Source organism: Phyllobates terribilis, unplaced genomic scaffold (assembly GCF_046119375.1).
Source record: "Phyllobates terribilis strain yellow unplaced genomic scaffold, ASM4611937v1 Scaffold_30__1_contigs__length_15301838, whole genome shotgun sequence".
NCBI lineage: Eukaryota > Metazoa > Chordata > Amphibia > Anura > Dendrobatidae > Phyllobates > Phyllobates terribilis.
The window spans coordinates 1,090,013-1,162,101 of NW_027362790.1; positions in this window are offsets into that span (position 1 = coordinate 1,090,013).

Here is a 72,089-nt window from a genome sequence, read left to right on the forward strand (position 1 = left end):
CGGTGATTGGTCGCTGTCTTGGCCCGCGACCAATCACGGATCTTGCCGCAAAAGTTAAACACTACGGTGCTGATTGGTCGCGGACGCTATTTAAATGTGGCGCCAAAATCGGTGATTGGTCGCGCCCTACGTCGGCGACCAATCAGCACAGCGGTCTTTAAATGTGGAGCCAAGATCGGTGATTGGTCGCGGCCGATATTTAAATTTGGCGCCCAAATCGGTGATTGGTCACGGGCAGCGCCAGCGACCAATCAGCGATTTTTAACACAAATGTCCGGACCTTTGTAACACCATGCGGATACTGTGGTGACATCAGCGGCTAGGGTGTGAAGGGAGGACTGGGGAGCGGCGCTGCGGGTCGGGATACTTCTGCTGCGAGCAGTCGCTCATGTCCCGGGTTCACGCAGCGGAAGTACCCGCACAGGCTGTGGCGCTCCCCAGTCCTCACTAATACAATTCCGCTCCCCGCTCCTCACCAATACGATTAGCTGATTGGTCGCGTGCGGAGAGCGCGACCAATCAGTGATCTTGGCGCTAAAGTTAAACACCGCTCTGCTGATTGGTCGCGGCTGCTGCCCGCGACCAATCACCGATTTGGGCGCCACATTTAAATAGCGCCCGCGACCAATCACCGATTTGGGCACCACATTTAAATAGCGGGCGCGACCAATCACTGATCTTGCCTCCACATTTAAACACTGCTGTGCTAATTGGTCGCAGACGCCAGCCGCAACCAATCAGCGACCTTGGCGCCAAATTTAAACAACGCTCTGCTGATTGATCGCGGTCGCTGGCCGAGATCAATCAGCAGTATTGGCGCAAAATTTAAACACCGCTCTGCTGATTGGTCGTGGTTGTCGGCCGTGACCAGTCAGCAGTATTGGCGCCAAATTTAAACCTCACTCTGCTGATTGGTCGCGGCCGGTGGTTGCGACCAATCTTCGTTTTTTGTGCCAAATTTAAACAACGCTCTGCTGATTGGTCGCGGTCGCTTGCCGCGACCAATTAGCAGTATTGGGGCCAAATTTAAACACCTCTTTGCTGATTGGTCGCGGTCGCGACTAATCAGCGATTTTGGCGCCAAATTTCAACCCCGCTCTGCTGATTGGTCGCGACTAATCAGCGATTTTGGTGCCAAATTTAAACACGCTCTCCAGTCCTCACTACCACGGTTCGCCGATTGGTCGCGACCGCCACCCGCGACCAATCAGCGCTTTTGGCCCAAAATTTAAACACCGCTTTGCTGATTGGTCGCAGCCGCCATCCGCGACCAATCAGCGATTTTGTCGCCAAATTTAAACAACGCTCTGCATCGCTCTGCTGATTGGTCGCGACCGCCGACCGCGACCAATCAGCAGTATTGGCGCCAAATTTAAAAACAGCCCTGCTGATTGGTCGCGACTAATCAGCGATTTTGGTGCCAAATTTAAACACGCTCTCCAGTTCTCACTAACACGGTTTGCTGATTGGTCGCGGCCGCCGCCCGTGACCAATCTCCGATATTGCCGCCAAATTTAAACACCGCTTTGCTAATTGCGCCCGGTCGGCCGCATACATATTCTAGAATACCCGATGCGTTAGAATCGGGCCACCATCTAGTCTATATATAGTCGACAATAACAAAGGGGAAATGTAAGTGTTTTTAGAACTACTAAGAAGATAGCTTCTTACACTCACAAGCCCAAGTGAGTACACATATATAGTATATAATATTAAGCTCTATAAAGAATCTCCTATAAAATAATACATTCAAAATGGAGGAGCAGTAGTTACAAGGCAACTTAAATGTCCAAGTGAGTAAATGTGGGATGTGGTCCTATGTGCACCAATGTACCTTTCGTCCTTGCTTCATCAGGGGCCCCCAAAACATCCATTTTGGATGTTTTATTTTATAGGAGATTCCTTATAGAGCTTAATATTATATACTATATATGTGTACCCACTTGGGCTTGTGAGTCTATTGTGGTATAGCGACAAGCTCGGCTGTATGCATAGGTAAAACACAAGATACTGTCTCTTTAAATTCTCAGGTTAGTTTATTTAGCAGTCATAAACTACCCTTGAGTCCATAAATAAAAACACAGCCCATTCAGCTAAAGAGACAAAACAAAATGCAAAACTTTCAGAACTTTCAGCAGAGTCCTTATCTCGGCCAAGGTCTGGCCACTCACAATTAGCTACACACAGGTTCATCACAGCATGTGCTAGCTCCTTCCTAGAACAAAGTTTCCCCAGGTACTGAACACACCTGAGTGTCAGGGCTGACTATTTAAAGCCCAGACACTCCCCTGATTGGAAGGATGGTGGATAACGTTCCACCCTACACTTTCATTATCCACTGAAAACATTCCCTTGTAAATATCATTCTATTAACTCTCTCTGCACCTACTTGTGCATGAGAACTTGTATGTTTTCACAGTCTAAGAGTCTCAGCGACACATACCTCCCTTCTGACACACTACCAGAGACTTTGTCACACTATGAAGATATCCTTTTAGTAGTTCTACAGACGCTTACATTTCCCCTTAGTTAATGTCAATTATATAGATTAACATTCACATTGTGCTACGTATCTGTGCAATCATTAGGATTTTTTATTTTTGGCAACCATATTATAAATATATATATAATATATATATACAGTACAGACCAAAAGTTTGGACACACCTTCTCATTTAAAGATTTTCTGTATTTTCATGACTATGAAAATTGTGCATTCACACTGAAGGCATCAAAACTATGAATTAACACGTGTGGAATTATATACTTAACAAAAAAGTGTGAAACAACTGAAAATATGTCTTATATTCTAGGTTCTTCAAAGTAGCCACCTTTTGCTTTGATGACTGCTTTGCACACTCTTGGCATTCTCTTGATGAGCTTCTAGAGGTAGTCACCGGAAATGGTCTTCCAACAATCTTGAAGGAGATCCCAGAGATGCTTAGCACTTGTTGGCCCTTTTGCCTTCACTCTGCGGTCCAGCTCACCCCAAACCATCTCGATTGGGTTCAGGTCTGGTGACTGTGGAGGCCAGGTCATCTGGCGTATCACCCCATCACTCTCCATCTTGGTCAAATAGCCCTTACACAGCCTGGAGGTGTGTTTGGGGTCATTGTCCTGTTGAAAAATAAATGATGGTCCAACTAAACGCAAACCAGATGGAATAGCATGCCGCTGCAAGATGCTGTGGTAGCCATGCTGGTTCATTATGCCTTCAATTTTGAATAAATCCCGAACAGTGTCACCAGCAAAGCACCCCCACATCATCACACCTCCTCCATGCTTCACGGTGGGAACCAGGCATGTAGAGTCCATCCGTTCACCTTTTCTGTGTCACACAAAGACACGGTGGTTGGAACCAAAGATCTCAAATTTGAACTCATCAGACCAAAGCACAGATTTCCACTGGTCTAATGTCCTTTCCTTGTGTTCTTTAGCCCAAACCAGTCTCTTCTGCTTGTTGCCTGTCCTTAGCAGTGGTTTCCTAGCAGTTATTTTACCATGAAGGCCTGCTGCACAAAGTCTCCTCTTAACAGTTGTTGTAGAGATGTGTCTGCTGCTAGAACTCTGTGTGGCGTTGACCTGGTCTCTAATCTGAGCTGCTGTTACCTGCGATTTCTGAGGCTGGTGACTCGGATAAACTAATCCTCAGAAGCAGAGGTGACTCTTGGTCTTCCTTTCCTGGGGCGGTCCTCATGTGAGCCAGTTTCTTTGTAGCGCTTGATGGTTTTTGCAACTGCACTTGGGGACACATTCAAAGTTTGCCCAATTTTTCGGACTGACTGACCTTCATTTCTTAAAATAATGATGGCCACTCGTTTTTCTTTACTTAGCTGCTTTTTTCTTGCCATAATACAAATTCTAACAGTCTATTCAGTAGGATTATCAGCTGTCCCAACCCCATTTATAAGGCAAGAAATCCCACTTATTAAACCTGACAGGGCACACCTGTGAAGTGAAAGACATTTCTGGTGACTACCTCTTGAAGCTCATCAAGAGAACGCCAAGAGTGTGCAAAGCAGTCATCAAAGCAAAAGGGGGCTACTTTGAAGAACCTAGAATATAAGACATATTTTCAGTTGTTTCACACTTTTTTGTTAAGTATATAATTCCACATGTGTTAATTCATAGTTTTGATGCCTTCAGTTTGAATGTACAATTTTCATAGTCATGAAAATACAGAACAATCTTTAAATGAGAAGGTGTGTCCAAACTTTTGGTCTGTACTGTATGTGCTCATTTCTACAGTGGGGAAAATAATTTTCCTACCTACAAAGAATGGAGAGGTCTGTAATTTTTATCGTAGGTCACTTCACTTGTGAGAGACAGAATCTAAAAGTAATCCAGAAAATTACTTTGTATGATTTTTACATAATTAATTTGTATATTATTGCATGAAATAAGTATTTTTATACAATAGAAAAACAGAACTTAATATTTGGTACAGAAACCTTTGTTACAATTACAGAGGTCAGACGTTTCCTGTAGTTCTTGACCAGGTTTGCACGCACTGCCGCAGGGATTTTGGCCCCCTCCTTCATACAGATCTTCTCCAGATCTTTCAGGTTTCGGGGCTGTCACTGGGCAGCATTGAGTTGCAGCTCCTTCCAAAGATTTTCTATTGGGTTCAGGTCTGGAGACTGGATAGGCCACTCCAGGACCTTGAAATGCTTCTTACGGAGCCACACCTTAGTTGCCTTGGCTGTATATTTCGGGTCATTGTCCTGCTGAAAGACCCATTCTTGACCTTTGACCTTTCTCAGAATTATCTCATGAGGCGAGATCTTGCATGGAGCCCCAGATTAAGGAAGATTGACAGTCGACAATCTATTTAGCTATAATATATGACGCGCTCCCTGGGCCGTGGGGTACTCGGTGCAGGGCCGGTCGGTGCAGGGGAGATATCACAGTGGCGGTGACCCGGTCCGTGACCCAGGGCGGTCAATAAAAGGAGATATTTACAGGGGATATATAGTTTTTATATACAGTTCGTGACGCCACCTGTGGTATGCGGCTATATGGAGCCGCCGCTGCGGAGCAGGTCCTCTGGAGCTGGTGTAAATGCAGCACAGTTGGTTTACCCCTCCACAGGTAGAGCTTAGCTCCAGGGCTGTGCTGAGATGTTATGGATGTTGCTGTTGCAGTTGTAGTGCAGGGGGTGATGGCGCGGCCAGAATAATTCACAGAGACAGTGTGGTGCAGTCTTCAGGGTTTACTCACAGTTGTTTAGTTCCTCAGGTTACACTTTCTGGACTACGACCTCCCACATCGCGCTGCTTTCAACAGGCAGGGGTGCAGCAAACTCCCAGGTGTTTCAAGAGTGCCTGACAGGACCCCGTTCTATATGACCTTCTCAGCCGTCTTTCTGCGCTGGCCCTCACCCTTCTTGCCCTGTGCCTCGCCAAACAATGTCCCTAGTCGGTATCCTCGGATCTTTCTGGGCAACCTGGAGTTCCCTGGATCCTATGTGGTTACCTTTTTGGCGACTTGAGTGCGGATGTGGCAACTGCACCCTGAAAGTACAGAAGCCTCCGGTTCCTAGTTGAACTTTGTAATTCTCACTAGTTAGGGGCCGGTCCCCTCTGCGGCTTGATCCCTCCACCGCCTGGCAGATTCGGGCATACAGGTGGCCTCCAGCACTGCCCGTACCCCTGGGATCCCTTCCACGCTCCTGGAGCCTTTCTCCTGCTCCTCTCTCTCTCTCTTCAGTCTTGGGCCTCTCTGGCTAGGCCCTCCTCCTGAGCAGAGCTCCTACAGAGCTCCTGCTCCCAACTCTTCCTCTCACTGAAGAACCCTTCTAGATTGTTCCACCTTCTTTTTATAGCACTTCTTACTGAGCTCCCCTGATTTACTTCCTCCACCCACACCCACTACATGGTTCCACCTATTTTGGTTCCCCCCACTCCAGCCAGGGACAGGGCTCAGAAGGGAAGCGACGCATCTTGCCCCTCCTGCTGGTCTGGAGTAGTGTAGTGTTGGATGCAGGTGTTAGGGTCCCGGGCAGCACTCTATCCTTACCTGAGAGTGAGATACCACACCTCTGGGTGAGATGCAGTACCTCTGTGGCGACTTAACCCACAGGGGCGCAACATATACACACATATATAATTCTAGACAATCGTGTTAAAAATGATGGTCGGCTTCCAGAAAAAAAAAGATCTCCCAGACAAGTAAGCAAATGTCCCGGGCACAGCCAAAGTCTACTGAAACCTCTTGAAAAGCTGCTTTTCTAATACTTCTTGTATGAGAACCTGAGATGCTACGTTAACCACTTCGCGCCAGAGCCTGTTTTTGCCTTCGTGACCGGGCCAATTTTTTCAATTCTGACCACTGTCACTTTATGAAGTAATTACTCTGGAACGCTTCAACGGATTCCCCTGATTCTGAGATTGTTTTTTCGTGACATATTGTACTTCATGATAGTGGTAAAATTTCTTCGACATCACTTGCGTTTATTTGTGAAAAAATCGGAAAATTTTGGAAATTTTGCAATTTTCAAACTTTGAATTTTCATGCCCTTAAATCAGAGAGATATGTCACACAAAATAGTTAATAAATAACATTTCCCACATGTCTACTTCACATCAGCACAATTTTGGAACCAAAATTTTTTTTTGTTAGGAAGCTATAAGGGTTAAAAGTTGACGAGCGATTTCTCATTTTTACAACAAAATTTACAAAAACATTTTTTTAGGGACCACATCATATTTGAAGTCACTTTGAGGGGCCTTTATGACAGAAAATACCCAAAAGTGATACCATTCTAAAACTGCACCCATCAAGGTGCTCAAAACCACATTCAAGAACTTTATTAACCCTTCAGGTGGTTCACGGGAATTTTTGGAATGTGGAAGAAAACAATGAACATTTAACTTTTTTTCACAAAAAATTACCTTAGAGACAATATTTTTTAATTTTCGCAAGGGTAACAGGAAAAAATGGACTCCAAAATGTGTTGTGGAATTTCTCCTGAGCACGCTGATACCCCATATGTGGTGCAAAACCACTGTTTGGGCGCACGGCATGGCTCGGAAGGTAAGGAGCGCCATTTGACTTTTGGATTGGAAATTTGGCTGGAATCGATAGCGGACGCCATGTTGCATTTGGAGAGCCCCTGAGGTGCCTAAACAGAGGAAACCCCCAACAAGTGACCGAATTTTACAATCTACTCCTCTGTATAAATTAATCTAGTGGTGGGAAAATAAGTAGATAGGTAAATGGTCACTAAACCCATAGATGAATTCCCAGAGAGGTGTCATTTCCATAATGGGGTCACTTCATGGGGGATTCTGCTGTTCTGGCACTTTTCAGAGGCGCTAAGTACCATAACTAAAGAATCCCCCCTGAAGTGACCCCATTTTGGAAATGACACCCGTCTGGGAATTCATCTATGGGTTTAGTGACCATTTTAACTCAATGGATGATTAGCAGAAACAAGCACGTAATGGAAGGTTTAGATTCTGGAGAACCCCCACCCCCACCCCTGGAAATGAAGTGAGCTCTACTCGAATGTGTCATTCACTAAATGAACCAAATGTTTGAATGACAAATTGAGATACATTTTTACAGTTTAAAAACGTGGTTCTGTGTGGAAGATTTTAAAGCAGTCAGTGATGCATAAGGCTGGCAATGATGGGCATTGTGGGCAATAGTAGCGGGTATCACGCCTCATTCCTCTCTTAGTACATACACGACATCTTTTCTGGGGGTTCCTTCTCGTTTCCGTTGCTGGAATAAGTGCAATAAAATGTCGCTCAGTGAGTCTTTTCACATCCTCAGATTCTAATGGATGAGCGGGGCTAACACTTTCAAAAACAAGATTTTCAATTACCTTTTCTTGATAATCAAGAAAAGGATTGTAATTTCCTGCTTTTTTGTACAACACAAAAGAATTGTATGTGACCACCTGAAACAAATAAATAACCAACTTTTTATACCAGGTATATGACTTTCTTGATACCTGGTATGGCTGTAGAACCTGGTCTGCAAGGTCCACACCCCCCTTGTGTTTGTTGTAGTCAATGACTGACACAGGTTTTTGCTTCGGAGTGGTGGATCCTAGTTCTACAGTGGCCCTTGTGGCATCTGTGTGGATCGAGCTGGGGACAAAAATATCCCTCTTATCCCTATATTTCAGGGCAAGCAGCTCTCCGTTGCGTACAGCCCCTGACTGCCCCTTTTGGAACTTTTGGTTGACCAATGGTTGTGGAAACCCCTGACGGTTTTTACGAATGGTCCCACAAGCTCCGATGTTGTGTTCAACCAGACTTGCTGGTGTAATAATTGTCCACATATAGATTGTAGCCTTTTTGAAAAAATGGACTTATCAGCTCCCAAACAATTTTTCCAGATGTCCCCAGATAAGTAGGGCATCCTGGTGGGTTTAGTTGGCTATCTTTCCCCTCATATATGTGAAAAGCGGATGTGTATCCGGTTGAACTTTCGCACATTTTATAGAGCTTTATTCCAAACCTTGCCCTTTTAGATGGGATAAATTGCTTGAGGTGCAGTCTTCCTTTGAATTTTTACAAGGGACTCATCTATAGAAATATTTTGTGTTGGGGTGTAGAGCCTTCAGATTTTTTCTGACAAATTTTCAATGATGGGTCTAATTTTATATAACCTGTCATGTTCTGGGGCATTTCTGGGCAGGCATTGACTATTGTCGTTAAAATGCCAAAACCGCATGAGCATTTCATAACGGGTCCTAGGAAGAATGACTGAAAACATAGGGGTGGCTTGAACAGGGTGGTTGGACCAGTAGGATCGAATGCTCGGTTTTTTAACAAGCCCCATGGCAAATGTAAGTCCTAAATTTTTTTTGATTTCCGGGACATTAGTTGGTGTCCATAAATTTGCCCTAGCATAGTAACATCGGGGATTCTGGCTTATGAATTGGGATGCGTATAAATTTGTTTGCACGACCATATGCTCTAGCAAGCTGTCTGTAAAAAACAAATTAAAAAAATGAATTGGTCCAAAATCTTCCACCTCCACATTTATACCAGGAATGGCGTTGAAATCAGGGCTGAATGGAGCAGCCGAATCCGAAGCCTCCCATCTGGGAAATGCTAGATCATGTGGCAAAGCCCCTTGTACACTGGCGTGCGCCAATTCACTAGTAGCAGGGACAGCGCTTGTACTGGGCAGTGTTCCCTGATTTGGAGACGTTTCTCCAGTAGCGCTATTTGCCCCTATTGTTGTACTGGTCCTTGGGCTTGAGGATGGACCAGAATCACTGCTCATTTCTGAGCTCTCAGTGTCGCCGCTACTAAAGCCCTCAAAATCCATATCTCCATCTGAGATTGCACTGTCATCAGTGTCAGAACATAGCAGGGCATACACCTCCTCTGCGGCATAAGTCTGACGGGCCATTTTATTTGTTTTTATATTTTTTGACCGGACTGGACTGACCGGACTGGACTGACCGGACTGGACTGACCGGACTGGACTGGACTGGGCTGACCGGACTGACTGGACTGGACTGACCGGACTGGACTGACCGGACTGGACTGGACTGACCGGACTGGACTGGACTGACCGGACTGACTGGACTGGGCTGACCGGACTGACTGGACTGGACTGACCGGACTGGACTGACCGGACTGGACTGACCGGACTGGACTGACCGGACTGACTGGACTGGGCTGACCGGACTGACTGGACTGGACTGACCGGACTGGACTGACTGGACTGACCGGACTGACTGGACTGACCGGACTGACTGGACTGACCGGACCGGACTGACTGGACTGACCTGACAGGACTGACTGGACTGGACTGGACTGACCTGACAGGACGGACTGACCTGACCTGACAGGACGGACTGACTAACCCTAACCTAACTCTTACTTTCTTTTTTTCTACTTTCACAGTGGCAAGGCTGACACAGCTCTTGTCACACTGTTTCTCCTCTGCTCTCTCACTGAGATTGGAGGGGAAACAGTGTATTTATCAGGCAGATCGCCCTCTCTGATTGGCTGGTGTGATGCTGACATCATCGAGACCTGAGCCAATCAGGTCTCAATGAGGTCAGAGGTCACAGCATCAGGATCCCCTCGCTGCTAAGGTATGTGGAGGTCCTGATCACCGACCACCGGTGTCACTATCTTTTAAACGCCTCGATCGCTATGGATCGCTTCATCTAGAAGATAGGAACAGGTTAACATCATGGGGACCTGATCCAATCAGGTCCCCATGATCTCACATGTCAGAGCTATCGCTCTGCACCAGAACCGCAGCGCTTGCAGGACCCTGGGGGTTCCGAGCGCTGCGGGACCACCCACCGTTTTTAAACGGCGCTGCACAGAGCCCAGGCAGCGCCGACGTTTATGTACAGTGGGCAGTCCTGAACCAGTTTACAGATGGAGCATCATGTCCTTCAGACCACCACTTTTATGGCCTGGTATTATTGTAGCTTGGATTAGGGTATACAACAACCATGCTTTGTGCACTGCAGTCTACACTCGTCCAGTCCAGTCGGGCCTCCCTGACTGTTGGTCAGTAAGATATGTGTAAGTATTTTCTGTATGATATATTATTCTGCTGATACAACTAGTGAGACCTCCGAGCACAAAGATTTCATTCTTTTGTCTGAGTTAAATGCTTTGAAAAACATGATTCAATCCGAGCACCATATCTAAGGAGTCTTGCCACGTGAAGCTAGTTTCATGAACACATGCCTCCATTTTTTACTTATTAAAGTGTTGTACAAGGTCTGACCTCGTGTTTTTACCATAAACCAGAATCATTTTATAATAAATCTGCCAGATGCTGCGGGGGAAGAGATACTGGCACCATGCCTGCCCTGTGCATCAGTAATCACAGGACACCCCTATAAATATCTGACATAAAAGGACATTGAACATTAACTGAACAAAACGTACAGCAATTCTTTCTATCTCTGTATGCCCCTGAAGAAAATCATTCTACATATCCGCATATTTAAGTGACCCTCCACAGGAGCATCATTATGAGCCCTAAGGTGTCATTACAGGGGTCTCATGGTCATCAGCTAGAACATTGAAACAAATGATGGGACATGTGAAATGTAATCCTTCTTACATGGGACATGTAGACCACCTTCCATTTATCCTGCCGCCTATAGTTATACGGAGCTATTCTGTAGTAGGTGTGTAGATATTGTGATCTTTTGGCCACTTTACCTGCATACAAATCTACTTCTGTATTTCTGTGCTCCAGCTCTGTGTGCTGCTTGGTCTGGAATACGTGAGCTGTGGGGACTTTAACACCTTCCTTCTGGAGAAGGGGCGGCTTGACATCCCCAGCGCAAGGTACATTTTATGTTACCTACAAACCTGATCATAACTGTATAGAAATGTCTAGCATTCATCCGTTCACTTCCCTGCTGTATTATCTGCCTTTGGGTTCTGGTGGTTTTAATATAAAAAATATTGTAGATTGCAGCGAAATTAACCCGAACATTGACAGAAATCTGAGTGGCCTCATTATTCTTCAGTGGGATCTGGCAGGATTTGTTGTATGTTCTGCATATGGTCATCTTGTTCTAATCGTCTAGTCAATGTAGATAATATTGGCTGGAAGCAATATCTTTGTGTTTCTTGTCTTCTCCTCAGAAAGTTACACTCATTCATGTCTTTCTGTCAGATTCTATGCCGCTGAACTGGTCTGTGGAATCCAGTACCTCCACTCCAAGGGCGTCATCCACAGAGACCTCAAGCCCGAGAACATCTTGGTGGCTGAAACGGGCCATATTAAGATCACAGATTTCGGTCTCGCAATTGACAACATGCATGGAGACCGAACAGCCACTGGATACGCTGGAACACCGGGCTACATGGCTCCTGAGGTGCAGACAATAGTGCTTTCCTATTTAGTTTTCACTAAAATTACAGTCCATGGGAATGTTAACATTTTGACCTCTCTGTTCTCTCTTCCATGATAGATTTTTGCTGGCGAGGAGTATAACGCCGGAGTAGACTGGTATTCTCTTGGTGTCATCTTAAAAGATATGGTTACCAGTGAGTGTACGTTCCATCTGACACTCGATGAGGCATCCTCCGGCATTGATGACATCATTAAACAGGTCAGTATAATTCCAGGTTATTAGTGCTATGGGTTGTACAATATTCATTTAAATGGTGAAGTTGTGAGAATGTTTTATTGCCTCTACCGCTTACCTTCATGGGTTTTACTTTATTGTTTTTAGCTCCTACAGAAAGATCCTGCCAGACGCTTAGGAGTCCATGGTAACATCCGAGAGCAGGTGTTTTTCCAGTGTATTGATTGGGTCTCTGTGGAAGCCCTGAAAGTGCCTCCACCACACATCCCTGTAGTAAGTATATGACCAGATCACATTGCACCTCTGTTAAGTATTAGTTAGCGCTGACACTTAGGCTATGTGCCCACGATGCAGAAATGCTCAGGATTTTTTCCTGAGCGTTTCTGCATCTCCCTGGCAGAAAAAAACGCATGCGGATTGTACATGCGGATTGTACATGCGGATTGTACATGCGGATTGTACATGCGGATTGTACACGCGGATTGTACATGCGGATTGTACATGCGGATCGTACACGCGGATTGTACATGCGGATTGTACATGCGGATTGTACATGCGGATTGTACATGCGGATTGTACATGTGGATTGTACATGTGGATTGTACATGCGGATCGTACATGCGGATCGTACATGCGGATTGTACATGCGGATTGTACATGCGGACTGTACATGCGGATCATACATGCGGATTGTACATGCGGATTGTACATGCGGATTGTACATGCAGATTGTACATGCGGATTGTACATGCGGATCGTACATGCAGATCGTACATGCGGATTGTACATGCAGATTGTACATGCGGATTGTACATGCGGATCGTACATGCAGATCGTACATGCGGATTGTACATGCGGATTGTACATGCGGATTGTACATGCAGATTGTACATGCGGATTGTACATGCGGATTGTACATGCGGATTGTACATGCAGATTGTACATGCGGATTGTACATGCGGATTGTACATGCGGACTGTACATGCGGATCATACATGCGGATTGTACATGCGGATTGTACATGCGGATTGTACATGCAGATTGTACATGCGGATTGTACATGCGGATCGTACATGCGGATTGTACATGCGGATTGTACATGCGGATTGTACATGCGGATTGTACATGCGGATTGTACATGCGGATTGTACATGCGGATTGTACATGCGGATCGTACATGCGGATTGTACATGCGGATTGTACATGCGGATTGTACATGCAGATTGTACATGCGGATTGTACATGCGGATTGTACATGCAGATTGTACATGCGGATTGTACATGCGGATTGTACATGCGGATTGTACATGCGGATTGTATATGCGGATTGTACATGCGGATTGTACATGCGGATTGTACATGCGTTTTTCCTGCCAGGGACATGCAGAAGTGAAGCGTTCTTCACATGCATTTCCACATGCGGGTTGACAAGCGCTTTACAAGCGATTTTAGCATCACTTGGAAAGTGCTTGTGACAACTAGGTCACACTATATAAATCCATGCAAACTGCATGGATTTATATAGTGTGACCCGAGAGAGTGGTTAAAATAAAAAAAACAAATGTATACTTACCCTCCGATGGCCCGCGCTGGCTTGCTTCGCTCGGTGCTGGCACTTTGCAGTGGATTGAAAGACCTGCCGATGTCAGCGTCGCATGACCCGTCACATGTCTCTGACGTCAGCGCAGGTCCTTCAATCTACTGCAAAGTGTCGGGAAGCAAGTAGGAGCGCAGCGCGGGCCGCCGGAAGGTAAATATACATTTATTTTTTATTTTATTCTTTTTTTACAGATTTTTTAATGGTGCCTGGGTCCGGAGGAGAGTCTCCTCTACTCTAGTCCTGGGTACCATCCGCACATTAGAACGCACCAATTACGCAAGTACAGATGCAGTCTTGCGGAATTGGCGCGTTCTAATGCAAGTCAATGGCGGCGATAAACGCAGCATTTCCGCAAAATAATTGGTAGTGCTGCGTTTTTTTCCGTAATGATAATCCGCAGCGGAAATTTCCGCAGCATATGCACAGCACATGCGGATTATCATTGCTGCCCTTCTACCATGCGTTTTTAATGCGTTTCCGCAGCTGCAAAAACGCTGCAGAAACGCATTAAAAACGCATCGTGGGCACACAGCCTAACATTGGAAAATCAACATCATCCAGAGCTGCTGGTCCTGGTCTGATGGTCCAGATCATTTCATATCATCCTTCTCCAGAACGTTTGAGATTTTGGTAATAATTATTTTTTTGTTTGTTTTATAGCCATCTAAAGCTCATCACAGTTCTCGACCACACCATCTGGAGAAATTAGAAGCAGCAGAGGCCAAAAAGTCACCTCTATCAGCAAAGGACCAGGCCATGTTCAAGGGATTTTCTTTTGTCAACATGGAAACCCTTGACAAGACACCAGCTCCATAGTCATCAGAGCCAGCTGTCTTCCTCAGCCTCCAGAAGACCTTGAAGAACTGAAGATTGGACATCACTTTGATGATCATCTGAAAGCACTGCTGGAATGAAGATGACCATGGATACGACACTGAGGGACCCAAAACACAGACCCCAAAGATGAAGAAGCCAGACAATGTAATCATGCGCTGGCAGTAAGTATAAGCGCCACAACATCTGCGCTTCACTATACTCATAGGCATGTGCAGAACTTTTTACACTAGCCGGTAATTGGGTTTCTTCTTGCTCATGACAGCTCCATCTTTCGATGCTGTCTTGGGCTAAGAAGAAATAACATGGTGTGCGATGGCCGGCTATTAAGGGGAGGAAGGAGGCCGGATTTTTTTTTTAACTAACTTTGCACATGTCTATGATCATTTTTACCATTACCAGTAGTAAGATTTCCTCACACTCATGAAAGTGCTGTCATGGGTGTCGGGAAGAGGTGTGTGATGGCCGGCTATTAAGGGGAGGAAGGAGGCCGGATTTTTTTTTTTAAATGATCAGTTAATAATGAAGATAAGCATAGCAATGACAGATGATCCCAATATATGACACCAAAGACAGAGATGCCAGCAGATCTACTCCTATTCTGGCAGTAAGTATAAGCGCCACAACATCTGCGCTTCATTATACTTATAGGCATGTGCAGAACATTTTACCTTAACTGGTAATTGGATTTCCTCTTGCTCATAACAGCTCCAGTCTTTGGTGCTGTCTTGGGCTAAGAAGAAATAACATGGTGTGCGATGGCCGGCTATTAAGGGCAGGAGGAGGCCAGATTTTTTTTAACTAACATTGCACATGTCTATGATCATTTTTACCATTAACAGTAGTAAGATGACTCCTGAGACCCAACAACAAAATTTCCCCAAAAAGTCCCATGTAATAACGACAACATACAGAATTTAAGCAAAACTCCTTTTAATGGTTAGAGGTCGGTCACAGCCAAAAAGGACGTGCTCAGCGCGTAACTGGTATAAAACCCGGTTAAGGCACTATTGGCCAGCTGAAACGAGTACAAATCCATATTCCACTGCCGGACTCCCGGCGCATATCATACTTCGTACTGGAGAAAAACATCAAGATAGAGCAAATGACTGCTGCTGTGACTTAAATACAGAACAACCAAATACCAACAAAACACACTGTACATGGGAAAAAAGGGGAGGGGTGGTGGGAAACGCAGACTGCGGGTCCCACGCTTGTGAGGAGAGAGGCAGGAAGAGGCAGGGTCAGGACTTATAAAGAGGGGAAGAGGGAGGAAGAAGAGGATTATTGGGTGAAAGCCAGGAGGAGAGGAGAAAAAGAACATGGGACACACAATTTAACCCCTTCAGCAGGGCACAGCAGTCAAGGGGCATTCAATTAACGATTGGCGTGCCCTGCAGACTGCTGAGACCCAACAACAATATTTCCTCAAAAAGTCCCATGGAATAATGACAACACACAGATCTTAACCAAAACTCCTTTTAATGGGTAGAAGTCGGTCACAGCCAAAAAGGACTTGCTCAGTACGTAACTGGCATAAAACTCGGTTAAGGCACTATTAGCCAGCTGAAACAGGTGCGAATCCATATGCCACAGCTGGACTCCCAGCGCAAGTCAGACTTCGTACCGGAAAAAAACATCAAGATGGAGCAAATGATCGCCAAGGAGGAGCGGAGTATTTATATTGCGCTCCGACCCCCACCCATTTGGTACAAAGCCTGTTCTATGCTATCCTGGAGACCGGAGAGAAAAATATCCAGCCCTATTTCCGTCAGATGGACACCATCGGGTAGCATAAGACTGGAATTGTCTCCCTCAAGTTGGTGATGCCTCATGACCACTCCGGCCTTAAAACGGATAAAGCGGGACAAGCGGGCATTAAGCGTGCGCCGAGAACGTTCAACTGCCGCCGCATCTCTCGCTCCCTACCATGCAACACGTGACATGACCTCTGACCAAATCAGAGTAAGCTCTGGAAAAAGTCTGTGGAATTTATCCACGTCGGAGCGCATGATTGTGAGGAGTTCCGCTAGGTGAAAGGAGCAGAGATCATTCCCTCCCGCATGCAGAACTAGAATTAAGGGAGAGGAAGCAGTCTCAGCTATCCGCACCACCTCGGGAAGAACCTGAGGCCAGGTCAAGCCTCTAATTCCTCTCCAAAAAACGTTGATGCCGTGGAACCCAAGACCTCTGTCACCTGGTCGACGTTCTGCTCTTTGGGATGCCCAGAAGATGTAGGAGTGGCCCAGTATCCACACTGTGTGTTTTACACCACCTATGAAGAGATAATAAAGTTAGTGAAGCAATAAATTTGGTCTGATATATCTTGCAAAACAGGAGGAACGCCATCTACCAATGCGCTGGATCTCGGAGTTAGGCAAACCAGCACGGGCTGCTTCGGTAGCAGCTCCTATCCTAAAGGAGTACGTACCAAATACCTTGAGAGGAAGGCCTACGAAAGCTAAACATTTCCGAAAAAGGGATTGAAATTGAAAAACCGTAAGAGGAGACCCATCCTCATGTGAGAAAAAGGAGTCACCAGGTCGCCAGAACGATAAGTAATTATTAACAAGGGTTAAAGGACAAATAGGACCGGGGATGGCAAGAAGGGGAACCCATGAACAAATACCGGACGGGTCAATTTTCGATTTCCGAAAGTGGATACGGAGACCTCGGTCACAGGAAGTGACACCATCATACTGGAGTCCTCCTGAAGTGCGCTTGGATGGGGACACCAATTCATTAATGCGCAAAGCACCAAAAAACGCGAGTCAAAAAGCGTCAGAGAGTAGAGCAGACTTGAAAGGAGAAGAGCAGACAGCGGGAGTGGAGTTGATTAGGCGGGTAAGTAAACTGAAAGAAATGGGCCGTCTGTTCTCCTGATGAGTGTGCTCCCTCCTCCAACCCCTAATAGCCTGCCGAATGATGAAAACCTTAGTAGCATCGTTCCAACCCAAGAGGCGAAAATGAAAACCGAGACCAGATAGGCGGTTCTGTGCAACGGCTCCTGAAACACCCATGCTGCTCAAGTAAAGTAAATATTCGATTGTGACCTCCAGACGGGCAGCGTCGGATGCTGCTGCTGATCTATCCCCAAATAGGTTATGCCACTCATTCCATGCCTTACCGTAAGAACGCCATGTAGACAAGGCCACTGAAGATCTCACCAACTCCATCAATCCTTCTCTACCACCTCCCACATGAGGGATGGGCATGGATGTCCCTCCTCTTTGGCCGCGGGGAAACATTCCCGGAATTTCTGCCAATCGAAACGAGAAAGAGAATCAGCAATGACATTATTTGTACCCGGAACATGGCGTGCTTAAACCAGATGTTTAAACGTAAGCATTTTAATACCAGGAATCTGAGTAATTTGATAACCAGGGGAGATGAGGATGACAAGTGATTTATGGCGTGTACAATACTCATATTGTCAGTCCAATAACAGATCCGTTTATCCCTGAGGGATGGGCCCCATAAAGAAATGGCTGTGATGATAGGAAATAACTCTACCCGAGTAAGGTTTTTAACCCAGCCCTCAATGCGCCAAGATTCTGGCCAAGGTTCGGCACACCATTGGTCTCCAAAAATGACACTGAAACCAGTAGATCCAGCGGCATCGGAAAAAAGGGAGACATCCTCATTAGTCAATTCCGATGACTAAAAGCATGTATATCCATTATAGGACAAGAGGAACTCCTTCCCAACCAGCAAGTCTGCTTTCAAAGGAGGTTTTATCCGAATTCTATGATGGGGAAGCTTGATGCTTTTGGTCGAGAGGGATAAACGTCTGGAAAAAATTCTCCCCATAGGCATTACTGTGCAAGCAAAGTTAAGGAGGCCTAGCATGGACTGCATTTGACATAGTGTTACTTTGAGGACAGAACAGAATCCTTCAATCTGGGACAGCAATTTTGACCTTTTTTCTGAGGGGAGGCGAAAAACCATGGCAACGGAATCAATCTCCATTCCTAAAAAGGATAGCGAAGTAGTAGCAAAAGTTTTTTCACTGGATAAGGGAACGCCAAAATACGACGCGAAAAAAATAAACCTGTCCAGCAAAAATTGACAGGACCTGGAATCTGGTGGTCCCACAAAAAGAAAATCGTCAAGATAATGGATTATAGCGGAGGAACCTGTTTCATACTTAACCACCCATTCTAGGAAAGAACCAAATAATTCAAAATAATAGCAAGAGATGGAACAACCCATGGGAAGGCAGGTAGATCTCACATCACCGTTACTTTCTGAGTAGCAACGTCTTCGGAAAGTTTATGAAGCTACATTTACAGAAAACATGGGTCCACTGGCTTTACTAAACGCCATCTACAAATTCGAGCTTCAAGATTTGGAGAGGTGTGTATTGCAAGAATTTTTATCACCCAACCACTTTGAGTAGCAGAAGGAGAGATAGCATTAGCAAACTCTCAAGAACTATCTGCATTCTACAATGACGGAACTACGGTTAAACAGCCGAGCCCTTCTGTCAATTGAGCATGACCTCGCCAGACACCTGAATATTAAAGACCTGATTAAGGATTTTTCTAACCAGAAGGTAAAACGACTGCCTGTTCCATACATGTAAATTTACATCTTCACATCTTCTACATGTAGCCAGTTTTACATTAGTGTATTATTGCCATGTATGTTCCCCTGTATTATGGATGAGTGTCCTAGCCTGACTGCGGGATTACTGACCCAAAGTCCTAGCATTAGACAGATGTAACAGATCGGATAGTGATGTTTCAGTTGTGGGACCTGCACCTGACTGACCCTGCGATGCACTATCCGCACCCCAGATGGGAATACCCATTTAATATTAGGGCTCAGTTTTTAGGATAGAGCGCACTATTGTTTGTTGCTCTTGAATTTATGGAAATACGTCTTTATTATTATGGTTTATTTCCTTAGATCGTGTGCAAAACTGTTTGTTGTTTTAATATGTTTTCTGACCTCACAAAATGACCTTATTTTCATTGTATTAATTGGTTATACGTTTTGTCTTTGTTTTGTTACATTATAATTTTGCACTTTACATAATTGACCAAAGGATTTAACTAAATGACTCTTATGAAAAATAGATTTAATTAGTGAAATGTTTAGTGGGAATGTTTTACAAAACTTTTATGTTAAGGGCATTGACCATGCTCTGGTTATTCTTAACCAATGTGTGTGTGAGATGAATAAAAGGCCCTTAATGCAGAAATTCAACATAGAAATATAGTCTATTTCCCATATTTCGTATTTAGTGCCGAAGTTCAAGAAAGACCATAATACTAAGTGCCTTATCATCATCTCAAACACATTGGTCAAGAATAACCAGAAAATGGCCAATCCTTTTAATCATAGTTTAACGTTTTGGAAGAATTTACTTTAAAGTTTGTCACCCCTTATATCATAAATAATAAATAAACAGAAATTGCTTTTCTAATAGAATAACAAGTCCAGAAGAGATTCCTTTTCAGCAGTCACCTCATTATCATAGCCAGCAGGATTACAATGAGAGATAACAGAATCCACCATTCACATTAGGTCGTGTCACAGCTCACCTCTTCCCCTTTCCTGCACAATGACATCTGCATGTCACTAAACATGAGAACATGTATAGAAAACTCTCCCTAGGAATTAGAGTCCCCTGTTTTGTCTTGTGATATATATACATCCATATGTCTATTGTTCATATCTCCAAACAGGCAAGACAGCAGATTTCCATAAATGTACAGAAAACAGGATACAATAATCTGAAGTCAGAAATACAGATTATAAAAAAATTATCACAATCTGGTTTCAATTAGTTTAAAAAATGTACGTCACTCATTCCCTTAAAGAAAAATAAGCAAAATATACCTAAAAAGAATATTGGATAGTTTAAGAAATGTTTAATAGGTTAGAGTAGAGTAGGGCCCTGCCAAAAGAGTCTACCTTGTCGTGGTGGCAGGCTTAAAAAATCTTTTGGCCAAAACAAAAGCTGATGGCTGTGTATGTGATATGGTGTTCGATGGGAACTGCTTATGTGTGACTGGTGAAACCGAGGTGCAGAAGCAGAGTTTTTCCAAGAGTGGGAGGTGGGACGGTGGAAAGTTTGAGGGGTGTAGGTGGGGCTGGTGTGGAGTCTCAAGGGTGCCCGGAAATGTTGCCAGTATGGGGTGCTGAAATTCCTGGTGGCAGCCCTGCTTCAGTATGTAGCAAAAATCACAGTCTCCTACTCTCCACAGGCATGTGTTCAAAGGAGTATGTTACGGATCCGGGTGGTGGAACCTCTGTGCTGCGGTGCAAGGAGGGACCAGAGGGGCGTAAGTAGCTGTCAACTCGGACTGACCAAGGTCATACGGTGGCTCAAATCGACTCCGTGACCAGGGAAGGACCGAGCAGAGGGGACCAGGTGCTACTCTGGGACCGACCTTGTATGAGGGCAGGTGACTCCCACGGGTCAGAAGGCAGGGACTGACCGGTACAGCAGATGAGCACGGCAGGCAGGCTGACGGGTGATCCGGGTAGGCGGACTGGCAGACACAGCAGGTAACAAGCAGGAGCCTCCAGATAGGCTGGCTGGTAGGCACGGCAGGTAACAGGCAGGTGCTTCCAGGTAAGCAGGTGGGCAAGGCCCATAGACAGACTGGCGGGCTGGAGAGTAGACAAGCTGGCAGACTGGACCAGTAGTCAGGCTGGCGGGCTGGACTTGTAGTCAGGCTGGCGGGCTGGACTTGTAGTCAGGCTGGCGGGCTGGACTTGTAGTCAGGCTGGCGGGCTGGACTTGTAGTCAGGCTGGCGGGCTGGACTGGTAGTCAGGCTGGCAGCGGGACCTGAGGGCTGAAGCAGAGTTTAACACACAAAGCTACAACCTTGCATGGGCACCTCCATCTTGGAGGAGGTGCCTTTTATATGAGAGGTCCTCCGGTCATTGGCCGGGGACTCCTTAGGACGGCGTGCGCGGCCCCTTTAAGAGGGCGCCCTAAGCACAATGCCCGGGAAGCTGCGCGCCGGCAGAAGCAGGAGCGCCGGAGGACGCCGGGCGGGGAGCGCGGCGGTAAGAGGGACGGCGTCTCTGCCTGTCAAGGCGCAGAGACACCGATACTACAGAGTATTGTCATGACAAGCACTGGGGTGTTCAGAAAACCTCAAGCTGTCATGACAACCCATTGGTACCCCACAATCATGATGCAGGGACAGTTAGAACAGTGTGCCCCACCTGGACCAGTCACTGTAAATTCTGCCATCACAGATTGTTAGCGGCATATAACAGGTTAACGGCCGCTTCCCTCCACTCAGAACTGTTAGAGGCAGATGATGGCTGAATAATGCAGCCATCATTTGTCGGCTCAGTTCCCAAGTCCACATCAAAGAACGGGACCTGGGATTTGTGTTATTTTTTTCTATAAACCGTTTTGTTTTTTACTTTTTTTACTTTAGTCCCTTTACAGAACGTGAACCTGGTTGAGCTTTATTGCACGATGCTGCGAGGCATGATTTACAATTGCAGCTGTGGGGGCCATTGTGTGAGTTGGTTGACTAAAAGAGCCCCCTACCTTTATTTGACAACCTAGATGCCACTGATACTATAGGTTGCGGCATCAAAGGCGTTAATTAAAGATAACAGCTAGGATCACAGACATTGACTGCTCAGTTCCTGCGGGAGCCCCTCAGTGATCCAGCTGGAATGGTGCCAGCACCGGAGGTGAGTATAGCTCCTATTATTTTACTTTGTGGAAACACAGTGATTGAGAAGGGTTGGTCCTAGTAGTGAACATCAGAGAGAGACTTGCGGCCTAGCCGGAAAACCCAGTGATCCCCGCTAGGGCCAGAGCTTCATAGAGAACTTACATGGAAACTCACACGACTGGGCACACCACCTTTGTGAAGAGAACATTAACGTTAAATAGTGAAAGACTTTCTCTGCTATCCCAAGCTTACTGATATTAGTTCTACTGTTGATTTGCCTTGTTACTAACACTTTACAGTTTAAAGTATATACCGTATATACTCGAGTATAAGCCAACTTTTTCAGCACACTGAACTCATCATCTTTCCTTCATCTCGCATATCTTCCCCACCTGATCTTTCTATCACAATAAATGACATCACACTTTCCCTTGTCCCCGGAGTAACCCTTGACTCTGCCCTGTCCTTCAAGCCCCACATCCAAGCTCTTGCCACCTCCTGTGGCCTCCAGCTCAAAAGTATTCCCAGAATCCATCCTTTCCTCAACCCTCAATCTACTAAACTGCTTGTTCATGCCCTCATCATCTCCCGCCTCGACTACTGCAACACCCTCCTCTGTGGCCTACCTGCTAACACTCTCGCACCCCTCCAGTCCATCCTCAACTCTGCTGCTCGACTAGTTCATCTCTCGCCTCACTAGAGCAAATGGTGCATTGGGAGTGGGGGTGGGGAGAGCTAATGGTAAATTGGGAGTGGGGAGAGCAAATGGTCAATTGGGAGGGAGCGGTAGTGAGAGCTAATGGTGAATTGGGAGTGTGGAGAGCACATGATGAATTGGGGGTGGGAAGAGCAAATGGTGAATTGGGAATAGGGGTGGGGAGAACTAATGGTGAATGGAGCAAATAGTGAGTGGGGGGTGGGGAGAGCAAACGTTGAATTGGAAGTGGGGGGTAGAGAGCAGATGGTGAATTAGGAGTGCGGGTGGGGAGAGCAAATGGTGAATTGGGAGTGGAGGGTGGGGAGAGCAAATGGTGAATTGGGAGTGGAGGGTGGGGAGAGCAAATGGTGAATTGGGAGTGGAGGGTGGGGAGAACAAATGGTGAATTGGGAGTGGGGAGAGCAAATGATGAGTTGGGAGTGGGGAGAGCAAATGGGGAGTGGGGATGGGGGGAGCAAATGGTGAATTGGGAGTGGGGGGTGGGGAGAGCTAGTGGTGAATTGGGAGTGGGGAGAGCTAATGGTGAATTTGGAGTGGGGAGAGCTAATGTTGAATGGGGGGTGGGGAGAGCTAATGGTGAATTGGGAGTGGGGGAGAGCAAATAATGAATTGGGAGTGGGGTAGAGCAAATGATGAATTGGGAGTGGGGGAGAATACATGATTATGAATACAGGTTGGGAGAGAGCACGAACATGACATAATGAATTGGAGTGGAAGGGTTCATGTAAATATAATGAATTGGGGGAGCGGGAGGTACAGAGTGGGGGGTGTTGAGGATGCAGGAGTGTGACTGGTAATGAATTGGGAAAGAGTACAGGTGCTATTTAATTTATATATTTATTGGGTGGAGAAAGTGGCTATTTACAGTTAGTGGGGGGGCCGTGGTGGATTACAATTTGTATTTGGAATGGTGGGTTGCATAATAACTAATTATATATTAATGGTGGGTGCACATCTGTATTCAACTGCGTAATGTTGAAATTGGGGAATGTGCTCTAGATAACTGTGTGCTATTTTATGCAGAGACGAGTCCTGGCTGGAAGAAGTGAGGTCGGTCTGCGCTGGATGAAAGTGAAAAAAAGCGAAGATGAAGGACTTCAACTAGAGACGTCACTTGTGAGTCAGTGTGTTCTCTGTACAATGACACTATATACTAATGTACAGAGCTCCTGTGTATGTCACTGGTGATCACTAGATTACCTGTACACTATACACTATATGCAGAGCTCCTGTGTATAATGTCACTGGTGATCACTGTATTACCTGTACACTATATACACAGCTCCTATGTATAATGTCACTGGTGATCACTGTATTACCTGTACACTGACACTATATACAGAGCTCCTGTGTATAATGTCACTGGTGATCACTGTACACCGTCTACTATGTAGAGAGCTCCTGTGTATAATGGCACTTATGGTAATATTAGTATTTTTTTTTTTTTATTAATGATCAGTATTGTATTATTTGGTCACTATGTGGTGGTAATATGTGGTCCGGTCATGGTGTGGCGGTATTTGTCCCTTACACTGTGTGCAGAATTATTAGGCAAGTTGTATTTTAGAGGATTATTTTTATTATTGATCAACAACTATGTTCTCAATCAACCCAAAAGACTCATAAATATCCAAGCTTAATATTTTTGGAAGTTGGAGTGTTTTTTTTTTAGATTTGGCTATCTTAGGAGGATATCTGTGTGTGCAGGTAACTATTACTGTGCAGAATTATTAGGCAACTTAATAAAAACCAAATATAATCCTATCTCACTTGTTTATTTTCACCAGGTAAACCAATATCAGTGCACAAAATTTAGAAATAAACATTTCTGACATGCAAAAACAAAAACCCAAAAAATTTGTGATCATTATAGCCACCTTTCTTTATGATGACACTCAACAGCCTTCCATCCATAGATTCTGTCAGTTGCTTGATCTGTTTTCGATCAACATTGCGTGCAGCAGCCACCACAGCCTCCCAGACACTGTTCCGAGAGGTGTACTGTTTTCACTCCCTGTAGATCTCACATTTTATGATGGACCACAGGTTCTCTATGGGGTTCAGATCAGATGAACAAGGGGGCCATGTCATTATTTTTTCTTCTTTTAGACCTTTACTGGCCAGCCACGCTGTGGAGTAGTTGGATGCATGTGATGGAGCATTGTCCTGCATTTAAATCATGTTTTCTTGAACAATACCGACTTCTTCCTGTACCACTGCTTGAAGAAGTTGTCTTCCAGAAAGTGGCAGTAGGTCTGGGAGTTGAGCTTCACTCCATCCTCAACCCGAAAAGGTCCCATAAGTTCATCTTTGATTATACCAGCCCATACCAGTACCCCACCTCCACCTTGCTGGCGTCTGAGTCGAAGTGGAGCTCTCTGCCCTTTACTGATCCAGCCTCTGGCCCATCCATCTGGCCCATCAGGAGTCACTCTCATTTCATCAGTCCATAAAACCTTTGAAAAATCAGTCTTAAGATATTTCTTGGCCCATTCTTGACATTTTATCTTATGTTTCTTGTTCAAAGGTGGTCGTTTTTCAGCCTTCCTTACCTTGGCCATGTCCCTGAGTATCGCACACCTTGTGCTTTTTGATACTCCAGTAACGTTGCAGCTCTGAAATATGGCAAAGCTGGTGGCGAATGGCATCTTGGCAGCTTCACGCTTGATTTTCCTCAATTCATGGGCAGTTATTTTGCGCCTTTTTTGGCCAACACGCTTCTTGCGACCCTGTTGGCTATTTGCCATGAAATGCTTGATTGTTCGGTGATCACGCTTCAAAAGTTTGGAAATTTCAAGACTGCTGCATCCCTCTGCAAAACATCTCACAATTTTGGACTTTTCAGAGCCCGTCAAATCTCTCTTCTGACCCATTTTGCCAAAGGAAAGGAAGTTGCCTAATAATTAAGCACACCTTATATAGGGTGTTGATGTCATTAGTCAACACCTCTCCTCATTACAGAGATGCACATCACCAGATTTACTTAATTGGTAGTTGGCTCTCAAACTTATGCAGCTTGGAATAGGACAACATGTATAAAAAGTATCATGTGATCAAAATACTTATTTGCCTAATAATTCTGCACACAGTGTATATGTGGTATTATTTGGTGACCATTTGGTGGTAATATGTGGTCTGGCCATGGTGTGGTGGTATACCTTGTATGTGGTATTATTTGGTGACTATGTGATGGTAAATTGTGGTCCGGCTATGGTGTGATGGTTTTTGTTCCTTGAATGTGATATTATTAGTCATTTTAAAAAATTTATGTGACACATTCCTTTAAAGAAAAAGAAATAAAAATATACCTAAAAAGAGTATTGGATATTTTAAGAAAGGTTTAATAGGTTAGAGTAAAGTAGGGCCCAGCCAAAAGAGTCTAACTTGTCGTGGTGGTTGATTAAAAAAATCTTTTGGCCAAAACAAAAGTTGCTGGCTATGTATATGATATATGGTTGAGTGGAAACTGTAAATCTGTGATTGGTGAGGGCGTGGTGCAGAAGTGGAGTTTTTCCAAGATTGGGTGGTGGGACTGTGGAAGTTTCGAGGGGTGGAGGTGGAGCTGGGGTGGAGCCTGGGCGGAGTCTCAAGGGAGCTTGAAAATGTTGCCAATATTGGGCCCTGAAATTCCTGGTGGCAGCCCTCTATCTATCTATCTGTCTATCTAAATAGCAAAGTAAGGCTATGTGTGTTGTGATCTGCAAGAAGAAATAAGGAAAGATAGGGGAAAGCTGTCCCTACAGTAAGACTAAGCTGAATCCCTATGATGTAGCGGGGTGCCTGTTCCTAGTGAACAGACCCACCTTTTTCTTCGGCTAGTCTGAACGAAGACCTATAGGATTAAGGAAGGGTTCCTAAAGAACTAAGGACTGGGACAAAAATGGGACACTTCCTAAACAGAAATTGTTGTAGAACACAAAAGACAAATTGACAAAAAGTACTAGAGGTCCAAGAGGACCAAGCAAACTGACAGAGCTAGGCACCGAAGCACCAGGCTAGCAAAACAGTCAAACAACACTGAAGTCCAGCAAAGCCAGAAGGGCAGAGCTGGAATGTATATGCAGATGGTCACGTGACCGCAAAACACAAGATAGCAAAAACTAACAGGAGGGTTCTAACAGTACCCCCTATTCTATGAGGGTCCTCCGGATCCTCCAGGCCCAGGCCTATCAGGAAAGCTCCTGTGGAAAGCTTTAACAAGCCTAGGAGCAGAGACATCATCCGTCCTTACCCAGGAGTTGTCTTCGGGACCGAAACCCTTCCAGGAGACAAGATACTGTAATTTCCCTCTATGCCATCTAGAATTCAAAATACGAGAAATTTCATATTCGCCGTCTTCCACCACAGGAGGAACTGTGACAGTGGCGTCCCTATTAGATACGTCAGCCTTTTTCAAGAAGGAAACATGAAACACAGGATTAATCTTCCAGGAAGTAGGGACATCCAACCTAACAGCAGACGGGTTAACAACCTGAAGCACTTTAAATGGACCCACAAACTTAGGACCCAGTTTTTTAGAGGGAATCCTCAAACGCAGGTTCTTCAAGGACAACCAAACCATTTCACCCACAGTAAACAAAACCTCTTTACGTTTCCTGTCAAAATACTTCTTGGACTTTTTGTTAGCCTCTTGAAGGTTACAACGTACATTAGTCCAAACTCTCTCTAAATCACCGGAAAAATTCTCCTCCTCCGGCACTGCCGACCCCAATTTGGAGAAAGAACCAAAAGACGGATGTCTCCCAGTACAACAAAAAAAAAGGAGAACACCCAGCAGAGGAGGATGTATGACTGTTAAGAGCAAATTCTGCGAGAGGCAGAAACTCCGACCACACCTCTTGATTGTCCGCCACAAAGCAACGCAAAAACTGCTCAACATCCTGGTTCTTTCTTTCAGTCTGTCCATTAGACTCAGGATGATAACCAGACGAAAATGACAAATGGACTCCCAACCTGTCACAAAAAGCACGCCAAAAGCGAGCCACAAACTGAGGTCCTCTATCAGAAACAATATCCGTGGGAACGCCATGGAGCTTGACAATCTCCTTAACAAATGCCTTAGCGAGTGTCTTGGTGCAGGGCAACTTAATGAATGGAACCAAATGACACATCTTACTAAAACCGTCCACGACCACCCAGATGACAGTAAAACCCTCGGACACAGGAAGATCAGTAATAAAATCCATAGTGAGATGCGTCCAAGGCACACTAGGAACCTCCAGAAGGCAAAGCAACCCCGCAGCAGGAGTATGTGAAGCCTTTGACCTAGCGCACACAGTACACTGACGCACCCACTTGATGACTTCCTTCTGCCATCCAGGCCACCAAAAACTGCGACTGATCAGTCTCTTAGTCTCCGAAATTCCTGGATGACCTGCCAACAGAGACTCATGACACTCCACAAACAAATCTCTCCTAAAGGCTCCAGGCACGAACAACCTCCCATGGGGAGTGTTAGATGGAGCATCTTCTTGAGCTTTCAGAATCCCATTCTCCAAAACGGAGTCCAAAGCCGCCACCACAACTCCTTTCTGTAAAATGCTCTCCTCCTCTCGGCACCGACCGTAGGAGAGAAGCTGCGAGATAAAGCATTGGCTTTAACATTCTTAGTACCAGGGAAATAGGTAACAGAAAAATGAAACCGAGAAAAAAAAAGTGCCCACCTAGCTTGACGGGCATTCAAGCGCTTGGCAGCATCCAGATAAATCAAATTCTTATGATCTGTGAAAACCTGAATAGGAAATCTAGCACCTTCCAAAAAATGACGCCAATGTTCAAACGCGAGTTTAATAGCCAGCAGCTCCCGATTTCCAACATCATAATTCAGTTCGGTTTCCGAAATTTTTTTCGAAAAGAAGGCACAAGGATGTACTCCACCCTTGTTCTCCTGAGACAAAACTGCTCCGACCCCCACCGATGAAGCATCGACCTCGACCAAAAAAGGCTTGGTCTCATCAGGCTGCATAAGGATAGGGGCAGAACTGAACCTCTCTTTGAGATACTCAAAAACTTCAATGGCCTCAGTAGTCCACTGGGCCGTATTCGCACCTTTCCTGGTGAGATCGGTTAGAGGTTTAACAATTACAGAAAAATTCTTAATGAATTTCCTGTAATAATTGGCAAAACCCAAAAATCTCTGTATAGATTTCAAACCAATAGGCAGGCCTAGGCCATTCCTGCACAGCCTGAACCTTCACAGGGTCCATCTCAAAGCCATCGCTGGAGACAATGTAGGCCAAAAAACTAATTTTCTGCACAGCGAACTCACATTTCTCCAGATTAGCAAAGAGTGAAATATCACCCAATAACTGCAAAACTTCACGTACACTCTGCGAATGGGACTCCAGATCTGGTGAATAAATCAAAATGTCATCGAAATACACAACCACATTCTTACCAATCAGAGGTCTCAGGATGTCATTAATAGGGTTCTGAAAAAATGCAGGTGCATTGGTAAGACCAAAAGGCATCACCAGATTCTCAAAATGACCTACCGGAGTGTTAAAAACAGTTTTCCATTCATCACCCTCCTTCACACGTAACAAATTGTATGCCCCCGGAGATCAATTTTGGAGAACCACTTGTCTCCCACTAACTGGTTAAACAAGTCAGGAATTAATGGTAATGAGTAGGAATTGCGTACGGTAATCTTATTAATTTCACGAAAATCCAGACATGGACATAAACCGCCGTCCTTTTTTTTAACAAAGAAGAATCCGACTGCCACAGGCGACTTAGAAGGTCTAATGTGACCAGCAACCAGGCTAGTCTCTTTGTACTCCTCCAAGGCCTTTCTTTCAGGGATAGTCAGATTAAACAAGCGACTTTTGGGAAGAGTAGCACCCAGAACAAACTCAATGGCGCAATCATAATCCCTATGAGGAGGTAAAACTTGCGACTCCTCCAAAAAAACCCTCCAAAAATCTTGAATAGGTACAGGTAATTCCACTTTTTCCACAGCCGCAGAGCGACCATTACAACATTTATCATAGCACTTCGGACTCCAAGACTTAATCACATTAGTAGACCAGTCCAATAAAGGATTGTGCAGTTTTAACCAAGGCAATCCTAGAACAACTGGAGAGGGTAAATTATCCAAAACAACCAAGTCCAAAATTTCTTGGTGAACTCCATTGATAGTGAGAGAAAATGCAGCAACCTTGTGAGTAATACATTTCAAAGGAGTGTTATCAATTGCAACCACAGAAATAAGTGATGACAAAGGTTTTGATTTCAATTTAAGGTTTTCCAAAAACCCTTTATCAATCACATTAAGTGCTGAACCACAATCCACAAATACCTGAAATTCAATCAAATCTCCCTGCAGAGTAGTACTCCCAGAAAGAAATACTCCTGCAGAGCATAAACAAGCTATACGAGCGTAACTGACCTTTTTTTTTTCTTTACTTAAACGACGCTCACAATACTTAATCAAATGGTCACCTTTACCACAATAAAGACACAATCCCTCGGCGAATCTCCGGTCTTTTTCCTGAGAGTGGAGTGACATCTCCCCAACCTCCATCGGTTCCCCGCCGTCAGTGAAGATTTTCTGGGGACTAGGACCTGACATTACAGGAGTCTTTACGTCATTGAGCCTGCACCTCAGTCTCCTGTCTATACGAACAGCTAACTGCATAGCCTCCTGCAGAGTCTCAGGTGCAGGGAATGCAATTAGCAAATCCTTAACCCTTTCACTCAGACCAGCAAGAAATAAACATCTAAGCACCGAATCATTCCACTTAACTTCTGAAGCCCATCTCCTGATGTGTGTGCAATAATTTTCAACATCATCAGACCCCTGATTCAAACGTCTAAGTTCTGATTCAGCAGATGAGATTCGATCAGGATCGTCATATAATAGCCCCATAGCAGAAAAAAATTCTTCAACAGAACTTAAACACGGATCATTAGGCTGGAGAGAAAAGGCCCAACCCTGTGGTTCTTTGCGCAAAAGTGACATAATAAAACCAATGCGCTGTGATTCATTCCCAGAGGATCTTGGTCTCAAACGAAAATATAACAAATAAGCATTTTTAAAGGAAAAAAATCTTGCTGTTTACCATAAAAAACATCAGGCAGTCCTACCTTCGGTTCCACAAAATGCGCTCCAGGACAGCTACTCACGTGTTGCTGAAGCTCGGCCACCTCCAGAGACAATCCTTGCAGGCGTTGAGCCAACTCCTGGACGGAAACCATACTGATCCCTGAATTTCTTTCCTTTTAGTTTTTTTTTTGGGCTGGACTTACTGTTGTGATCTGCAACAAGAACTAAGGAAAGATAGGGGAAAGCTGTCCCTACAGTAAGACTAAGCTGAATCCCTACGATGTAGCGGGCTGCCTGTTCCTAGTGAACAGACCCACCTTCGTCCTCGGCTAGTCTGAACGAAGACCTATAGAATTAAGGGAGGGGTCCCTAAAGCACTAAGGGTTGGGACAAAAATGGGACACCTCCTAAACAGAAATTGTTGTAGAACACAAAAGACAAACTGACAAAAAGTACTAAAGGTCCAAGAGTACCAAGCAAAATGACAGAGATAGGCACCGAAGCACCAGGCTAGCAAAACAGTCAAACAACACTGAAGTCCAGCAAAGCCAGAAGGGCGGAGCTGGAATATATAGGCAGATCGTCACGTGACCGCAAAACACAAGATAGCAAAACTAACAGGAGGGTTCTAACAATGTGTCCACAATGCAGAAATGCTCCGGATTTTTCCTGAGCATTTCTGCATCTCCCCTGGCAGAAAAAACGCATGCGGATTGTACATGCGGATTGTACATGCGTTTTTCCTGCCAGGGACATGCGGATGTGAAGCGTTCTTCACATGCATTTCCGCATGCGGGTTGACAAGTGCTTTCCAAGCGATTTTAGCATCACTTGGAAAGTGCTTGACAACTTGGTCACACTATATAAATCCATGCAACCAGCATGGATTTATATAGTGTGACCCAAGAGAATGTCAAAAAATAAATATTTACTTACCTTCCGATGGCCCCCGGTGTCTAGCTTCACCGTCCCGGCTGCCGGCAGATCATGTTACACTGAAGGACCTGCCGACGTCAGTGTCGCGTGACCCGTCACATGACTATGACGTCAGCGCAATTCCTTCAGTCCATCGAACTGCCGGCATGAGAGGAGGAGCGCATCGGGGGCCGCCAGAAGGTAAAAAATAAATATATACTTATTTTATTCATTTTTTTTTACAGTTTTCTATGGTACAAGGGTCCGGAGGAGAGTAGTGTTGAGCCACCCCCGTAGTGTTCGAGTTCGGTTCGGTTCGTCGAACACCCGTGTGTTCGCCGAACTGTTCGTCGAACTGTTTGTCGAACACCTTCGAACACCGTTAAAACCAATGGCAGGCAAACAAAAACACATAGAAACACATAGAAAACACCTTCAAAGGTGTCCAAAAGCTGACAAACTGCTCAGAAGACACAACTAACACATGGAAAAGTGACAAGTACATATAGTCATGCGAAAAGAAAAGAGGTGGAGGAGTAAAAGGAGGGGGAGACACAGATATAGGCATGTCATGCCCTTCTAAAATCCAAGAAGTGAGAAGCCGAGACGGCCAGTCCGCTCCTGCCCGTGCCACCTCCGTGTCGCCGGGTTTGTGCCAGAGCCGCGGTGAACCCTGACGGCCAGCCCCCCTCTCCCAATACTGGTGCCTGTCCGCTGGTGGGTCGAGCGAGCCCCCCTGTGGTGGAGGCAGCTCTAAGCTTTTTAATTTAAATTGTCCCTCTAATTTAAATGAATACACTTTAAATCCATTTACAAGGATCTATTGGAGGGCAAGTCTCATGCCAGCAGCCGCGTAATTCCAGCTCCAGTAGCGTCCACTAAAGCTGCTGCAGTTAAAAAGCTTTTATAAGGATCGAGCTCGGCTGTCCACCGCAAGGCATCCTAGTGCCAGTCCCAGCCCCTATGCCTTGGGGTGCCTCCTGATGCTCTTCACTAAGTATCCCGTGGTCCCGAAGCATTTCCTTTGAAAAAATTAAGTGTCCAAACTACAGGTGGTGTAGCTTGCTTAACAGCCGGGATAATCCGCTGACTAGCAGACACTGCTACTAGGCACAAAGTATTTCCTGGGCTAGATGCAGTTAAAAATTTGTAAGTAGATACTCTCGTTGGATGCTGAGAAAGCATTCCATAGAGTCTCCTGGCACGCCATATATGATTCTCTTAAAAAGCTTGGGGTAGGGGTCTAGGGGACCCTTTTATAGCCAAAATCACGGCCCTGTATCACAATACGTCACCTAGGCTAAAGATAAATGGAACTGTAGCACCGAGGGCTCGGTTGCTACAGACGTATTGCACCTCACCCAGAGGTGTGATATCTCACTCTCAGATAAGGATGGAGTGTGGATCAGGACCCGACACCTGCATGCATTACACCACATTGCCGTGGGGCAGGGCGACCAATATGCCCCTGAGATGGGCACGACAGTCCCTGTCCCTGGCTGGAGTGGGGGGAGGGAACACTGAGGAAGGGGAACCCTGCAGTGCAGGAGCAGGGAGGAAGCAGTTGATGGGTGCATTGAGAAGGAAGTATAAAAGGTGGGCACCATCTTAGTTCAGTGCAGAGAAGTCTGAGCAGAAGTGGCAGGGAGCAGGGGCTCTGCATGAGCTCTGCTCCGGAGGCGGGCCTAGTAACAGAGGCCCAGGCCTGCAAGAGGGAGAAGGAAGGAAGAGGAGCGGAGAAGGCTCCAGGAACGAGGAATGAAGGGATCCCAGGGGTGCGGACGGGCGAGTCGCCACCGCACGCCCGAATCCACCTGCGTGGAGGGGTCAGGCCAAAGGGGGAGACCGGTCCCCGAACTAGTGGAGGCAGGAAACGACCCTCAGCTAGAAACCGGAGGCTCTGACATTTTATGTGGCGCAGCCCCTTGCTCCACCCGCTAGGAAGGCACCACATAGGGTCAGGGAAACTGGCGCCAAGTTTACCAAGAGGAGGCCCGAGGCAGCCGGACAGAAGTGTTGGTAAGAAAGGCCAGACAAAGGACACACAAAGGGGGTCCTGTGAAGCGCTCCAAAGTTATCTGGGAGTTGTCTGAGCCCCTCACCTGGTGAGCACAGTACGACGTGGGCAGCCGTTACCTGCAGACGTGGTCTGGATAATAAGAACTGTGAGTAAAGGCCCTGAACTGCATCACTGACTCCGTGTCGTTACTGCTGCTGCCCTGCACCATCACCCCCATCCTCCGCATACACTGCCCTGAGGCTATACTCCTCCCGTGGGGAGTTATGCTACGCTCTGCTGCACCCACAACACCAGCCTTAGCGGTCTGCCCTGTAGCGGCGGTTCACTCTGACCGCAATCCACGGGTGGCGTAGTCAGACATTTAAACATCAAAACCACATAAATAGTTCCGCCACTGGTTTGACCGCCCTGAGCCACGGAACCGGATCGCCGCCACGAAGACTACAACCACCAGCATCCACCAAAAAGGGTCCGGCTCCGGGTGTCCCAAGGCCCAGGGGGCGCGTCAGAACATTTTCATCACCTTTCACAATCACCAATGGGACAAGGCAGGGATGTCCTCTGTCCCCTCTCTTATACATCCTAGTGACGGAGCACCTGCTCTCATCAATTCGCCATAACCCCAATATTAGGTGGATTGAGGTGGGAGGCACCGAGTACAAGTGCTCTCTATTTGCTGATGATGTCCTAGTATATATCACTCAATCACATATATCCATCCCTGCTGTTATGGCTGAAATAGATCACTTTGTTACATGGTAAAATTTTAAAATCAATGCAGCGAAGTCTGAGGCCCTCGATGTCTCCCTCCCCAAATCCATATAGGATTCCATCCAGTCCAACTTTCCCTTTGCCTGGCCCTCACAGGGTATCAAATACTTAGGAATTCCTATTCATAGAGACCTCTCCCATCTATGTTATCTTAATTTTGGGCCCTTTATTGAACAATTCCATACAGACCACGGTTGGCAAGTTAGAACTGTAAGATTCACTACGTGATCCACTGGTGTTTTGTGGAAAAGCACATGTACACTGTGTTCCAAATTATTATGCAAAAAGTGTTTAGGAGTGATAAGGGAAGAATTTGTTTGTTTGTCAGTTAAACTCATTGATGGTGATGTGTGTCAGGGCTCTTTATATCACTGTAAGCAATTGCAGACACCTGTGCTAATTAGTTTGGCAGGTGTGTCCAATGAAAGGCAAGACTACTTAAGAAGGCTCTCTCACATTATTAAGCAGCCTACATTTTCTGCCAAAATGGGAAAGAAAAAGGATGTGTCGGCTGCTGAGAAGCAACAAATTGTGGAGTGTTTAGGTCAAGGCATGACTACAATCAACATTGTGCGATGATCAGGATGAAGTGTCTTGGCAATCAAGAAGTATGTAGCTGATTCACAGTACACACGTGTGCGTGCTGATAAGGGCAAATTGAGGACTCTTTCCTACAGGCAATTACGTCAGGTTGAAACAGCAGCGGCAAAAAAGCCTTGTCATAGCAGCAGACAAGTTTTTGAAGCTGCTTGTGCCTCCAACGTCCCCCGAACAACAAGATGCAGGGTCCTTCAGAGGTTTGCAGCTGTGCATATGCCATCCTGTCGACCTCCTCTATCCACTTCACACAAGCAGAAACGGCTCCAGTGGGCCAAACATTACATGAAGACTGATTTCAAAACTGTTTTGTTCACGGATGAGTGCCGTGCAGCGCTCGATGGTCCAGATGAATGGAGTGGAGGATGGCTGGTTGATGGACACCCCACGCAAACACTGCTACAGCGCCAACAAGGAGGAGGTGGAGTAATGTTTTGGGCTGGAATCATGGGGAGAGAGATTGTCGGCCCCTTTAGGATCCCTGAAGGCGCTAAAGATGAACTCCATAATGTATGTGGATTTTCTCAAACAGCACTTCCTGCCATGGTTCAAGAAGAAGAACCGTGTATTTCACAGCAAGATCATTTTTCTGCATGATAATGCACCATCTCATGCTGCACATAAAACATCTGCATCTCTGGCTGATATGGGCATAAAAGGGGACAAACTTATGGTGTGACCCCCATGCTCCCCTGACCTCTACCCCATTCAGAACCTTTGGAGCATCATTAAAAGGAGTGTCTATGATGGCGGGAGGCAGTTCACATCTAAGCAACAGCTCTGGGAGGGTATTCTGTCCTCATGCAAAACAATTGAAGCAGAAACCATCCAAAACCTGACAAATTCAATGGACGAGAGAGTTCAGAAGCTCCTTTCGAACAAGGGGTCCTATGTGAAAATGTAACATCACCTAGAATAAAGTTTTGAGTTGAAAACTGTTTGATTTCAGTTTCTAACAACCTGCTAATGCTTATAATTTCAAAAATGACCATTTTTTTGGTCTTTATTAAAATGAAAAGGTTGATCGAAAAGTTTGGGGGATCTAAGAGTGTGGCAACCCAGTAGTCATGATTACTTCGAATTCTGACAATATGAGGGTCATGCTGCAGGTAGTGCAGCAAGAAGGCACTTATGTGTCTTGCGCATCTCGGAGCCCCAAAATTATTTTCCGGGCTAGATGCAGCTAAAAATTATTTTTAATTTTAAATCTGGTGAAGCTTATTATAGATGGCCTAATAGGATCAGTGCTGCACACTGCTACAAAGCCCAAATTATTTTCCAGTCAAGATACAGATAAACATGATTAGTAATTTGAAAGCTTAAAACGGTTGGTAGGGTGATTTTAACCAATCATCAAGCTTTTACTCTCCCCAGGATGACACAGGGGTAGAAAAGTCGTTTCGGATCCATGATTTGTTCATCTTTATGAACGTGAGTCTGTCTACATTATCAGTGGAGAGCCGCGTGCGCTTATCTGTCAGCACACCACCAGCAGCGCTGAACACACGTTCAGACAGAACGCTGGCTGCGGGGCATGACAAGATCTCCAAGGCGTAAGTGGCTAGCTCCGGCCATTTATCCAGATTGGAAGCCCAAAAAGAGCAAGGGTCCAGTGACACAGTCGTGGCTTCAATGTTTACTTGGAGATACTCCTGTACCATCGTCTCTAGGCGTTGACTATGTGTCAGACTTCTTGTCTCCTGTGGCCTTGCAAAGGATGGGCTAAAAAAGTGGTGAAATGATTCCGCAAAATTGATGTTACCAGCAGATACTGTGGTTCTGTTACGGTTTGAGTGCTGAACACTTGACGGTCCCACGGTTGGCAAGTTGGAACTGTGAGATTCACTACGTGCACCACTGGTATTTTGTGGAAAAGCACATGTAAGATTCTGCAACAGTCTCTGCTGATACTCCTGCATGCGTGCATCCCTTTCTATGGCAGGAATAATTTCTGCAAATTTACTTTTGTACCGGGGATCTAACAGTGTGGCAACCCAGTAGTCAGGATTATTTCTAATTCTCACAATTCGAGGGTCATGTTGCAGGTAGTGCAGCAAGAAGGCACTCATGTGTGTTGCGCATCCAGGAGCACCAAGTCCCTGTTGTGTTGGTGGCGAGGTAACAATCATGCTTCCTTCCTCTGTCCTCTCCCCCCAACCTCGCACAACAGAAATGTGATCAAGGTCTCCCTCATCTGATGAGTCTTCCATCAGTTCGTCCTCCACTTCTTCCTGGGCTCCTGCACCTTCCTCACTAGTTTGGCTGCTACCATGCGCCCTGGTAAAATCATCTCCCCCACCCTCACATGCCTGCCGCCTTGGTGCTGCCGACCGTCTGGACCTTGCAGATGTTAGCCCTTCCGCATACAACTCCTCCTCCTCTACTTCCTCCACCTCCTCTTGTGCCACCACCTGACTCCGAATTCTGTTTAACATGTGCTCCAGCATGTAAATCACCGGAATAGTCATGCTGATAATGGCATCGTCAGCACTAAACATCTTCGTCGCCATTTCAAAACTGTGCAGAAGGGTGCATAGGTCCCTGATCTGAGACCACTCCTCCAGCGTGATTTGCCCCACCTCTGAATCTCGTTGGCCCAGGCTATACGTCAGAACGTATTGCACCAGGGCTTGTCGGTGCTGCCACAGTCGCTGCAACATGTGCAGAGTTGAATTCCACCGGGTAGGCACATCGCATTTTAGCCGGTGAAGTGGCAGGCCCAACGACTTCTGTAGAGATGTAAGTCGCTGAGCTGCGGGATGCGAACGGCGGAAGTGAGCACACAGCGACCGTGCCCTCTGCAGAAGGCCATCTAGTCTGGGATAGTGGGCTAAAAATTGCTGGACAACCAGGTTCAACACGTGAGCCATACAAGGCACGTGTGTGACATTGCCCCGGCGAAGGGCCGCACCCAGGTTTGCAGCATTGTCGCACACGGCCTTCCCTGGTTTCAGGTCCAGTGGAGACAACCATTCATGAAATTGGTTCTCCAGAGCTGACCACAACTCCTCAGCTGTGTGACTCACATTTCCCAGACATTTCAATGTAAAAACCGCCTGATGACGTTGAGCCCTACTGCCAGCATAGTAAGGAGGTGTGCAGGATCCCTTCTGCGCAGTTAGAAAGCTTGTGGCATGACCAGACAGGCTTTGGGTGCAGGTGGAAGACCGAGAGGAGGTTGAGGAGGCAGAAGCATTGGAGGAAAAATGACATAAAGAGGATTGACGCACAACTCGTGGGGACGGCAAGACTTGGACAGCAGCCCCTTGTCCTGCTGTCACCATAGTTACCCAGTGCCCAGTCAGCGACATGTAACGCCCCTGTCCATGCCTACTCGTCCAAGTGTCTGTGGTGAAATGCACCCTGTCACACACAGAGTTTCTCAAAGAAGCGGTGATGTTGTGTGCGACATGCTGGTGGAGCGCAGGCACACCTTTCTTTGAGAAGTAGTGCCGACTGGGCATCTGGTACTGGGGCACTGCGACGGACATAAGGTCTCGAAAATCCTCTGTGTCCACCAGGCGGAAAGGCAGCATTTCTGTAGCCAAGAGCTTGCAGATGGTGAAATTCAACCTCTTAGCTTTCTCATGGCTAGGAGGAAATGGTCTTTTACTTGTCCACATCTGAGGGACCGAGGGCTGGCTATTGTGCTTAGTCGGGGTTGATAAGGGTGTCCCCGGCAAACTGCCGGTCTGTGAGGAAGATGCAGGCGGACATGTTAGGTTGCCTTGATCCAAAGGTGGTGCTATCGATGTCGGACAGCGCTCAAGACCAGCTAGTGTTACCACCTCCAAAGAAAATGATGACCTGCCAATCACGCTGGCTGTTGCGGGTAAAGAGGTGGCAGATCTGCGCCCCAAAACAGGTGTGACTGCTGTCCCCCCAGTCACAGAGGATGAAGAGGCCGCGGATGCACAAGATATGGCAGACGGTGGTTGGCCCGGCCGGCTAGACCGCATTGTAGCACACTGAGCTTCCCACTGCAACTTATGCTTCATGTCCATGTGCCGGTTCATGCATGAAGTACTCAAACTATGTATTTTTTGGCCTCTACTTAGCTTTTGCTGACAAATGTTACAGATAACACGAGTTGGGTCATCTTTATCGATCTGAAAAAATGCCCAGGCTATGCAAGGCTTAGCACCCATGCGACCTGAAGAGCCACCACGACTTGTGGTGAGAGGCAGAGTTGTGTTTGATGATGCAGTTGTTGACGTGCTTCCAGTACTACGTCTCTGTCCAGGAAGGCGCAACCTGACCTCGTCGTCACTAGCATCTTCCTCCACCTCCTCTGCTGACCTCATCTCTTGGCTGACTGTGGGTTGACAGTAAGTGGGATCTCCGACCTCATCATCATCACCCTGTGCGTTATCACACCCGTCGTCCTCAGAGCCAACCTGTTCCTGCCCTGACAAAAAACTAAAGTTGTCGCTCCAATCAGGTATTTGAGTCTTATCATCGTCTTCCTCATTGTCTCCACCAACAGGAGTTACAGTTTGGGAATGAGGGTCTACATTATGGTCAGAACCTTCTGCGTCTGGTCCTGGATCCGACTCATAAAGATTCTGGGCATCAGTGCAGATCATTTCCTCGTCTGGATTCACAGAAGCGCTGGAGTCGACCTCTGATTCCCAGGCTATAGTATGAGTAAACAGCTCTGCAGACTCAACCATCTGTTCTACCTCATACTCAGACGGGCAGCTGGAGATTTGGGAGCTGTGAGGAAGCAAGTGCGATTTGGGTGACACCTTTGAGGACTGGAGTATTTGTGATGTTGAAGTTGATGTGGAGGAGAGCCCACTTAAAGGAGCACTTGATATCCGTTGAAGCACCTGCTGTTTTTGTGCCTCATCTCGAATTTGTAGCGATTGGCGTGGCCGTAAGAAAGGGATCTTATCACATTGTCCGCTAAAAGAAGTAGACATTTTAGTTTGGCTGGAAGATGGTCTTTCTTCTGCACCTACCCCACGGACACAACCTTTTTTCCCCTTCCCAACACGCCTATTCCCCTTTCCACCAGCAGCAGGCCTTTTTCCACTCATTTTGGTGGTTAACTAATTCACAACTCTGGAGTTGTTTGCACAAAAAAACAATGGATGGTAACCGAGCAGAGCTGAGTGGCCAAACTGTGGTATTAGGCCAAAACTATTGGCTGGGTTAGATGCAGAAAAAAATTATTTTTAATTTGCAACCTGATGGAGGTCAGTATAGATGGACTAATAGACCAAGTCCCACACACCGCTAGAAGCCCAAATATTTTTTCAGAGCTAGATGCAGAAAATTTTTTTATTCAATTTGCAACCTGATGGAGGTCAGTATAGATGGACTAATAGACCAAGTCCCACACACTGCTAGAAGCCCAAATATTTTTTCAGAGCTAGATGCAGAAAAAAATTATTTTTAATTTGCAACCTGATGGAGGTCAGTATAGATGGACTAATAGAACAAGTCCCACACGCTGCTAGAAGCCCAAATATTTTTTCAGAGATAAATGAAGAAAAAAAATATTTTTAATTTGCAACCTGATGGAGGTCAGTATAGATGGACTAATAGACCAAGTCCCACACACTGCTAGAAGCCCAAATATTTTTTCAGAGCTAGATGCAGAAAAAAATTATTTTTAATTTGCAACCTGATGGAGGTCAGTATAGATGGACTAATAGACCAAGTCCCACACACCGCTAGAAGCCCAAATATTTTTTCAGAGCTAGATGCAGAAAATTTTTTTATTCAATTTGCAACCTGATGGAGGTCAGTATAGATGGACTAATAGACCAAGTCCCACACACTGCTAGAAGCCCAAATATTTTTTCAGAGCTAGATGCAGAAAAAAATTATTTTTAATTTGCAACCTGATGGAGGTCAGTATAGATGGACTAATAGAACAAGTCCCACACGCTGCTAGAAGCCCAAATATTTTTTCAGAGATAAATGAAGAAAAAAATTATTTTTAATTTGCAACCTGATGGAGGTCAGTATAGATGGACTAATAGACCAAGTCCCACACACTGCTAGAAGCCCAAATATTTTTTCAGAGCTAGATGCAGAAAAAAATTATTTTTAATTTGCAACCTGATGGAGGTCAGTATAGATGGACTAATAGAACAAGTCCCACACGCTGCTAGAAGCCCAAATATTTTTTCAGAGATAAATGAAGAAAAAAATAATTTTTAATTTGCAACCTGATGGAGGTCAGTATAGATGGACTAATAGACCAAGTCCCACACACTGCTAGAAGCCCAAATATTTTTTCAGAGCTAGATGCAGAAAAAAATTATTTTTAATTTGCAACCTGATGGAGGTCAGTATAGATGGACTAATAGACCAAGTCCCACACACTGCTAGAAGCCCAAATATTTTTTCAGAGCTAGATGAAGAAAAAAATTATATTCAATTTGCAACCTGCTGGAGGTCAGTATAGATGGACTAATAGAACAAGTCCCACACACTGCTAGAAGCCCAAATATTTTTTCAGAGCTAAATGAAGAAAAAAATTATTTTTAATTTGCAACCTGATGGAGGTCAGTAAAGATGGACTAATAGACCAAGTCCCACACACTGCTAGAAGCCCAAATATTTTTTCAGAGCTAGATGCAGAAAAAAATTATATTCAGTTTGCAACCTGATGGAGGTCAGTATAGATGGACTAATAGAATGATGCTATGCCCAAAAGATTTTACTTCACTAGGTGCAGTAAAAAAATTGGTATTCTATACACAGGTGGTATATCTTGCAACACAGATAGGCTACTCCACTGACTAACACACTCTGCAATAGGCCAAAAAGGATTAGCTTTGCTAGATTCAGCCAAATGCTGTGAAAAAAACTTGCACAGCACTGGCACAGACCTGCCTGGCAAAAACTGATAGGAACTGATGTAACCTAGTCCTGAAAAGGACTCCAATTACAATTAGTCTTTACTCCCACAACCTATCTATTTAAGAGCACAGACCTGCCTGATAAAAGTCGTAGGAAATGCTGTAACCTAGTCCTTAAAAGGACTGCAATCACAACTATTCCCTACTCCCAAGCTATCTGTATATTTGTGCGAAAATTGGCTTGAAATTAACAAGGTATAGCGCACACAGCAACAGCGGTGCCGTCTAACACGCAGCTGCAGCAGTGAGAAAATGGTGGCGACGGGGAAAATGGCTTGGTCTTATAGGGCAAGGACATGTGACATACACTGCCAATGACACATGCCCTTGCTTGTGTGAAAAAAAGCACTTCGCTCCGTGTGTGCGCTGCTGATAGGCTGACAGATTGCACCTCCCCACTGCAAATGCGGGAAAGAGAAAAAAAAATGGAGATCTTCATTGTTCCTGCAGAGATCCATCCCCTGCCCCTCCCCCCGCCCCGCTGTACACTCAAACTGCGTATTAACATTAATTTTCATCATTACTGAGAAAAAATCCAGTTATAATTTTGGTGCACGAACAGTTATCGAACATAACCTCGAACAGCCGAATTTTTCTCAAATTGTTCGTGTTCGCCGATCGGCTCGAACACCGCCCAAAACAGCTCGAATTTGAGATTGGCGAACAGTTCGAGTAGAACAACGCTCATCTCTAGAGGAGAGTCTCCTCTTCTCTAGACCTGGGTACGATCCACACATTAGAACGCATGGAATGCGCATCTACATATACAGTGATGCGTAATCCATGCGATCTAATGCAAGTCAATGGCGGCGAAAACGCAGCACTTCCGCAAAATAATTGGTAGTGCTGCGTTTTTTTCCGCAATGATATTCCGCAGCGGAAATTTCCGCAGCATGTGCACAGCACATGCGGATTATCATTGGGGAACATGGCAGGCCTTCTACCATGCGTTCTTTAAGCGTTTCTGCAGCGTTTTTGCCGCTGCGGAAAAGTTTAAAAATGCATCGTGGGCACACATCCTTATGGAGACCAATCTCTGTGATGGGGGAAGGGCACTAAAATAGTGTATGTCCTACACAACAAACTACCTGCTTGAAGACTGAAGACCGGGACACAGAGCCACCGAATACAAGAGACACAAGCAGTGTCTGACTGGTGCCAGAGACCCCCACTGTCCAACTTTAGGGCCCCACTTCTCAACTACATGCAAATGTGACATTATCCTCAATCACAAATTTATATAACAATGAACTGGGTAGATTGGTAAATGAATAAGATGCTGCCTTTGTCTGCACATAGTGAGTAAAGTTTATTGTGCCAAGTACTGCTCATATAAGAGGGTGGTGGCCACTCTGCACAGGGGTCCACTGGAGGATTCTCCTGTTCTCCTGTCGGCCAGTCCAAGCCTGAGCACAGAGCTGGCACAAAAATGCTCCCATCCCATCCAAAGTTCTGGCCAGAAGTGGTCTTCAAGGAAGAATTGTAATCAAAAACAATATCTTAGTCATAGAAACAAGGGTGCAGAAAAATGTCAGCCTTGGCTATGGACTAATGAGCAAAAATGTGAAATATTTGCCGTTCACAGAAGACAGTTAGTTTGTCAAAGGGCTGGAGAGTGGAACAATATAGAGGGTCTGCAAGCAACAATGAAGTATGGTGAAGGTGTAAGGGACGAGACAAGCGGTTCCTCGTTGTGTGCACATATTACTGATTCAGCTGATGGCACCTTCAGACTATGTTCTGCCACAGTTGGTGAGACACTGGGACTCTTTAACTCCGCAAAGAAGAAGACAGACATGTTTACGAAAATAAAGTCATTTACTAGGTCTGGAAAAAATGTACAATGGGTAGCAGGAATAATGCTTTAAACTTTCATCTGTATAGTATGACAGAGGTTCACACTTGATGGTTGAGGACGGTGGCGCAATACTTGTGTAGAACTTTGCAAATGAACAACAAGCTCCACCGAGGGCCTTCATATTCCCAGTACAGGGCTACATGGGTCGATGTATTGCGCTGTGACCATTGTACCAGCCTGACTGATCCCATATTTTTTCACAAAGACCTCCAGGTCTGGCTAACACTGAGACTAGCTTTAAAATGATTTATTTTTCAGTGGGTGCCCCAACTTGCCTTTGGTATGGAGTACTGCTACCACTGTTACTTGAATGCTGAAATGTATTCCCTAGTATGTCTGCTCTTCGCGCACGCAAAATTATGGCTAGATCCGATTGAAGTTGTCCTTTCTTCTCTGCAGCTCTACTCAGACTCTCTATTAAAACAGGAACTAACTCCTGGTGCCCACTTACTCCTCCCCAAACTATGGGCTGGCCCTACAGTTAACCATGTCCACCCCTGTACAGAGGAAAACTGGAGCCTACATAAGGATAAAACACATAAAACCACAGGTCACACTAACTATACAGTCAGGAGTCTTCAGAGAGGGTGTTCAGACATCTTCTACACCATTACAGAGGGACCTAGCATATTTGGAACTCCAGTTCAACAAATGGAGTTGGGGATTTGGTCATCATTAATGGTGTCTTCAATGCAGAGAAATATAGCAGATAATTATTAGTGTTGAGCGAGTATGTCCTGTTAACACTTTTGGCGAGTATGACAACTTTAATACATGTGAGGAATGTGTAATAAATAGACATTCCTTACATGTACTAAAGCTGTCAATCAGTCGCAAATCATGCACACGGGAGTGATTCAAACATAACACCGAGCAGCTGTAACTACTCGGTGCTCGGCCCAAGCATACTCGCCGAAAGGGTTAACAGAACATACTCGCTCAACACTAATAATTATCCATCATGCAATACCATCAGTTAAGCGTCTGACTGGCTCTAAATTTATTATTCAGCAGTGTTATGCGCTAACGCAGAAAGACCCAGGAAGACTGGCACCAAACCAGCAAATCCGCAGGGACAGACGCACTTGGCGCAAGCTGCCCAGCTAGGTGAGCTCTTTAGGACCGGGAACACTTTTCACTCAGCTCCCAGTGATGGAAGGGGGACTTTGGCAGAGCCTTCCCAGGCCCACTGTCGCCAGCCAGCTGGCGTCTGGTGACACGGCCGGTGCCTAGTCAAGAACCGGGTGGGTACCTCTATAAGAACACCTAGGAAAAATTAAAAGGGAAAGAGAAGACTCCTAAGACAAAACGCTGGAAAGATAACAACTAATAATGATAGCACCCCTCACCACCACAGCACATTGAAACTGTAATAAACAGCAAAGGACTGAGCAGGGAACAGGTTTAAATAGCCCGCCTAATGATCAGGTGTTGAATACCTCTCAATCATCCCAAGACAACCACTCCCTGCTAACTTGCACAGCAGCTTGGACCCAATCCCACCACTGCCTAGTACCAGACACCGCAGTATCGTGTGTTGCCTGGCAATCGGGGGAACACAGCATCCCATGTTAACCGGGCATTATATCAGTGGGAGATACGGCATCCCGCGTCCTCACAAATCCTACTACTCCAGAGCGCGATGCTCCATAAGATTGAGACGGTTTTCCTGCATGTGTAGTAGCTTCGCCTGCAGAGTCAGGACAATGGTGGCCCCTGCGACCGGAGTAGCGTAGCACTGGACTTGATCCATTCCCAGGTGGGAGCACAGAACCACAATTCCTAACAAGTAGGACAATGACTCCAAACATAAAGCCAATGTGACTAAGTACTATCTACAGTATAAAAAAGAACAACGAACCTGGAAGTGATGATATGGCCCCCACAGAACACTGATCTCAAAATCATCAAGTCAGTCTTGGATTACATAGAGAGACAGAAGTATTTTTGTCCAAGCCTACATCCACAGAAGATCTGTGGTTATTTTTTAGTGAGCCAAGATATTGGGAACAGTCTCCTTGTTGAGGTCCTTCACAAAACTGTATGCAAGTGTACCTGATGCTTTGATGTTGTTTTGCAGCAGTTTTCCATACCTGTTTAAAAATATTGCACAGTACTGTATGTACCCATTTGACTGACTGGTTATAGCTGCATGCAGTGGCGTAACTAGAGTCTTATGGGCCCAAGTGCAAGATCTGGACCGGGTCCCCCTTCCATCTTGAATAAATTATTATATTTTATATATATATATATATATATATATATATATATATAAATATATGCGCGTCCTCCATCCTGGTATATACCGTATATCACTCATCCTGGTATATATGTCCCTCATCCTGGCCCCATCCTGGTATTTATATCGCCCATTCTGGTATATGTCCCTTATCCCGGGCCCATTCTGGTATATACAGTATATCCCTCATCCTGGTACATTTTCCCCATTCTGCTACTGTTCTTTAATGTATAGAAGAAAATAAACTATGCTCATCAGGGGCGTACATAAAAGTCACGGGGCTCCATAGAAGAAGTATAATGGACATCTCATAGTCCTTTATATTGTATAATACATCCCATAGTCCTCCATATAATACACTGCACAGCCCATAGTCATCCATATTAGCATAATACACAGCCCATATTCTTCATATAATATAATACACAGCCATTAGTCCTCCATAAAGTATAATGTACAGCCCATAGTCATCCATGTAGTATAGTGCACCCCATAGTCATCCATAAATTATAATGCACAATCCATAGTCATTCATAACGTATAATGCACAGCCCATAGTCATCCATGTACTATAACGCACCCCCATAGTCATCCATAAAATATAATGCACCCCATAGTCATCCATAAAACATAATGCACCCTATAGTCATCCATAAATTATAATTCACAGCCCATAATCATCCATGTACTATAATGCAGCCCCATAGTCATCCATAAAGTATAATGCATCTCCATAGTCATCCATGTAGTAGTGTGGCGCCCCTGAGGGTTCGGTCGCCACAGAGGTACTGCACCTCACCCAGAGGTGTGGTGTCTCCCTTCTCTCAGGTAAGGAGGGAGTGCTGCATGGAACCCCAACACCTACATCCAACACTACACTACCCCAGGCCAGCAGGAGGGGCAAGACGCAATGTAGTTTTCTGCTGAGCCCTGACCCTGGCTGGGGTGGGGGGAACCCAAAGTTAGGGGAACCAGTAGTGGGTGTGGGTGGAGGAAGTAGTTTATGGGAGCACTCATACAGTAGATATATAAAAAGGTAGACATCTTAACAAGAGCAGGAAGTTGAGGAGTGTGGTTCAGAGGAACAGTCTGGGAGCTGAGTCTCTGTAGGAGCTCTGCTCCACTACAAGGGCCCAGGACTTAGGCCCAGGAGGGGAGCAGGGAGTAAGCTCTGTTCTGTAGAAGGGATCCTAGGGGAGTACGGCGAGTGCAGGCGCCACCCGTACACCCCGAACCTGTCAAGTGTCAGGAGGATCTAGGCCGCAAGAAGGGGACCGGCCCCTGGCCCAGTCGTGCAGCTTCAGGCCTCGGCTGGAAAAACCCGAGGCTTCTGACTTCTATAGCCAGGAGCCAAACCCCCACTTCAATTCAAGTAAGGTCAAGCAGGTCTGTGCAACTCCGACGGACAGGGCGGACCTCGCAGCCACCCGAACAGGATTCACAGTGGGAAGCGCAGGGCAGGAGGGAGTAAGACCCAGTGTGAAGTCGGTCTAGAGAGGTACATAAGAAAGTGGGGTTCTGCCAGGTACACCCGAACTGCCTGAGGAAAGATGGAACCCCTGCCCGGTGAACGCGGCGCGATGCAGGAGGCTTGCACCAGTACAGTGCACCTGTGGACTGTCTAAGAACTGTGAGTAAATCTTGGATGACTGCACTGAGCTGCCTCCGCTCCTTTCTTTCGCCGGTGCCATTTCCCTCCCTGCACTACAACGCCCAGCGCACCTCCATTTATTCTACACTGCCCTGAGTCCTGCTCCACCTGTGGGGAGCCATTCCATCTCAAGCTGCCCTATCATCTGCCTCAGAGGACTGTCGCAGCGCTGGTGATCCTCACCAGACACCACAGGTGGCGTCACGACAAATCCCCTATAAATATCCCCTTTTTGCACTGACCGCCCTGGGTCACGGCAACGGGCCAGCCACCGTGATCTCTCCCCTGAAAGCAGCCATAAGGCCCGGCTGCAGAGTACCCCACGGCCCTGGGGGCGAGTCACTAGCATGACCACTGATTTAAAATAAATCAATAAATAAATACTCACCTGCCCCTCACTCTCCCTCCGTGCAGCGTCCTCTTGTAAAGCCGGCAGCTGACTTTGGCAGGCGACAGGAGTGTATGACGTCATTGCCATGCTCGCATCACATAGTAACATAGTAACATAGTTTGTAAACATAGTTTGTAAAGCCGAATAAAGACTTGCGTCCATCAAGTTCGACCTGTTAGTTCTGTGATTGCTAAAGTTGATCCAGAGGAGGGCAAAAACCCCAAATGATTTGGCCAATCTTCACCTGAGGAAAAATTCCCTCCCGACTCTGAAACCAGCAGTCAGAATAAATCCCTGTATCAACTTACTATTTTATTTTATTTTTAAGTATATGCTGAAATCTGCCTGGTATCTAGAAAAGCATCCAGTCCCCGCTTGAACTGGTGTAGTGAATCCGACATTACCGTCTCCTCACTCAGTGAATTCCATATTCTCACTGCTCTTACCGTAAAGAACCCCTTCCTATGCTGGTGCTGAAACCTTTTCTCTTCCAGTCTTAGTGAATGCCCTCTTGTTACCGTAATATCCCTCCTTTTGAACAAATCCCTGGCAAGGTCTCTATACTGTCCCCTAACATATTTGTACACATTTATTATGTCCCCCCTCAACCTTCTCTTTTCCAGGCTGAATAGTCCTAGTTTTGCCAACCTCTCTGGGTATTGCAGTCCCTCCATTCCCTTTATTAATTTTGTTGCCCTCCTTTGTACCTTTTCAAGCTCATTTATATCCTTTCTATATATTGGGGCCCATAACTGAGCACAGTATTCCAAGTGTGGTCTGACCAGTGCTTTGTACAGTGGAAGAACAATGTTCTCATCCTTTGCAGCTATACCTCTTCTGATACATCCCATTACCCTGTTTGCCCTTACAGCAGCGGCCTGACTTTGGGCACTCCAATTTAGTTCGCCATCAATCAAGATGCCCAAGTCCTTCTCCATCTCTGAATTCCCCAATGATTTCCCATTCAGTGAGTACTGGTGACTTCCATTTTTCCTTCCCATATGTATGACCTTACATTTCTCCTCGTTAAACCTCATTTGCCATTTAATGCTCCACCTACCCAGCTTATCCAAATCCCTCTGTAGGTCTGCACTGTCCTCTTTTGTATTAATTGTTTTACATAACTTTGTGTCATCTGCAAATATTGATATTTTACTATTTATCCCGTTGACTATGTCGTTAATAAAGATATTAAATAACATTGGGCCTAGTACAGACCCCTGTGGTACCCCACTAGTGACGCTTACCCAATCAGAGTATATTCCATTTATAACCACCCTCTGCCTTCTATCCTTTAGCCAGTTAGCTACCCACTTGCAGACATTTTCCCCCAGCCCCATCATTCTCATTTTGTATACCAACCTATTATGTGGCACGCTATCGAACGCTTTTGAGAAGTCGAGATACACGACATCCACTGGTTCCCCCTGATCTACTCGAGAGCTCACCTCCTCGTAGAAGTCAATCAGGTTTGTTTGGCAGGAGCGATTCCTCATGAATCCATGTTGGTTCGGGGTTAATAGATTATTAGCATCAAGATGCTCCGTAATTGCCTCTTTAATGAAGCTTTCAAAAATTTTGCCCACAACGGACGTCAGACTCACCGGCCGATAGTTTCCGGCGTCACTTTTTGCTCCCTTTTTGAATATTGGCACTACATTCGCCTGTCGCCAATCAAGTGGCACAGACCCAGTCTCAACAGAGTCCTTAAATATAAGATATAACGGTCTGTCTATCACATTACTTAGTTCCCTTAGTACCCGTGGGTGTATGCCATCAGGTCCTGGTGATTTGTTTATTTTAATGTTACTGAGGCGTTTCTGTACCCCAGCTTGGGTTAGATTTGTCATACTTAGTGGAGGATTAAGCTTGTCACTTCTCATTTCTCCTGTTAGTTCGATTTCCTTTGTGAAAGTTGTCGAAAAAAAATTATTTAATAGATTAGCTTTATCCTCATCTTTCTCTATGATTTTGCCTTCCTCACTTTTTATCGGTCCAATATTATCCGATTTAATCCTTTTACTATTTATATACGTAAAGAACAGTTTGGGATTTGATCTACTTTCCCTAGCAATACGTCTCTCTGTTTCCTCCTTTGCTATTTTTATTTGTTTTTTACAGGTTCTCGTTTTTTCATTGTAACACATTAGTGCCTCCTTACTGTTTTCCTGTTTTAATCTCTTGAATGCCTCTTTTTTGCTATTTAACGCCCCTTTTACGTTCTTGTTCAACCATATTGGTTTCCTCTTATTTCTGGCCCTTTTATTCCCATACGGTATATACCTCTCGCACTGAGTATTCAGAATTCTTTTGAAGGTTTCCCATTTACTATTCGTATTCCTTTGATTAAGAACTTTGTCCCAGTCTATAAGTTGAAGGCTTTCTTTCAGCTGATCAAACTTCGCCCTCCTAAAGTTTAATGTTTTTGTTGTTCCCTTATTGATAACCCTACTGAAGGGCATTTTGAAGTCGATAATATTATGGTCGCTATTACCTAGGTGCCCCCCTATCTGTACCTCAGTTATTCTATCAGGCCTATTAGTCAATATTAAGTCCAACACGGCCTTCCCTCTCGTTGGTTCCTGCACTAGTTGGGAGAGATAATTATCCTTAATATTTGTCAAGAACCTTTTTCCTTTCTGAGATCTACAGGTTTCTGTTTCCCAGTCAATATCCGGGTAGTTGAAATCCCCCATTACAATCACTTCATTATGTTTTGCTACTTTGTCTATTTGTCCTAATAGCAGATTCTCATTCTCCTCTGTTATATTTGGTGGCTTATAGCAGACCCCCAGTAATATTTTATTATTATTTTTAGTTCCCTCTATCTCTACCCACATGGACTCGACCCCCTCTTCTCCCTCTCCTATATCTTCCCTTAGTCTGGGCTTTAGACATGACTTTACATATAAAGTCTCTGTTATACCTACGATGTCATACCTCTCCTCCGATATAAGCGCCCGCAGCTCATCCGCCTTATTGGTCAGGCTTCTTGCGTTGGTCAGCATGCAAGATAAAACTTTGGGGTTATTTAGCATCCTATTCTTCTCTAACGATCTAACTGTACTATCCCCACCCCCCTCTCCACCCTCATTATATTCACTTCTCCCGTTCCCCCTTGCTTGCCTCACATCCCACCTATTTCCTTGGTTCCCCCCCGTCTCTAGTTTAAAAACTCCTCCAACCTATTAGCCATCTTCTTCCCCAGCACCGCTGCACCCTCCCCATTGAGGTGCAGCCCGTCCCTACGGTAGAGCCTGTAGCCGACAGCGAAGTCGGCCCAGTTCTCCATGAACCCAAACCCTTCTGCCTTGCACCAACTCTTTAGCCACTTATTCACCTCCCTAACCTCCTGTTGGCGCTCCTGTGTGGCTCGCGGGATTGGTAGTATTTCTGAGAAAACTACCTTGGAGGTCCTTGCCCTAAGCTTCCTACCTAGGTCCCTGAAATAATTTTTAAGGACCCTCCATCTACCACTCACTTTGTCATTGGTGCCGATGTGGACCATGACCGCTGGGTCTTCGCCAGCCCCACCCAGTAACCTGTCAACCCGATCCGCGATGTGCCGGACTCGAGCGCCAGGGAGGCAGCACACCGTTCGGCGATCCCTGTCTTTGTGACAGATTGCCCTGTCTGTCCCCCTAATAATAGAGTCACCCACTACCAGAACCTGTCTTGCCTGCCCTACACTTCCCCCCTCCCCCTCATTACTGGAGCATACACTCCCCCGGCGGTCAGAGGATCTGTCGTGCTCCAATAATGCCGGTTCTGAACCAGCCTTCCTATACTTCTTCCCTCTATCCCTCCTTACTGTTATCCAGCTCCCTGCCTGTTCAGCCTGCACTTCCCCTCTATGCTCCACCCCCAGTATTGACCCATTGAGTGTCTGCTCGGTGAGCAGCAAACTCCGTTCTATGTTGTCGATGCTCCTCAGTACCGCTATCTGAGCACTTAGATCCAGAATTTGGGCTTCCAAGTGCACGATATGCTCACATCTCTCGCAGCAGTATGGATCCTCGAGCGGGTGCTCACGGAATGCATACATTGCGCAAGATGTACACTGCACGGCTCCGTCCAACATGGATGTCATTCTAAATATGGGGATACAGTCAGTATATATATACAAGTACAAAACACAATTATTTATATATAGGTGTATGGACGGGGATCAATTAGGGATGTGCAAGTGTATCAATTAGATATCGGCGGGGGATCAGTTAAGTATGGACGGGGGATCAATTAAGTATCAAGTATGGACGGGGGAATCAGCTAAGTAGGTCAGGTGGATTAATTAAGTAAAAAGTAAAGTAAAGAAAGAATGAAATACAGTCAGCAATTCAGTCCTAAGTCCTCCCTTCCAAACTCCCTGAATCCAAAGTCACTGAAAAACAAGTCACACACTTACTTTCGTTCGCACTTACGCTCCGGACACACGCAGCTCGTTCACACTCGCAAACTAAGAGATTTAAAGTGGTTTTTTTTTTTTGTTTTTTTTTTCCTTTTCCAGCAATGTACCCTTCACCTCAATGCACTTCCAAAGGACTTGATGCCCAACCAGCTGCCCCTTATAAACCCTTAATTATGACCCCTTCCCCTTAATTAACCCCTTGTGAGTAAATCTACACCTCAGGATTTTAGTGCAATGTAGTTAACCCTTAAATACACAGGTAGTAAACTAAGAAACTAAAACTGTAGTGAGAAAATAGATTTTTAATAGCCCAATAAATCTAAACAGGTAGAAAAGCACTCAGCAGATCACAATGCAGCACTCACCACAATTCACACAGGTATTTTCTGCAGGATTCCCAATACCTCTTCACTGAAAAACAAGTCACACACTTACTTTCGTTCGCACTTACGCTCCGGACGCACGCAGCTCGTTCACACTCGCAAACTAAGAGATTTAAAGTGTTTTTTTTTTTTTTCCTTTTCCAGCAATGTACCCTTCACCTCAATGCACTTCCAAAGGACTTTATGCCCAACCAGCTGCCCCTTATAAACCCTTAATTATGACCCCTTCCCCTTAATTAACCCCTTGTGAGTAAATCTACACCTCAGGATTTTAGTGCAATGTAGTTAACCCTTAAATACACAGGTAGTAAACTAAGAAACTAAAACTGTAGTGAGAAAATAGATTTTAAAAAGCCCAATAAATCTAAACAGGTAGAAAAGCACTCAGCAGATCACAATGCAGCACTCACCGCAATTCACACAGGTATTTTCTGCAGGATTCCCAATACCTCTTCACGCAATTCACACAGGTATTTTCTGCAGGATTCCCAATACCTCTTCACGCAATTCACACAGGAATTTTCTGCAGGATTCCCAATACCTCTTCACGCAATTCACACAGGTATTTTCTGCAGGATTCCCATTACCTCTTCACCTTCACCTCAATGCACTTCCAGTTTTAGGCTTTATCAGGTAAGTTTTGGCAAACTCCAGCCTGGCTTTTTTATGTCTCGGGGTAAGAAGTGGGGTCTTCCTGGGTATCCTACCATACAGTCCCTTTTCATTCAGACGCCGACGGATAGTACGGGTTGACACTGTTGTAGCCTCGGACTGCAGGGCAGCTTGAACTTGTTTGGATGTTAGTCAAGGTTCTTTATCCACCATCCGCACAATCTTGCGTTGAAATCTCTCGTCAATTTTTCTTTTCCGTCCACATGTAGGGAGGTTAGCCACAGTGCCATGGGCTTTAAACTTCTTGATGACACTGCGCACGGAAGACACAGGAACATTCAGGTCTTTGGAGACGGACTTGTAGCCTTCAGATTGCTCATGCTTCCTCACAATTTGGTTTCACAAGTCCGCAAACAGTTCTTTGGTCTTCTTTCTTTTCTCCATGCTCAATGTGGTACACACAAGGACACAGGACAGAAGTTGAGTCAACTTTAATCCATGTTAACTGGCTGCAAGTGTGATTTAGTTATTGCCAACACCTGTTAGGTGCCACAGGTGCTCTTTCAGCTGCTCATAAAACCCGGCCCTGTAATCCGGACCCATTAAATTCCTCTCAGCACTATGTGTGCTGGAGCCTGCTTCTCCGGATCCTACATCACCGAAGCATGGCACTTCGAGGACACATACCTCCCGTCCACGATCTGTCCGGCAGCAACCTTACATACACCCCCCCTCTGTCCAAAGCCGTAGGGCTTGGCACCTTCTGTCACCATACAATAAACCCTTGACAAGGCAGCGGCATTCCCATGTTGTTTCCCAGGCCTATGCTCTACCCGGAAACTAAAATCTTGTAGAGCCAGGAACCACCTAGTCACTCTGGCATTGTTTCCCTTCTTTTCTCGCATCCACCTCAATGGGGCATGGTCTGACACTAACCTGAACCTTCTACCTAATAGGTAATACCTCAGAGTGTTTAACGCCCACTTAATGGCCAAATATTCTTTTTCTACAATGGAGTAGTCCTTCTCACAAGCGGAGAGCTTCAGACTGAGGTATTTTACAGGGTGTTCTTCTCCGTTAATCTCCTGGGACAAGACTGCTCCCAGCCCGACATCCGATGCATCCATCTGGACCACAAACTCCTTGGAGAAGCTGGGTGCCACCAAGACTGGTTGTTTACAGAGGACCAGTTTCAATTCCTGGCAGGTCGCTTCTGCTTCCGGGGACCACTTGGCCATAGCTGACTTCATCCCTTTCGGAAGATCCATCAGTGGGGCTGCTATCAGGGCAAAGTTAGGGACAAATCTTCGATAGTAGCCCACAATGCCTAGAAACGCCATGACCTGCTTCTTCGAGAGGGGCTGTGGCCAGTTCAAGATCGCCTCGACCTTATTTATTTGTGGTTTTATTTCCCCTCTACCAACCACGTACCCTAGGTACTTGGCTTCCTCCATCCCCATGGCACATTTCTTCGGGTTGATAGTAAAGCCCGCCTTCCTTAGGGCATCAAGTATGGCTTGAACTTTGTCCAGATGACTTTCCCAGTCCTGGCTAAATATGACGATGGCATCTAGGTAGGCCGCTGCATACTGTTTGTGGGGTGCTAAGATCCGGTCCATGGCTCTCTGGAAGGTGGCCGGAGCTCCCTTCAACCCAAACGGCATCCTGACGTATTGGCGTCGAGAAGGCTGTCTTCTCCTTAGCCTCTTTGGACAGGGGAATTTGCCAATATCCTTTGGTGAGGTCCAGAGTGGTGATGTACCGAGCGGGTCCTAGCCTTTCGATAAGCTCATCTACCCTAGGCATTGGGTAGGCGTCGAACTTTGAGACCTCGTTCAGCTTCCTATAGTCGTTGCAAAACCGCCATTCCCCATCTGGTTTCGGCACTAAGACTATAGGACTGGACCATCCACTTTTGGACTCTTCAATGACTCCCAGGTTTAGCATCCGCCTTACTTCTTTAGAGATCACCTCTCTGCGGGCTTCGGGGATCCGGTATGGTTTTAGATTGACGCGAACATGAGGCTCTGTGAGAACCTCATGCTCTATGACCTGAGTGAGTCCTGGCAACTCCGAAAACATGTCTTTATTTCGCTGTAACAACTCTTTGCACTGTTGCTTTTGGGCATGTGACAGTGACTCTGCCACCTTGACCTCTTTCACATCGGCCTCAGCCTCAGCCATTAAACAGGGAGCTTCCGCAGGCTCTCTATCTTGCCATGGCTTAATCAAGTTAACATGGTAAATTTGGTAGGGCTTCCTCTTCCCTGGTTGGTGGATCTTAAAGTTGACTTCCCCCACTTTCTCTACCACCTCATAGGGGCCCTGCCACTTGGCCATGAACTTGTCTCCACTGTGGGACTAGCACAAGCACTCGATCTCCTGGGTTGAACGATCTCACCCTGGCCGACCTATTATACACCCTGGACTGTGCCTCTTGTGCCTTAAGGAGGTGCTCCCTCACAATGGGCATCACATGGGCAATCCTCTCTTGCATCTGGGCAACGTGCTCCACCACTCTCCTATAGGGAGTGGTCTCAGCTTCCCAGGACTCTTTCTCCACCTCCAGGAGTCCTGAGGGTGTCGTCCATAGAGTGGTTCAAACGGGGAGAAACCTGTGGAAGCTTTGGGAACTTCCCTCATGGCGAACAACATATAGTCCCAGTCTCGGCCATCCTTTTCCACTGCTTTCCTCAACATTGCTTTCAAGGTTTTGTTAAACCTCTCTACCAGTCCGTCCGTCTGGGGAGAGTACACGGAGGTTCTCAGTTGTGCAATCTGCAGTGTCTTGCACAATTCCCTCATGACCTTCGACATAAATGGAGTTCCTTGGTCTGTTAGGATCTCGTTAGGCAACCCAGTTCTTGAAAACATGTGGTCTAACTCCCGGGCTATACACCTGGTGGAGGAGTTTCGTAGTGGTACGGCCTCCAGATACCATGTAGCATAATCTAATACCACCAGGATATACTGATGCACTTGGGCGGACTTGACCAGAGGCCCCACTAGATCCATTGCTATGCGTTCGAATGGAACCTCGATGACTGGTAGTGGCACTAGGGGACTGCGGAAGTGGGCCACTGGGGAGGTTATCTGGCATGTGGGGCAGGAACGACAATAACTCTATATTTCTCTATAGCAACCTGGCCAGTAGAATCTTTGGAGGATCCGTTCTTGAATCTTGTCTGCACCCAGGTGACCACCCAACACATGAGAATGAGCCATGTCTAACACCCTGCGTCTATAGGGCCCTGGCACCAGCAACTGTTCTATTACCTCACCCCTTGGCTTGGTTATTCTGTACAGCAAATCCCCATTCACAGCAATATGAGGGAACCGAGTGTCAGCCCCCGGTTCCTGAGGCACCCCATTTAACACAGTAACATTTTCAAAGGCCCCTTTCAGAGTTAAATCCCTGAGTTGGGCAGTTCCAAAGTTTCCCTCGGACACCTAAAGCTCAGGGATATTGGACTCAGGGGATGCTACTTCAGCCTCATTGCCCACCAGCACACACATGGGAAACTCATCTACTATGTTCTGCGGGTAAGTTTCCTTAGGGGCGATCTGGCTGTCGTCCAAGCAACCAGGTGTCCCCGCTTTCCCCCACATTTCCCAGAATAATGCAAAGTAACGTCCAATTATTATGGGATGCAATAGGTCCTTAACGACCGCCACTTCATGAGATGTGGTGCCACAGTCTGTGTTTACATCCACCTGGGCCACAGGATAGTTCTTAGCGTCCCCATTGATACACCGGACACCCACCACCTTCCCAGAAACCAGCCGATGAGGGAGTGTGGCCCTTATCAGGGTCACCAAACTTCCTGAGACCAATAGTCCAGAGACTTGTGCCCCGTTAACTGACACTGAGCATGCCTGAGGGCCCTCGCCATGTTGACGAACCGCGCTGCAGGCGGGGTAGGCAAAATAAGAGCAACGCCGGCCCATGTTACAGTCCATTGGTTCAGAGGTTATGGGACACCGGGAGGCAATATGGCCAGGGGTATGACATCTCCAACACACTATATTATGGGGTGGGACCTTGGGCAGCAACTCAGACCCCTCCTGAACTCTAGGATGCCCCCCAGGTGTGGCGCTAGCTCCCTTCGTTTGGGTGTCCGCCACCTTTTGGGAACCCCAGTATTGAGAGGCTACGACCCCTTGTTTTCCCAACGGACTCTCAACCGCCTGGTATCTTTCCACCAACCCCACCAAGTCATCAGCATTATAGGGATCTCCCTGGGCAACCCAGGATTTTACCGACTTCGGGAGAGAGTGTATAAACCTGTCTATAACGACCTCTATCTCATATCATAGGACTATCTATCATCTATCTATTATCTATATGACGCGCCCCCTGGGCCATGGGGCACCCGGGACCGGACTTCAGTTCAATGCTGGGAGTAGTTGTGGCGACCTGGTCCCGTGGCTCAGGGTGGCCAGACCAATATTGTGGCAGTCTCTGTATCAGTATAATGCAATGTCCGACTACGCCACCCGTGGATTGCGGTCAATAAGAACCGCCGCTGCTGAGCAGACCTCTGAGGCTGATGTTGTGAGGGCAGCAGAGTGTAGTATAACTCCCCACGGGAGGAGTATAGCCTCAGGCTAGTGAGTGTGGATGATAGGAGTGATGGTACACGAGCGCAGCAGGAACGACTCAGAGGCTTTGCAGTGCAGTTCAGGGTCTTTACTGATGGTGATAAGGCAGACCCTCCCGGGAGTACTGGCTAGCATAAGAGGCCTGGTCAGTCTGTGAGCAAACTGGAGTTCCCCTGGCCAGGTGGAGTTGTAGGCCTCCCCGACTACCTGCACTCTTCCTGGCTACCTTGCTGTAAGCGAGTGGAAGTAGCCCACGTCCCTGAGTGTTCCGTGTGGTGCTCACCTGTATGGCTGGTGACTTGGGGCCTTCTGATAGCCCCCGCTCCTCGATTGCAGTGCTGGTCCCTTGCTCGTGACTGAGCCTCCGGGCTTCTATGGCGAGAGGACTTGAAATCCCCTGCCGGCGGGTTTCTGCTGCTGGGTATATATAAGTCCCCGCAACCTCGGACTCCTGTGTCCGGTTCTCAGAGTCTTCTGCCAGGATGAACTCCGCTTAGCTCAAGTCCCTGGTCTTCAGCTCCTGCTCCTACAGAGCTCCTCGCTGTTACTTTCCCTGTGTCTGGAACTAACTCCAGGCTCTGACTTCACTAACCCCGCCCCAGATCCAGTTTATATAGGGCAGGTTCCTCCCCTATCTGGTCTGGGACAGGAGGTGTTGCATGTTTAAGGGCTCCGAACCAGGAAACCTCCCACTTGCTCTCAGACATAATATTTCTATTACAGTGGTAACCAGACCCCTGGGGTGCCACATATCCATCTATCTATCTCATATCTATCTATCAATCTCATATCTATCTATCTTCTCCACTTTTTATCTGGTCTCAGGTATGACTTTCATATTACCCACGACTGTTACTTGCCACAGGTGAGTTTTAACGAGCATCACATGCTTGAAGCAAAGTTGTTTTTCCACAATTTTGGAAAAGTGCCAACAATTTTGTCCGGCCCATTTTTGGAGTTTTGTGTGAAATTATGTCCAATTTGCCTTTTTTTCCCATTTTTTTGTGCTGTTTCAATACACACAAAGGAAATAAATATTATAACAAATGTATAACAAAACATGTGTAATTGTAATAATTTTCTGGGAGAAATACTTCACTTTCTGGAACAATCTCAAGGTTGCTAAACACTTCCGGCCATGACTGTGTGTATATATGGGCCCTCAATAAACCATCCCTCTCAACGAAAAGGCCACAGCAAGGGTCAGGAATCGGTGGCCTTCCCTCTCCGAATCTTAGGGAGAGACGGTTGTGCTTCCAGCATCCACCTAGGCTGCCACCCCAGTGGAACTAATAGCAGGGTAGCCAACTGTCCAGAAATTCTTGGACAGTCCATAAAAATAGGGCACTTTTTTCCCTGTCCGTAAAAAAAATGTGATGCGTCCATAATCTTTCTGAAGCTGGAGAGACTTGTTCAGATGGAGGGAGATGTAGGGGCATCATATTGTGTATAGGGAGATGTAGGAGCATCATATTGTGTATAGGTATCATATTGTGTATCTGCATGTGTGGGGACATCATACGGTGTATATGGAGCTGTGAGCACATCATACTGTATTTAGGGAACAATGAGGGAATCATACTGTATACAAGGAGCTGTGGAAACATAATGCTGTGTAAAGGGTCTGTGGGGTCATCATCTAATATACAGTACAGACCAAAAGTTTGGACACACCTTCTCATTTAAAGATTTTTCTGTATTTTCATGACTATGAAAATTGTACATTCACACTGAAGGCATCAAAACTATGAATTAACACATGTGAAATTATATACTTAACAAAAAAAAGTGTGAAACAACTGAAAATATGTCTTATATTCTAGGTTCTTCAAAGTAGCCACCTTTTGCTTTGATGACTGCTTTGCACACTCTTGGCATTCTCTTGATGAGCTTCAAGAGGTAGTCACCGGAAATGGTTTTCACTTCACAGGTGTGCCCTGTCAGGTTTAATAAGTGGGAGTTCTTGCCTTATAAATGGGGTTCGGATCATCAGCTGTGTTGTGCAGAAGTCTGGTGGATACACAGCTGATAGTCCTACTAAATAGACTGTTAGAATTTGTATTATGGCAAGAAAAAAGCAGCTAAGTAAAGAAAAATGAGTGGCCATCATTACTTTAAGAAATGAAGGTCAGTCAATGCAAAAAATTGGTAAAACTTTGAAAGTGTCCCCAAGTGCAGATGCAAAAACCATCAAGCGCTGCAAGAAACTGGCTCACATGAGGACTGCCCCAGGAAAGGAAGACCAAGAGTCACCTCTGCTTCTGAGGATAAGTTTATCCGAGTCACCAGCCTCAGAAATCGCAGGTTAACAGCAGCTCAGATTAGAGACCAGGTCAATGCCACACAGAGTTCTAGCAGCAGACACATCTCTTCAACAACTGTTAAGAGGAGACTTTGTGCAGCAGGCCTTCATGGTAAAATAGCTGCTAGGAAACCACTGCTAAGGACAGGCAACAAGCAGAAGAGACTTATTTGGGCTAAAGAACACAAGGAATGGACATTAGACCAGTGGAAATCTGTGCTTTGGTCTGATGAGTCTAAATTTGAGATCTTTGGTTCCAACCACCGTGTCTTTGTGCGATGCAGAAAAGGTGAACGGATGGACTCTACATGTCTGGTTCCCACCGAGAAGCATGGAGGAGGAGGTGTGATGGTGTGGGGGTGCTTTGCTGGTGACACTGTTGGGGATTTATTCAAAATTGAAGGCATACTGAACCAGCATGGCTACAACAGCATCTTGCAGCGGCATGCTATTCCATCCGGTTTGCGTTTAGTTGGACCATCATTTATTTTTCAACAGGACAATGACCCCAAACACACCTTCAGGCTGTGTAAGGGCTATTTGACCAAGAAGGAGAATGATGGGGTGCTACGCCAGATGACCTGGCCTCCACAGTCACCAGACCTGAACCCAATCGAGATGATTTGGGGTGAGCTGGACCGCAGAGTGAAGGCAAAAGGGCCAACAAGTGCTAAGCATCTCTGGGAACTCCTTCAAGATTGTTGGAAGACCATTTCCATTGACTACCTCTTGAAGCTCATCAAGAGAATGCCAAGAGTGTGCAAAGCAGTCATCAAAGCAAAAGGTGGCTACTTTGAAGAACCTAGAATATAAGACATATTTTCAGTTGTTTCACACTTTTTTGTTAAGTATATAATTCCACATGTGTTAATTCATAGTTTTGATGCCTTCAGTGTGAATGTACAATTTTCATAGTCATGAAAATACAGAAAAATCTTGAAATGAGAAGGTGTGTCCAAACTTTTGGTCTGTACTGTATATAATCGTCTAATCCCGTCTGTCTGTCTGTCCTTCTGTCCAGGAAATCCTGCGTCGCTGATTGGTCCAGCCGCGGCCAATCAGCGACGCGGGATTTCAGAAAAAGATGGCGGCCGTTAGCAGCTCATCTGCCGCACGGAGGTCAGCGGCGATGCAGCCGGGAGATGACCGGCGCTAGCCGCTCATCTCCCGGCTGCTCGCAGCAGAAGTACCGCGACCGGCGGCGCTGCTGACCTCCATGTGGCTACCGTCGGGAGATCAATGGCTAGGGCCGCTGATCTCCCGACGGCAAGTGTGAAGCGAGGACCGGGGAGCGGCGCCGCCAGTCGGGATACTTCGGCTGTGAGCAGCCGGCCATCTCCCGGTTCCTCGCAGCGGAAGTACCCGCACAGGTAGCGTCGTTGCCCGGTCCTCAGTAATACGATTCGCTGATTGGTCGGAATCAGCGATATTGGCGCCGCGACCAATCAGCGATACTGGCGCCAAATTTAAACACCGCTCTGCTGATTGGTCGTGGCCGGCGGCCGCGACCAATCAGCGATTTTGGCGCCACATTTAAACACCACTCTGTTGATTGCGCCTGGTCGGCCGCATACAGATTCTAGAATACCTGATGCGTTAGAATCGGGCCACCATCTAGTACTGTATATAAAGAGCTGTGGGAGCCATCACACTATATATAGAGACCTGTGAAAAGCTTATGTGTTGATCCAGAGGAAGTCAAAAAAACCCATGAGGCAGATGCTGCTTGCCCAAAATTAGGGGAAAAATTCCTTCCCGACTCCACATATGGCAATCAGACTAGTTGCTTGGATCAACGTCCCATAACAAAATCTAGTATGAATAACCTGTAATGTTATTCAAGAAAGTCACACAGGACCTCCTTGAACTTTTTTTTAGAGAATTAAGTATTACAAGGTCATGTGGTAGAGAGTTTCATACCTCACACAATAAAACATTGCCATCTAACTTCCTTTAGACAAAGCGAATTAGGAGCTTGATGCTAGAGTAGTTGAATTAAAACTGAAAAAAATTATTAACACAGCAAAAAAGAGGAACAGTATTTATTCTCCAGCCCAGGTCTCAAAACGAATGCACTAATCAGGATGAAGCAAACCATATAATAAAGGCAGGGGCAGCACAGGTGCAAAATACTGATGAGACAACCAACTCATAACCTACCAATTCTTGGAGGGGGTCATTGCTTAGTATTAAAACTGCACACAAAAAATGGCTTGTATAGGTCACTGGTCACACACAGATTGTTAGGGGAATGGTTGCAAACAACTTTATTAAATAATGGAAAGCAAACGAACCCGGGGTCCGTGATGCAGCCTGGAGGACTGCGGACGAACACCTTCCGGGTAAGAAGGTAAAACAACCAACTGAAATAACAATCCCCCCCGTGTTACTGCACACCGGAACGGGAATAGGGATTCGCACTATCTCCGTTAACTGCACGAGAGATGTGCGACAAATAATGGAGCCGTAGCCCTGTTAACTGCACAGAGGCTACGCAGCAGGCGCTCGGATGCGTGTGTGATTCACGCCGGCTTATACGTGCTCCCAGCCGGCTTGCTACCGGACTGAGGAGTATCTCTCCACGTGGCTAACAGGCGGTGCCGGGAATACGGAGTCCGCAGTCTGCTCGGGGTGTATAGCGACCCCCTTGTTGGAGCCAGACTGTCAGACGAAGCTACCTGCCTCCCTCCATCTAAGGCTGTCTATCCCCTGCTAAACCTGCCTGTCAGAAGCTATAACAGCAAAAGCACACGTGGAGCCGAAACGACCAAGCGTCCACACAATAACACCAACTCAGCTCAATGATCAGAGCGCGCCGCCATGTTTGTGGGCATGCTATTTAAATATTAAGCCCTGCCCATCGTCACATTATTGGTGACGTCACCCGCGACCAATCAGGCGGTGCCAGGTCACCGGATCAGCTGACTCCCAAACCACCAATCACGGTCCGCCATGTCACGGGCATGCTCAGTGCAGTGTATCCTGGACTTAGGCTGTAACAGCCCTGTTTCCCTCCGCAACCTATCCTTCATGTTGCTAGGAACAAAGACCCGAGAGACAGCTTGTACATCTCGTGCACCAGCTAGGCGTTGGGACCAATGACGATGCTGAGCAGCATCTGGACCGGAATGGGAGACCACAGAATCCACTGATGATTCTGAACCCATTTCGGATCCAGAAAACACCTGACGCCTAACACAGATAGTGCTCAATATAGGGCTTACAGCCTATTAGTGACCCTCATACTGTTAGATTAGGCAGGCTGCAAAGCACTATCTAAGTGCACCCCATGAGGACAGACCCCCTAGTTTACAAATCCAGCATTGATGGGCTTGTCTGAACCCTGAATAAAAATAACGTGCAAAATCTATATATGAGGTTCTGGTAGATATTTTGGCGCTGGTCACGCACAGTGTCTGGTTTACAGCCTATTAGTGACGCCCATACTATTAGATTAGGCGGGCTATGCTCCCCTCATACACCTTACCACGGTGTGTAGTGTGACATGGAGCTAAACCCCCTGTCTTCTTAAGAATAAGGCTGCGAAAACCCTTCTCTTTATTGATAGTAGAGAAACCTCCATACAGTAGATGCGGAAAACATACGATGAACCCCAGTATTGTACCACATAGATAGGGCTCTTACCGGCTAAGCTTGGAGCAGGCTGTGTGCACAGAGCCCAAGATACAAAACTGTAGGAATGTGGACTGTCTTACCCTGTTCCTGCCCCTGAAGACAACAAACGCGTCATGTGAATACTGTCTTGCGGTTTTATATCTAAAAGTGATATGTGTCTTATGTAATGTATAATGGTGATGTAACAGCATGTGAAGTGTTAATGCATAATGTGAGTATAGCATAAGATAAGCTTAGGATACCATAAGACATAAGTATAACATAAACCCTAAAATACAAATTTTATTAAATCTCTTTAAAATCGGGACATGCGGCATAAAGATGATCCGCATCAGTATTGCACTTTATCAAGATAAGTTCCTTTTATTGTTTAGTCTTGTGATCATTTATGTCATTGATACCTCTATGGGTGATTAATTCCAGGGCTGGCTAGGGTTATCCAGGGATAGCCGCCGTGGAGCGGGGCGCCACAGTGTCAACATTAACTAGGGTGTCACCCTCCACTATAAGGCAGGTAATCAGCATCTAGGGTGTTGAACAGGGCTGATTGTAGCCTTTGTTTGGATGCCCGAATGTATCCTTTGGCTTGGAGGTCCAAAGATATTAGGAACGTTCTTGGGTGTTTTTATAAATTTGCACATTGTCACTTTATTCACTGTTGTCACTTTAATCATTTAGTACACACTGAGGATTGATTGTTTGATGTGATATCTGTACCAGTTTCTGGTAGACTGTCAGATCTTTGGTCTATGTAAGTACGAATAAGGGACTTTTAGGGTCTAGGGGCAGCTGCCGTTCAGCAAGGGTGCCATTGTCATCTATATGTAGGATGCCCATCTCCGTTGACATGCAGGTTCAGGCTAGGGTATCTATAGGGTGAGTTTTATTGAAGTACAGTGGGTACGGAAAGCATTTAGACCCCTTTAAATTTTTCACTCTTTGTTTCATTGCAGCCATTTGGTAAATTCTAAAAAGTTCATTTTTTTTCTCATTAAAGTACACCCTGCACCCCATCTTGACTGAAAAAAACAGAAATGTAGAAATTTTTGCAAATTTATTAAAAAAGGAAAACTGAAATATCACATGGTCATAAGTATTCAGACCCTTTGCTCATATTTAAGTCACATGCTGTCCATTTCCTTGTGATCCTCCTTGAGATGGTTCTACTCTTTCATTGGAGTCCAGCTGTGTTTAATTAAACTGATAGGACTTGATTTGGAAAGGCACACACCTGTCTATATAAGACCTCACAGCTCACAGTGCATGTCAGACCAAATGACCAGTATTGAGTAGAAGCCCCCTTTTGAGCTAGTGCATCCATGAGTCTTCTTGGGAATGATGCAACAAGTTTTTCACACCTGGAGTTGGGGTTCCTCTGCCATTCTTCCTTGCAGATCCTCTCCAGTTCTGTCAGGTTGGATGGTGAACGTTGGTGGACAGCCATTTTCAGGTCTCTCCAGAGATGTTCAATTGGGTTTAGGTCAGGGCTCTGGCTGGGCCAGTCAAGAATGGTCACAGAGTTGTTCTGAAGCCACTCCTTTGTTATTTTAACTGTGTGCTTAGGGTCATTGTCTTGTTGGAAGGTGAACCTTCGGCCAAGTCTGAGGTCCAGAGCACTCTGGAAGAGGTTTTCATCCAGGATATCTGTGTACTTGGCCGCATTCATGTTTCTTTCAATTCCAACCAGTCGTCCTGTCCCTGCAGCTGAAAAACACCCCCATGATGCTGCCACCACCATGTTTCACTGTTGGGATTGTATTGGGCAGGTGATGAGCAGTGCCTGGTTTTTTCCACACATACCCCTTAGAATTATCACCAAAAAGTTCTATCTTAGTCTCATCAGACCAAAGAATCTTATTTCTCATAGACTGGGAGTCCTTCATGTGTTTTTAAGCAAACTCTGTGCAGGCTTTCATATGTCTTGCACTGAGGAGAGGCTTCCGTTGGGCCACTCTGCCATAAAGGATCGACTTGTGGAGGGCTGCAGTGATAGTTGACTTTATGCAACTTTCTCCCATCTCCCTACTGCATCTTTGGAGCTGAGCCACAGTGATCTTGGGGTTCATCTTTACCTCTCTCACCAAGGCTCTTCTCCCACGATTGCTCAGTTTAGCTGGACGGCCAGGTCTAGGAAGACTTCTGGTGGTCCCAAACTTCTTCCACTTAAGGATTATGGAGGCCACTGTGTTCTTAGGACCCTTGACTAATGCAGAAATTCTTTTGTAAACTTGGCCAGATCTGTGCCTTGCCACAATTCTGTCTCTAAGCTCCTAGGGCAGTGTCAGGATGCCAGGTTTAATTTTACTTTGCCAGTAGTTTTTCCCTTAGCCAAGATGGCTTCCATTGCCTCACTGGGGTCATGTGTTTCCTGCCTGTGGACCTACTTAAACTGCATGTGTTGCAATCATGCCTTGCCTGAGTATTGTGTGCTTTTAGCTTTCTACTCACCTGTGCTAGCCCTCTGAATAGAGTCTTGCTGACCTTGTGTTTACTCCTAGTCATCCGCTGAAAGGATTGCTGCCTGAATCCTCTGCTAAGGGGACTTCTGCTGAAAGGAACCGCTGGCTGTTGTTCACTCACGCTGGGATCTCTGAACTTTTGTCTTCCTGAAGAAAACTTCTCCTGGATCTCTACACCTCTGGTATAGTCACCATCTTGCTCTGTGTTTAAATACCCGGCTCCAGCTCTGCTTAAGACATCGCTGTTTCCTCCGCTGCACCTCCTGCATTCTTCAATATCCAGATCCATATTCCAGTTTGTCTTCTCTTCTGCACTACGTGAGTCCACAATCAACTGAGGAATGCCTACGTCTGCTTACTATCCTTATTTCTGTTTGCATATTACTGTACCTAAGTAAACTTGGACTATCGTTAACGTTTACATACCCTAATAGTAATGAAGGCCGTGCCTTACAGATTAGGTTCTAAGAAGTATTGTTTGGAATGAACTTACCTTCATAAACTGTTTGCTGTGATCTTTTGCACTTGAGTTTAAAATAGACTTTCACACTACTCTTGTCTCAGTCTCTGCTTTTGGCCCACGCCATTGGACTTCAGGGTATCTACTAACATCGTAACAGGCAGTTCCTTTGAGCTCATGATTCTCATTTGGTCTGACATGCACTGTGAGCTGTGAGGTCTTATATAGACAGGTGTGTGCCTTTCCAAATCAAGTCCTATCAGTTTAATTAAACACAGCTGGACTCCAATGAAAGAGTAGAACCATCTCAAGGAGGATCACAAGAAATGGACAGCATGTGACTTAAATATGAGCAAAGGGTCTGAATACTTATGACTATGTGATATTTCAGTTTTCCTTTTTTAATAAATTTGCAAAAATTTCTACATTTCTGTTTTTTTTCAGTCAAGATGGGGTGCACAGTGTACTTTAATGAGAAAAAAAATGAACTTTTTAGAATTTACCAAATGGCTGCAATGAAACAAAGAGTGAAAGATGTAAAGGGGTCTGAATGCTTTCCGTACCCACTTTATATAGTACTCAATGTTCCAGGCAGTGGGAGGCATTACTGGGATCCAGAGCAGTCGCTCCAGTCACGTCCAGAGCCTAAGGTCTGGCATAGGAGCTGCCGGACACTTTGTGTGCTCTGAAGTACAAAGGAAGATGGACAGGGACCTGCATAGATGGAAGTTGAAGGCCAGTCCCGGGTGCACTGCAGAGGTGGACGAGAAATACAGGATGAGCTAGCAACAGGGCTGAAGAGGAGTTATGCTAAGAAGGAGGATAATGTGAATTGCTGTGCCTTATCCCATCTGTACCCACCTGATGAACTTGAACTGTCAAGTATATATTTGACTGTTACAAAGAACTTCGTGTCCCCTAAATTGTGTGCGGCGGCTTCTGAGGACAGAAGCCTGAAGGCAGTGGAGGCCTGCGGCCTACAAGAGAGTGTGCTGCACCCCACACCCTAGAGCACACTGGGACTGGGACACCCATTGTCTGTAAAGTGCCAGAGCGAAATCAGACCGACGTTCAGTCACGACTACCGCTCTGTGCCACTTTACAAGATGCGTGATAAGGGAACTTCTCCATCAGAAGAGAAGAGGAAATAATGGTCGCTGCCCAAACTGTGACAAGAACAGGACCACAATGCAACAAGAACTGTCTCACAATGCTCTTGGAACTTTCCCATAATGCATTGCAAATTGAAACTAGAGCAAATACATTAAATCACTAGCAGACAGTGCAGTTATCAAACAATAAAAAAGAGACAGGATTCAAATGCAAGCAACATAATGTCAGAACTGATATACACATAAAGTGACTAGATTCCCTGGATAGCTAAATTCGCTGCTGAGGCAAGAACACGGGCTGCCCTGCACTATTTAAGTGCACCCCATGAAGATAGACACTCTAATTTACAAGGCCATAACATATAGGTGCATCTCACAAAATTAGAATATCATCAAAAAGTTAATTTATTTCAGTTCTTCTATGCAAAAAGTGAATCTCATATATTATATAGAGTCATTACAAACACAGTGATCTATTTCAAGTGTTTATTTCTGTTAATGTTGATGATTATGGCTTATAGCCAATGAAAACACAAAAGTCATTAACTCAGTAAATTAAAATAATTAACAAAAAACACCTGCAAAGACTTCCTAAGCATTTAAAAAGGTCCCTTAGTCTGTTTTAGTAGGCTCCACAATCATGACAATCATGGTGAAGACTGCTGACTTGACAGATGTCCAGAGTTCCAATTTTCATTTGAAATCAAGGTCCCAGAGTCTGGAAGAAGAGTGGAGAGGCCACAATCCAAGCTGCTTGAGGTCTAGTGTGAAGTTTCCACAATCAGTGATGGTTTGGGGAGCCGTGTCATCTGCTGGTGTAGGTCCACTGTGTTTTTTCAACACAAAAGTCAGCACAGCCGTCTACCAGGAAATTTTAGAGCACTTCATGCTTCCCTCTGCCACAGTATCAAGCTACCAGGGGGGCAAAGGGGGCGGTGGCCCCGGGCCCCTCGCTCTTAGGGGGCCCATCCAGGGCTACGCCAGTGTAACTGTATCTAGCATGCCCCTGGTGCCAGCATCGGGCCCCACTGCCCGCCACCGCCGCAAGTTTACTGATGAGAGAGGGAGCGCGGATCTCTCTCCCATTAGTCCCTTCTGTGACTGACGTCTCTGACATCATCACTTGGCGCCCAGCCCGCTGTGCTGAAGATGTGTGCGTGCTGGGTGCTCTGAGCAGCGAGGGAACCAGGAGGAGAGATGAGTACTGTTTATTTATTTTTTGACGGGTGGGGGGCGGCATTATATTACAGACTCTGCCTATGGGAAGGGGGAGGTGCATTATACTACAGACTCTGCCTATGGGGGAGCATTATCCTAAAGACTCTGCCCACAGAGAGGGGGGGCATTATTCTAAAGACTCTGCCTATGGGGAGGGGGGGCATTATACTACAGACTGTCTATGGGGAGGGGGGGAGCATTATACTAAAGCCTCTGTCTATGGGGGGGCATTCTACTACAGACTCTGCCTATGGGGGGCATTATACTACAGACTCTGTTTATGAGCAGGGGAGAGCAGTAGACTACAGACTCTGCCTATGGGGGGACATTGTACTACAGACTCTGCCTATTAGAGGGGGAGCATTATACTACAGACTCTGCCTATGGGGGGTGCATTTTACTACAGACTCTGCCTATATGTGGGGCATTATACTACAGACGCTGCCTATGAGATGGGGGGGGCATTATATCACAGACTCTGCCTATGAGGAGGGGGGGCACATTATACTACAGACTCTGCCTATGGGGGCGCATTATACTATACGAAGGACTATGGGGAGTGCATTATACTATATTGAGGACTATCTGGTGCATTATACTATATGTACTCTATTTATACAGTGTGGGAGATAATGTGGGTTCTTTGAACAGTGTGGGGGCCATCATACAGTGTGGGAGATAATGTGGGATCTTTGTATGGTGTGGAGGCCATCATACAGTGTTGGAGCCATCAGCTTGGGGGCTACTAAGGGGTCAGTATACTGTGTGGGGGTACTATACAGTGAGGGGGAATTATATAGTGAATAGGAGAACATCATACTGGTTAGAGCGGAGCTCTACATGGGGGGAGACTCAGGACATTATTAAATCTTAGGTGGGCACTTATTGTTATAGGGGAACTCAGGTTATCGTGACTGTCGAAGGGGCACTATTACTTTCTAGGGGGCACAATGTGGGCACTGTTTTCTAGGACACTTGCACACGGCATTACTTTATTTTAGAGGTTTGTTTTACCATCTAGAGGGCACACAGTAGGTGCAGTAATAGGGACACATTTTGCAGCAGAGGCTCAGTATTGGGGTATCAGCAGGATGAGAAGTTTGTGCAGGTTGGGGATAGATGTGGTCAGTGCCTGAAATGTAAGGAGTCAAATGTGTCTTTGTTGTGATCTCTGCAGACCTGAGACTCTGAGTCCTGGCTGGAGAAGTTGTCGTGTCGGTCTGGGCCAGATGGAAAAGACGGGAAAAGTGAACAATTTAATCAGAAAGAACGTCAGCTGTAAGGTACTATATATAACTGAGCTGTGATCTCTTATATGTTCTGCAGGACTGGCATCTATCAATATATGTCACCATATGGCGGTAATATCAGTGCTGGTCTTTGTATAGAGATTATTTTTAGTAACAGCGCGGTCATCTGCTGAGGTTTTCCTACATCAACTATCTGGGTGCGCCGCTATAGTTGGAATCAGGGTTACCTGGTTAGAGGCCCACTCAGAAGTTTCGGCCCCCTGAACCAAAACCTTAGCTACGCCAAGCTTTTTGGAGATGGAAATTTCATTCTCCAGCAGGACTTGGCCCCTGTCCACACTGACAAAAGTACTAATACCTGGTTTAAAACAACAGTATCACTGTGCTTGATTGGCAGCAAACTCACCTGACCTTAACCCCATAAAGAATCTATGGGGTATTGTCAAGAGGAAAATGAGAGACACCAGACCCAACAATGCAGACGACCTGAAGGCTTCTATCAAAGCCACCTGGGCTTCCATAACCCCTCAGCAGTGCCACAGGCTGATCCCTCCATGCCACATTGCCGCATTGATGCAGTAATTGATGTAAAAGGAGCCCCGACCAAGTATTGAGGGCATTTATTGAACATACATTTCAGTAGGATAACATTTTGGATTTTGAAAACATTTTTCAAGCTGTTGTTATAAGGTATTCTAATTAATTGAAATAATGACTTTTGAGTTTTCATTGGCTGTAAGCCATAATCATCAACATTAACAGAAATAAACACGTGAAATAGATCACTCTGTGTGTAATGGCTCTATATAATATATGAGTTTCACGTTTTGTATTGAAGAACTGAAATAAATTAACTTTTATGGTGATATTCTAATTTTGTGAGATGCACCTGTAGATGGGCTTGGCTGCACCCTGAATAAAAATAGCATGTAAAAAATATATATGATATATATGAGGTATTGGTCGATATTTTGGCCAAAATATACAAGCTCGCAACCTGCTCAAGGGTCCTCATACTTGCAAGTCCCTACACTAACATTAAAAGCAAAGTCACAAAAACAAGGAATTAAAGTTCCCACCAAAATTCAAGAATTAACACAGCAAATACAGCAACAATAATTACAAGGATGCAGCAAACCCATATAATGAAGAAGTCAGCAACACAGGTGCAAAATATTGATGAGACAACCACTCACAACCTACCAATTCATGGAGGGGGTGATAGCTTAGTATTAAAACTACACACAAATAAGCCTTGTATAGGGCACTGGTCACACACAGGTAGTGCACAATGTCTGGCTTACAGCCTATTAGTGAAGCCCAAACTATTAGATTAGGCGGGCTGCCCAGCACTTTTTAAGTACACCCCATGAAGACAGACACCCTAGTTTACAAGGCCAACATTGATGGGTCTGGCTGCACCCTG